The following is a 72,089-nucleotide window of genomic DNA, read 5'->3' as shown; positions in this document are numbered from 1 at the left end:
AATATCCTCTTTAAGTAAGATATGGGAAGAACGACAAGAACACAATAGAAATGCCGAGTGGCTGAAATACATGAAAGAAGAAATACAACAAATCGAAGAAGGAACAGTGAAAGAATTCAGCAAGGAAACCATAAAGAAAACCCTAGGAAAAATGGCAAACTAGAGAGTACTAGGACACGACGGGATACATGTATACTGGTTCTAAAAATTCACAGCACTACACGAAAGACTAGCTCAAAAGATGAGAAGATGTATACAGGAAACAAAAGTGCCAGCTTGGATGACAAAAGGCAGAACCACACTGATACAGAAGGACACAAAGAAAGGAACCGCCCCTAGCAACTATAGGCCTATTACGAGCTTATCCACTATGTGGAAAATACTAACAGCACAACTGAGGGAACAAATCTATCACTCTCTGAATAATCGCGGACGCCTCCCCGTGGAACAGAAGGGATGCCAGAAAGGAAAAAAAGAAACACGTGATCTGCTATACATAGATCAAAAGATCCTAAAGGAAGCAAAAATAAGAAGAAAGAATTTAGCCATGGCATGGATCGACTACAAAAAGGAGTATGACAGAATCCCCAAAGCATAGATCATAGAATTCCTAAAAATGTATAACATACCATGCAGCATTATCAACGTTATTAAAATGCAAGGAGAACATGGCGACTGGAACTGACAGCTGATGGACAACACATAAGAGAAATAAACATACAAAGAGGCATCTTCCAAGGAGACTCACTATCGCCATTACAGTTCATCATAGCCATGATGCCCCTAAACAATATACTGAGAAAGTGCCAAGCCGGATACAAGTCCTCTAACACTGATGAAAAAAATAACCACTTGATGTACATGGACAATTTGAAACCTTTTGCAATGACCGAAAATTAACCCAAGACATTAATAAACACCACCAGAATCTTCAGCCAAGACATCCAAATAGTGATAAGAACGGGAAAACTCTTGACGACAGAAGGCATGGAACTACCCAACCAAACGGAGATGAGGGCACTAGGGGAACAAGACGCCTATAAATACCTGGGAGTTCTGGAAGCAGACGTCATCAAAACAACAGAATTGAAAACAAGAATTGGAAAGGAACACCCGAAGGACGATGTTGACCGACTCTATGTGAAAAAGGCAGACGGTAGGAGGGACTGTGTGAATGGCACCAAAACGAAGAATACATAATGCAAAACACTAAAAGAATGATCATGGAAGCGAGAGACACGGAAAAATCAATAAAACAGAACACAGAGAGACAAAGGATAAAAGAAAAGAAAAGTGTGAAGAGAAACAACTACACGGAAGATAGATAAGGATGAAATAAGATGAAAATAAAGAAAACATTTGGGCATGGATGCGAAAAGGCACATAAGCCGAGAAACTGAATCCCTAATAACCGTAGCATAGGATAACTGGATAAGAACCAACCATATCAAAGCAAAGATCGACAAAGCACAAGAAAACAGCAAATGCAGACTCTGTGGACAAAGAGACGGGACGATAAACCATATAATAAGTGAATGCAGCAAACATGCCCAAAAGGAATACAAGAACAGACACGACCAAGTGGTAAGGGTAGTACACTGGGAATTATGCAAACAACTGCATCTCGAACGCACAGACAAATGGTACAAACATAAGCCGGGGACAATACTTGAAAACGAGAATTACAAAATGGGACATGGACATACAAAATTATAAACCCATCCCAGCAAGAAGACTAGATGTCGTAATAATTTACAAGAAAGAAAAGCTGTCAAATCTTAGACTTTGCTTTTACAGTGGACCACAGAGTGAATATCAAAGAAAAAGAGAAACGGAGCAAATACATAGAGCTAGTCAGAGAGCTGAAAGGGATATGGAAGATGAAGAAAATCAAAATAATACCAATAATAGGAGTACTAAGAACAATCCCGAAAAAGTTTGAAAAAAGAATGGGAGAAATTGGAATCAGAGGAATGACTGGGAAAGTACATCAAAAGAATAATGAAAACAGCTGAAATATTAAGGCATACCCATGAATGTGAAGACTAACACACATGAGCAACAAACGTGGAACAGACAAATTGCTGCCGAGGCAAAACATGAAACGCCAAATGGAACCAATAACACTGAAGCCGCATATCTATGTTCTCCGCCCCTTCCCCATTACCACACAACTGAACCTCCCTCTCTCCCAAAAAAGAAAGCCAAATAGAGTCAAGGAGGAAGGAAAGCCAGAGGAGAGACTACTGACCAGATCTCCGCTGGATAAATGCGAAGAGAACTGGGACCTTGGGGAGGCTTATTGCCACTCAAATTCCACTGAAGACTAATAGCCGCTGCCAACGAGAAATCAATGGCAAGCAGCTGTTGCGATAATGCAACTTTATTTGCAAATACTATCGAAAGAGGTGGAGAGTACTGAAAATTTGGAGAGACTTGTTGTCACTCAGCTTCCAGGAAACACCACAGGCTGGTTTCAAGGATAGATCTTTGATAACCTGTATGAAAGCTCCTTGTGAGCCAATAATAATAACAATAATAATAATAATAATAATAATAATAATAATAATAATAATAATAATAATAAACTTAATCCCGTATATCTTCAGAGAGGGGTAATATAGTATATAGGGTTTGTCAGGGGAAATGGGTAACGCACTCATATATGCACCTGTGCATTTGTGTGCACGCGTATGCGTGCTCGGAAAACGGAGTTTAATATGTTATAGGTTGAAATATGTGAGAATTAAAAAAAAAAAGCATTGCAAAAACAAACTCCTAGTGAGGAATGCTAAGCCGTACTTTTACCGTGCATACTCACTCTGCTCTGTGCCCTGTAGGAAAATGCCTTTGGTTGGTTTAGATTTTATAGAAAATAGCGGTCCCAAATCTTTATTGAGACCGGAGATGTGGGTGTTAAGTCTCAGAATGAGTTTTTTTCATGTTGTCTTCTTTTTTGCTGTGTCCGAAAGTTGGAGGCTGTAAGGATGCATTTCATGTTGTCTATGCTGTGGTCCGGGAGGATGTAGTGCATTGCTATTGTGTGCTGTGTGGATTTGTCCCTAATTGTTTGTTTGTAGTTATTGAGTCGTAAGCGGAACTTCCGGCCTGTTTTCCCCACGTAGTTACCCTTTGTACAATATAATAGGTAGACTTCCATGGGGCTGTCGCAGGTGAGCGGAGGGAGTTTAAGTTATATATTTATTTCTGGAGGTGTGAATGTAACGTTAGTATTGTGTTTGCACACTTTGCACATGGGGTTTGTTGCATGTTTTGTTCCCTTGAGGGGCGAAAGTGTTATATATTTTTGTGGATGTTAGTAGTGACCGTAGATTCGGGGACTTTCTTCTTGCACTGAGTGGAATAGTGTTGTATATTGTGTTAAGGTGGGGTCATGTTGCAATTGTATGAATACCTGTTTGAGGGGTTTGTAAAGTTGTGAAGTATATATATATATATATATATATATATATATATATATATATATATATATATATATATATATATATATTACATATATATATATTGAAATTTTCGTTTAGTTCCAGGTACAGGTAGAGTGATGGAAGTTGTTGACAGTTGTTGTAGCTAAGCGAGTATTAGTTGCGAACGTCTTTTCAAGATGAACCCATAGATTAAAACTCAGTCGATCATATACCATAAAATAACAGTGGAGCAAAAGCAGATTCGAAACGTGTCTTATGTGATATCGAGGAAGAAGAGAAGCGAAAATGCTATCGCCCACTGCATTTCGAAGCTTGTTTTGTGAACTTTCCCGATGTGGCAGCAGTACTCAACCTTAAAATTATTTGACTCTTCTACACGCAAATGATTTGGTTACCTTTCAGAGCGAGAAAAATAGCATCCCCCTTCTTGTGATTTTGACAATTAATCTGATGTAAGTATTCTTTTTATGGTCAGAGGTGAAGACCAGCTCCAAATGTTTGTCAAAGCATATTTCTGCAAGATAAGACTTGCCACTTGAACAAGGATCTAATTGGGAGCACTCGTAGTGAAAATATAGAAGTTTGATTCAGGGGGACTTAAAAGTAACTAGCGAGTTTTACCTCATTGTCCCACGGCTCCAGATCGGAGGATAGAGATCAGAAAGTGTCGGGCTTTTTCGGCCTTTGAACTGTTGCCATAGATGATAGTATTGATAGTATTATTCGATGAATAATCATAGAATATAGTTTGGGAGATCTTTGAAGAATGTCAGGAAGATGGTTGCGTCTAGGATGGATTCCTGATCCATGTCAGCATTAATTCTGTAAGCTTCGGATTTCTGTTAATCAACATCTGTTGCTGTGGATCTTGTGAAGTAGATGTTAATTCCTAAGCTTATCACATTCTTTAGATATTTCAAAGCAATTTTTTTTACATAGGCATCACCACATTATCAAGGCCCAGAGGCCACTCAAGGATAAGGGTTAAAGAGTGTACAGTAGAAATTGGACAATATAGTAATCATTAGTAATGAAAATTTGGTAAATTTGATAACTTATATGGGACGGCTCATCAAGAACTTATTTACGTTAGACTTGAACACAACCATATTGTAGTCAGCCGGAAAGCAGGAAAACGGAATACCATTCCACAGGTGTGCAGTTCTAAGAAAGAAGCTTTGTTCATGGAATCTACGTTTAGGTTTAGGCACAGATAAAGAATGGGGGTAATTATTGATAGTGTTTACAGCTAGACGAGTGTTTCTTGTGAAAGTTTGGCGAAGGGGGACCATAGATTGAAGCTCAGTCGAACACTTTCCATGAAAATAACGATACATCAGAGACAAAGTCGCAATATCTCTTCTGTGAGATACAGGTTGCAAGGAGGAGAAAAGGACATCTACGAGGCTACGAAGTCTATTTTGAACTCTATCAAGGCAGGCCAAGTCCTTTCTAGTAGCTCCTGCCCAGATGTGGCAACAGTATTCCATCCTTATACGTACCTGGCTCTTATATAGATAGAGAATAGCATCAGCAGATAGATATTTACCGGATCGATAGAAAGATCCCACCATTTTTCCAGCGGCCTTGGCAACAGATTTGATGTACGTGTTCCATTTAAGATCAGGAGTAATGGTCAAGCCCAGAAGCTTGTCAAAACCTGAGGCCTCCTGAAGACGAGAGCCATTCATTTCAATTGATGCCAGATGTGGATCAGAATGTTGATGATGTAAAGAGAGAAGCTTGGTTTTAGATGCATTAAAAGTAACCAGCCACTCCTTTCCCCATTGTACTACGTGCTCAAGATCAGAGGAGAGAGAATTGGAGAGAACTTGGTCGTTTACTATCTTAGATGTGCTACCATAAATGGTAGTGTCGTCAGCATAAATGTCTACAAATGATGTAAGGATGTGATTTGGAAGATCATTAATGTAGATCAGGAAAAGAGTTGGGCCCAGGATGGACCCCTGAGGGACACCGGCATTAATACTGTAAGCTTCTGATTTTTGCCCTTCAACTACTACTCTTATGAACCTATCAGAAAGAAATTATTTAATAATTGAGAAGACTTTTCCAGCTATACCATAGCTAGCTATCTTATGAAGTAAACCTTTATGCCATACCCTATCAAAGGCTTTAGATATGTCAAGAGCAATTGCTCTAGAAAGATTGCCAACGTCGAGAGATTTGCTAATCCTATGCGATATAACTGTAAGCACATCTGCTGTAGATCTAGCAGAACGGAAACCATATTGAGTGTCACTAAGAAGGTTATTTTTGTTGAGATGGTTGATTACTTCTGTATTTAACACAGATTCTAGCAACTTACTCATGACGCACAGGAGACGTATTGGCCTGTACTGAGAGGGGGATGAGCGATCACCTGAATTCTTAAATACAGGGCATACTGATGAAATTTTCCAGGGTGATGGGAAACTATTCTCCTTAAGACAACGTTTAAACAGTTTTGTAAGTATGGGCGCTAGTTCAGGTTGAAGTTTTTTTAGTACTATAATTGGAATACCGTCAGGTCTAGTTGCTTTACTGGAATCAAGGTTTTTGATTAGCTTGGCAACATCATGTACAGATATACGTATATCACATAGCGTGTTTTCTGATACAGGAGGAAATATTGGGGGTTGGCGGCCTTGGTCGCAAAAGGTAGAATTAGCTGCAAAGTTCTTGGCAAAGAGTTTGGCTTTGTCTGATGCTGACGAGATTACCTCAGGTCCATTGATAATAGTTGGGATGGAGCACACGCTTCTGTTCAGGATTCTGTTTGCTATTTGCCAAAACTGGTGGGAACCAAGCCGCTGCTCAGCTACTTTGGACTTAACAGATTGAGCATACAACTCTCTTGCGTTCTTTATTACTTTCTTACAATGGTTACTGGCAGTCCAGAAAGCAGCTTTAGTCTCAGTGCATCTATTACGTTGGTAGCTATGGAAAAAGTGATTTCTGTGCGCGATAGCAGCACCACATTCTGGGGAGAACCATAGCTGGATGTTAGGTTTTTGTTGGAATTTTTTAGATGGTATGAATTGGTCTATGCTTACAATTAACCATTCGGTCAGATCTGATACTATAGAGGACACTTCCTTTTTAAACATGGAGTGCAGAGGTAGATCAGATATAAATGTACGGAAGCTATCCCAGTCAGCCTTAGTGTATCGATATACTGTACGATGGAGAGGTTACTGTCAGTAATTTTGCTGATCCTTTGTGGCATAACCATCAGCACATCAACTGTTGATCTTTCAGAAGAGAAATCATATTTCTTGTTGCTAAATAGATTGTTTTGTTGACAATCTCACTATTTATCACAGTCAAGTTACTCATGGCACACAAGAGGCTGACTGGCATGTACTGAGATGCAGAATACCGATCTCATATATTTATAAATACTGTGTAGACTGTAAGGATTTTCCAAGGTGTTAGGAAGCTAGTTTCAGTTTTACCTTTTAATCACTCTGATTGAAATGTTGTAAAAGTCAGTTGCCTGGGATAAAGGTATTTTATACGTATATGGATGTCGCTCAGAGTGCTGTGTAGTGCGTGGACCATATTAAAGGATGACGAAGGGTTCATATTGGAGCCATATCATACACGAATGACGATGATGATGAGAGAAGGAAGAGAAACATTTATGCACATACAGTTCTGTTCTGAGATGCTTGGGACTTCATAATATATACTGAGTGTGATAGGATGATAGATGCACAGTTCTTATATTTCTTATAACACATATAGAGACTATGGGGATGCATACAAGTTCTTAACACAGAGGAGGGAATATGCATAATCCTCGAAGTGTTGCACAATATTCATTATAGATGATTAACACATTACCTTTTGGTTACAAAAACACACAGATGATTCTTTATTCATTCGACCGGTCGAATGCTGATGACGTCAGGAATTCAGGAATTCACATTTAGGATCTACATAGTTTAATCTTCTACCCTTGGCTTCCAAAGGGGCAGCTAACCACTGACTGCCAACTGACTGACTCTCAATTTTCTCTCTCTCTCTCTCTCTCTCTCTCTCTCTCTCTCTCTCTCTTTCTCTCTGACTGACTGACTAGCAGACTGCCTCTGAAATTCGAACCCATAGAACTATATGGAGAATCGTTCTTTGTCTATGACGTCAGATGTGTTGTTTTTTTTTTGGATCGAAACGTGACCAATTCACGTGGCTATGCTCACGTTTTTCCAAAACACACTTCTGCAAACAAAGACTCCTCTCCTAACCTATTTTTAACCTAACCTATTTTTAAAAATGTATTTTTTATTTGTACTGTTCATTATTTTTAGCTGACATTTTTAATATTCAGTTTTATAAAAGGATGAACAGTCAATTTTTTACGCTATAAAGAATAGCTAACTATTTATAGTAGAATTTAACAATAGATCTTTTTAACATTCCGATTTCTAACATTCTATTTCTTAACCTTGCTTACAAGGTTCGAATCTCGGCTTATCCTAATCTCATTTTCACTTATCTAATGTTCTTCTTATTTACATGGAAAGGGGGCAACCCATTTCCTATAACAAGAGTATTACAGCCCTTGGTTGAAATTCACACGGGGTAGAGTTTCATGAGATTTTTTTTAGATAATTACTTGTCTGATGATGACGTAATCATCTCAGATGCGTTTTTAATAGAAACAGATTAAAGCTTTAGAACCCGCTCTGTTATGCGCCAAAACTCATGAAGCCATTGGCCTCTGATTACTTTAGACTTGACAGTTAAGGCAAAAGACTCTCCCGATTGTTCTATAAAAAATTTTGTAGTAGTTCCTAGCATTCATGAAAGCGACTTTTTTTCTGAACACTTCTTTTGTTTAAACAATTAAAATGATGATTTCTATGTGCAATTGCAGCAGCACATTCAGGAATTACCGCGGCTGGCTATTTGTTATAAGTTAAAAGCTTTTTAGAGAGTATATAGCTATCTCTACCGGCTGTTATTCAATCTGTCAATCTGTTTTTGAACGTGGAGCATCAAGGTATTTTTGCTATGAACATAAACACAATATTCCATAAGCTTCCCCTGATTTTTAACTTTATCATTTTTCACTAAGGATTATGTATGTGTTCTGTATTTTAAAAATGTAAAAAAAAATACAATCCATAAAACTGTACTTCTAATCTATTTATAAAAAAGATAAGTATGTACATATTTTGATATATTTTATGCGTCGGTTTCCCTCCTGAAGTAATGACTTCATTATTACATTAACGTTATTACAAATAATTTTTATAGATTTTGGAAAGAAAGTGATAGATGTAATGAGTCATAATATGGGTTATATTATGTTTGATTTCGTTTTATCTAAATAGACATGGTGAAAGCGAAGACTCTTTTGAAATATTCAACTAATTAAATTTTTGTAGAAACTATTGCAATATTTATAAAAAAGATAATTTTTCTGTGATGGATTTTACAAAAATTATAGCAGGCAAAATATAGATACAACATCAAGCATTCAGATCTGCGCTGAATTTAGTGCATAGTTATTAGCTACCAATTAAACAAAAATTTGTAGTTTAATGTGTTAAAACTATAAATTTTAAACGTATTAAAAATTCATAATTATATATGAATTCTGATCTCCTATCTCCTATATATAATAATTTGATTGCATAAATTCCTGTCTCTGGACCAAATTACGGTAGGTTTGTAATAACAGATGTCACATACAAATTTATTAGGTCTAAACTTTTACCCACCATCGTATGTAACTTTTCCACCCCGTTACATACACGTTCATTCGTTATAATAAAAATCCTATCTGACTTCCTACGAGCGACGTCTTCACGATTGCTAAGGTCTATAGAGGAAGTACTTCGTATTTTCCTCTCTACTTTAAAAGTCCTCCAACTCTCCCAGTAAGGACCGGGTAAATATATAAACATTATAACTATATTGACTTGACATTCTGATTAACTGGATTAAGCACTCAGATACCTATAACTACCATTGCACTTCAGTATTCGAAAATAATGATTTTACCCCAATAACATTTCGCCTATTCTCATGAAATTCTATTATTCTGGAATGTACACAAACATACCAAAATCGAACACCGTAACTCTTAATCAATGTTTACTCTTAATCAATACTTTACTATCGTCGCTTTTCCGTTATTTTACAGATGATTTTTACATTTGCTTACAAGTTATACATGTCATTACGAATTATAAGGATTAACATTATTTATATGTTGTTACATTAAAAATAACACGTCGCAGCTTTCTTTATATCATATCAGGTTTCCGCGTTCAAGTTAGCCAATGCTAAAATGAAGTTATATCTTTTTTAATCATTTATGTTTTACTACGGTCAGTTTTCTTTTAACTGACACTGATGTTTACAAAAATTAACCATAACATTTACTTAAAAGTTACACATGCAATTACGCATTATTTGGATTAATATTATTTACACATTGGTACATTAAAAAAATTGTAGATTTCTTTATATCATATCAGGTTTCTAGTGTCCTAAATTAACCGATGCTAAAATAAATTGACCTTTTTTTAAATCATTTATACTTTACTATCCTTTATTTTACAGACTGATGTTTACAAAAAATAACTATAACATTTAGTTAAAAGTTACACATGCCATTATGCATTATTTGGATAAACATTATTTACACTTTAACGTTGTACTAAATTAACCACGTACCTTCTACCATTATCGAGAAAAATATTGCAACAATATATTTCTCTCGTGGTGGTCACAAAGTACGTGTTCAATTCAGTCGAAAGTTATAATTCAAACTGATTCCGACGATAAAAGTCGTAAAAAAATGTTGTTGTTTTTTTACAATTTTACTTTTTCTTATCTGTAAGTTTGGTTTGTTATCTATGAGATTAACGTGAAAAAGAAAAAAATGCAAATTGTCGAATTTACAGGCGGGGGTGGGAACATTTTCATAAACTACCCTGCAACCTCTCTCCCACAGAAGAGACGTTGCGAGCCTATCCTTGTTTTATCGTTATTTTCATGGCAGGTGCTCGTCTGAGCTCCAATCTCTGGTCCCCCTCGCCAATCTTTCACGAAAAACACCCGTCTAGCTGAATTCACTGTGAAAAATTTCCCCCACTCTATATCTGTGCCTAAATCAAAACGCGGATTCCATGAACAAAGCTTCTTTCTTAGAACTGCACGCCTGTAGAACTCTGTTCCGTCTGCCTGCTTCCCTCCGGACTACAACTTGGGTGTCTTCAAGTCCAATGTTAACAAATTCCTAATGAACCGCCCCCTTAAGTAAACACTTCATCAAATCTCCACACTAACATAATGTACTTGCAATAACCCTTATCCATGAGTGGCTTCCGGGCCTTGATAAGTGGTTATCACTGTGTAAAAAAAAAAAAAAAAAAAAAACGCCCGCCGAATCTATTAATAAAAGAGAGTTGCAGTAGCCCCCTACATCAAAGTGGCACCGAGCCCAGATTGGGGTGATTAGGAAAAAAATATATATATATTATTATTTTTCATACTCGAAATCATAAAACCTTTTTTCTTTTTATATGAAGGTCTGAATTACGTCCAGATAAATTATCATTTTCATTACTTTTCATTCAGTAATTTTTACTACATTTACGCAGGGTTTTTCTTCCCTTTTTCTGTCAAATAATTTACGCCGTTAAAGTACAAATTAACCCTTTATTACATTTCCTACAGATATACTTATTTGTTATATATTGGTTTTGTTTTTATTTTTACTATATACTATTGTTTAGTTCTCTTCTCAGGATTTCTTTCCACACTACTCAGACATTAACTTTTTTAGGTACTTTTTTATCTTACCACCAATTACACTATTTTCTTTAAACTGACGACTTCTATAGGTTTTAGCCTATGCTGAATAAGACAACCTATTTTTACTTTAGCGGATACAAGCAGTTATCGAAATATAATGACATGCATTATGCACTGTAATTCACTGTTCTACGCACGCGCGATAAAAAGTGTACTTCTCTCCGCACGACAATGCCACCCACCCCAATGTTTTTTTTTTTTGGGGGGGGGGTTTATAGTCATTGCGGGTGAGTATGCTGACAACATATATCAAAGTTGAACTTGGGGCAAATACTTGGACAGTTCCTCCTCATAAAATAGAGGTGTATATTTTAAGCCGTTCTTACCATGGCGAGATGGGTTGTCTCTATTCCATACGGTGTTCTTAACATGAGAAGGTAAGGGATGTCTATTCCGAAATCCGTTCTTAAGATTAGGACGTTGGGGATTGGCCACCAACAACAACCGTAGTTTAATTTTTTTACGAGGAGGGAGCATGCTTACACCGGGCGCCGCCGGTTAATGGGCCCTGCTAGTCAAAACATAAAAGGATTTATAGTAATGACGCTCATTATCATTATACCTTGATTCAAACTTGTCAAAACAAAAAAGAAAAGAAAACCAGATGTTTTTTTTTAAGTAGATTTCCAAAAATTGAAAAGGTAAAAATTTAATTATAAACCTTTTTTGTATTTTAAATAAAGTAATTTAAATAAAATAACTAATAATTAGCTTGTTCATAATTGAGACATTAATAAGTCCTTTAAAATGTTCCAAATGTCCGAGACGTGATCGAAATAGTTATTCAGTCATGATTTATTTTCACTATGCTCTATAGTATTCAATAGATTCGTCTGTATATTTGATTCGGAAGACGTATTCTAAAGAAAACTTATGGATGAATTTGCATCAATTTCTGTAGATATTACTCTTATATCCACATGAAACCCGACTGTAACCTTAACTCTTACCTCTTTTACATGCATATAAATAATGAGGTTTTCGTCAGGCATATATTTAGAAACAGGTGATTCGTTATAACAGATATATTTTCGCTTTCTGGTGAAGGTCTGTAAAAAGCAAATCAAATTCACTTTATACTAGTAATTATTTTTGCTATCCCCATCTTGTTGTTGTTGTTGTTGTTGTTGTTGTTGTTGTTGTTGTTCTTCTTCTTCTTCTTCTTCTTCTTCTTCTTCTTCTTCTTCTTCTTCTTCTTCTTGTTTGTAACAATTATTTTTCTTCGATAAAAATGCGCGACATCCATAGGTGTTTACATTCCTCACGTTTCATTCTTCGGAATTTCTTTCTTTCGTCACTCTTTTCTTCATCCTTTTATTCTTCTTTTACTTCTTTTTATTATTCTTAAGTTTAATCGCTGTCTTTTTCGTTATAATATCACTTTCGCCAGCTGTACTAGTATTATTATTATAATCATTATTAATAACAATACTAATCGGTGGGCAATATTCGTGATGACTTACAGCGCATTAACATTATTGTTTTTATTATTATTATTAGTAGTAGTAGTAGTAGTAGTAGTAGTAGTAGTAGTAGTAGTGGGAGTACTTTTACTAGTAGTACTACTAGTAGTACTATTAATTTGTTACAAAATAAAACATTACTATATTAATACAACACGTTTATCTTATTATGCCAACGTAACAAATATTCCTTAGTATTATTGTTACTATTGTCATTATTAGTAGCAATACTATTTAATAGTTCAAGAAAGGGGTAGAGACTTACTTAAGTGCTTTATGTTTTTTATGGCTGAATCATCAATAATTGACATAAATTTAAGTAAGAACTTCTCCTTTATTAACATCAACTTGAAATCTTCCAAATTTTAGTAATAATGCATACTGAATAAATGAAGGATCAAAAGTAACCATTCATTCAATGCCTTGTTATTATAAATGTATTCCCAAAACATCTAAATATTATTATACTAATAAAATGATTTCATTACACGATTACTTCCATCTCCGATTCTATTCTTTAATTTAGAGAAAACATAACTGATTGCTGTTTTTAAACAAGAGAAAACATGGTTGTTTTCTGTTGTTTTACTTAACATCTGTAGTTTAAGAAAAGATGGTCGTCCGTTGAAAAATGCATATGCTTCTCTCACGAAAACAAGTAGATGCAAATCGTATATGTTTCGTGTATTTCATGATGGATGCCCCCTCCCCGCAATGCAATAAAATAACAACTTATGTTCAAATAACCGTCAATTATTATCCTGGTTCATGCGACTTAAAATACTTTTATTTCCATTGAGACTTATATGTAAATACTTTACTAACAGAAATGCTGGCATATACTTTAGTTTATGATTGAGTAATGTTTGAAAATAACTGTTTCAGTTGTTTCAATTTGCGGTAATTTACAAGTATCTGAAAACATCAATATGTCTATTAGCTATTTATGTAATTATCTTACCTACATGTGAATTCGTCAACTCTCTTAACATATCTTTAAGTATTCCCTCCTATTTGCCACTTGCGTCAACTAATTTACATAACTAAATTTCCAAACATCTCAGTAACACGCACGCAAAATAAATGACAAAATAATAAATCTCTTTATCCCCATATAAATAAGTAAGAAATAATACTACATAATAATAATAATTACTTTAAAAATAATATATAAAAAAGATAATATTTCGTTTCGTTATGAAAATAAGATATGCCAGAGTTTAACAATTTTCGAATGGAATTAAAGTAGAATAACTTATGCATATGTTTATGACCCAACGAATCACGGGTACATTAAATCTAGAATGAATCGTTGACAACATGTCTGTGTTTCAGAATGTAAGGTCCTATGAAAAGAACTGATCGATTATTACGGAGTCCTTTTAAAAAAGCTTTATGGGAAAAAGTGACAAATTACAGCCCTTATTAGTTGTACATTTATTCAAATTATTTTTCAACTACTTCGTGTGTGTGTACTCTTAATGTTAATCAGACGGATTAAAAATAAATACAAGTCAGGTAATTAGTGTAAAAGTAATTTATGCTGAATATTATGTTATCGTCGTCATTATGAATAAAGTCCCTTTTTCCGGTTCTCATCAGATGCCGTTTATAAAACTTGTGCAACAACTTTTCTCAATGAATAAAATTCACAAACGAAACCCTATTTATTTACTTTTTTCGGAATATCAAGCGTAAGCAATATAATAAGAGAAAGCGTCGATGAGAAAATTCATGACTCGACTTGATTCCCACCATGGTGGCGTACTTCTTAAATGCGAAATTTTTACGACTGATTGACGATAAAACAAAAATAAATGCGTGGTTAAAACATCTTTTGTTTTATCTATACAAGTGTAATAATCTCAACACCTGCCATTTGATTTGTGTAAGATGTATTTATTACCATAAGTTTCTTATAAATAGCGACCATAGTCTGAAAGCAGTACACGTTCGTTTGGCGAAAAAGACGTCAAGACACCTCACGTCAAGAATATCGTAAGTAAGATTTTACAATTTCTAATCACGACTTAATGGTATAATATTTGACAAAATTCTTTTTTCTTTCATTTTATATAGAAAATGGGGTTTTCTAATATTCACTTTTTATATTCGAACAATATTATTGATACATATAAGGCCATACTGTTATGATGTAACATTTTTCGATACGTTTAGTAAACCGACAATTCAAATTATATTTAAATTGTTTATTATTACCAATAGAATTGAATGCAAAATACGGCGTTATGTTGCCAGATCAGATTGTCTGAAGATACTAACATCCTGACATGAAATGTAACTAAGGCAATTGATGTTTTTTTTTCTTTTCCTTTCCATAACTCGATTATGTTCTGCAAAGTAAATCAATAAAAACAACAATTATCCTCTATAAAGCATCAAAAAACTGTATAAATATGTGGATATAGAAACTCTTGAAGAATAAATTGCTTTTTCCAAATAACCGCATTTTGCATTAACTAACCTTAAAAGGGGTTGATATGCTGTAAAATTAATCAATCAAATAAAATAACACCTAAAGCTAGTCCAAGTAGACGATTAGCTGTTTCAAGCTTGGACTAAAACTACTCTACCTAAAAACAATCTCTCTCTCTCTCTCTCTCTCTCTCTCTCTCTCTCTCTCTCTCTCTCTCTCTCTCTCTCTGTGTATATATATATATGTGTGTGTGTGTGTGTGTGTGTGTGTGTGTGTGTGTGTGTGTGCGTGCGCGTGTGCATATGATGAGAATAATGGAAATAGTATTCCGAAAAAATAGAGAAATAAAAAGAAACAAATTAAATTATATGTTCATCAACGTTTCGTCTTTATTTCTAGACTTCCTCTGGATGAAATAGAACAGCCTCACACTTTGCACATTAAAAATTTTCAAATAGTTGTACTGTTTTTTTTTTTTTTTTGCTTACTTAATCGCATTCATCCAGACGAAGTCTCGAAATAAAGACAAAACGCTGATGAACACATAACTCGGTTTGTTCCTTTTATCTCTCTCTCTCTCTCTCTCTCTCTCTCTCTCTCTATATATATATATATATATATATATATATATATATATATATATATATGTGTGTGTGTGTGTATGTATATATATATATGTATATATAAGTATATATGTATATATATATATATATATATATATATATATATATATATATATATATATAATATTCTTCGCTAAAAAGAATTGAATCCTCTACTGAATCTATTTGCGCTATTAAATACAATAACATTCCCCTACATTATATGGAATAACAAGTCGATCAAGACAGCTAAGTCGCTGGCATTTTTTACTGCATTGTCTTCAAAATATACTAAATTGATGCTATTGCTTTCCCTATCTCCCATTCTTAATGTCTATACCTACCTATTTAAATACACACATAAACATACACACACATGTGAAGGCTGTCGCTCACACGTACATTAAATGTTATTATATAGATTGTAGGTTAAAAGAGTTAAGGCTCATTCATTCTTTATAAAATATAATTCGACTAATTGATTAGTTTTTCTTTATTTTGAATTATCTGTTAATTACGTAATCATCCTTTCTTGACTCATAGAAATTTTATTTTCATACATATTTTTTATATTTTCATTATTCTCAGTAAGTATGAAGATCAATTCTTTATTTCATTATTCATAAATTGCACTTAATACATTATAATTAAAGCGGACCAGATACACGTACGTTTACAATCTTTATAAAGATTAGTTCTTAAATAAAGTTCCGGTTTTTTACTAAAATGTATAAGAGCTACGAAGACGGGAGTGGTACTAATAAAAAGAGCGACTTTCTGTGCTTCAGAATTTATGTTTGTATATAGTTATCAATATTTACAGCCAGATCTTGTTAGCGATGAACGATGACTGTGCTTGGCTGGCTGGTGTGTGCTTTGTTATATGGGGGTTGTTTCTAAATTAAAGCTTCCTATTTTTTAACTAAAAAAGTTGAAGAGTTAGGAAGAATTTTTTTTTTACTCACTTACAAAGCATATCGCCACTTGGACATAAGGGGCTACCTTTTGGGGCCATGTATAGGAAAGATTAACAAGATATTTGTTTATGTTACGTTTAAACTTCTGCATATCAGGACAGCCAGGGGAGCAGGCAGCAGGAAGGGAATTCTAAAGTATAGCTGTTCGAGGGAAGAAACTATTAGAATAGAAAGCTTTCTGGCATTTAGGGACAACAACAGTGAAGGAGTGAGATCTTATTGCTAAGCAGGTTTGTCCGGGGGGGGGGTACAAGTGAAACAGGTTCATCAGAACACATTCCATTAAAATATTTGTAAAACAGGCACAGTGATGAAACATTGCGGCGACGAGACAGGAGCTGGAGTAAGTTGATAAAGTGGGACCGATTAGATTGGCAACTCTTTTTTGGACTTTATCTAAGAGGGAGGGAGTAGTGGTAGATGCACCATCCCAGATGTGTCAACAATACTCCATGCATAGGCGAATAGTGGCCTTGTAAAGGTGCAGGATAATCTCAGGCGTAAGTAGTCTTCTAGCTCGATAGAGAGAACCCACCTTCTTTGCAGCAGCCGTTGCAATGTCCTCTATGTATTTGTTCCAGTTCATATTGCCTAATGTTAGGCCGAGGAGTTTAAAGGTAGAATTCTCAATTAGGGTGTTATTTGTCATGAATATAGGAGTTGGAGAGGCGTTTGTACTTGTTAAAGGAGACCAGTTTAGTTTTACTAGCATTAAATGTTATCATCCATTTGCGGCCTCATTCGACTATAGTCTGGAGGTAATTTTCTAATGATTCTGCCATTGTCTTGGACTTATGTACATCTGTTTTTTCCCGCAGGCATATTATAGAGCGCTGTATCATCAGCAAATATACCTATCTCGGACACAATATTATCAGGGAGGTCGTTTATAAATATCAGGAATGATAATGGTCCAAGGATCGACCCCTAAAACACTCCCGCATTAATGTTATGCTGCTTGGATGTACGTCCGTCAATGACAACCTGTATACGTCTATTGTCTAAGAAGGATCTAATTATATTTAGTATACGTCCAGTTATACCGTGCGATTTAATTTAGCAGCCCTTTATGCCAGACTTTGTCAAAGGCCTTGGATATATCAAGGGCTACAACCTTGGTTCGCCCGCCTTATTCAGTACATGGTAAATGCGTTCAGAAATGACTGTTAAAATATCTGTAGAAGAATGACATTGCCGGAATCCATACTGTTTGTTAGAGAGAAGATTTGCTTTTGCGAAGTAGTAAACTAGTGCTTGATTAATTAAGGTTTCAAAGATTTTAGCGAAGAGTGCGAGGAGACTAATAATTGAAAGGGTCTGTTCTTTAGCCAGAATTCGTGTACACTGGTACCACAGAAGCTATCTTCCAGCTATTAGGGAAGCAAGATTCAGCAAGGCATTTATTGTAGAGCTTGGAAAGTATGGGAGCTAGCTCGGCTGAACATTTCTTAATTAGTAATGCAGGGATGAGATCAGGCCTTTGAGGTGTTTAAGTTTTTTATGATATTGCGGATATGAGAAGAGGTGGTTTTTATATCATCTAATGTGGCCTCAGTCCGTATAAGGTAATTTGGGAGAGAGTTATTTGTTGGCTTTAAGCTGGAGTTGGAGGCGAATCACCGGGCTTCTCCATTGCCGTGCGTGCACCCTTTTGGTTGTTGCTCAGTGGAGGAATTATTGATTGCCCTTTATTCACTACACTATCATAGATTTTCCAGAAATCACGAGTTCCTATCTTTTGCGATTCTATGCGTTTGCTAATTATTTCAGCATGCTTTCTTTTGGCTGTTGCTATTTCACTCTTACAATGATTTCTAGCATCTACGAATTTTTGCCTGTTTGTATTTGACTTATGACGTACAAACCGGCGGAATGCATGCTGTCTTTGTGCAATGACATCTGCACAATCTGCAGTGAACCATGGGGGTTAGTGAGGCTTACTATAATACTTCCCTGTGGGAACATGTGCTTCAATGCCCGCTTTGCACCATTCAGTTGTCTCATTCGCACAAGATGTTATATAAAAATGTATTTAAAAATAGTAATAAATTAATTAAATATCTGCAACTTAAATATTTAATGGATGACATTGTGAACTATTAAGTGTAATTTTCTTTCTTACATATATAGGCATGTGATTTAATCGACATGATTAAATATTACAATACTTGTCGAAAAGAGATACCAGTAAGTGTTGACCCAGTGATATTAGTAATACACGATGTTTAGATATTCGTGAAATATTGCAAATTTAATTTGTTGTGATGTAATAACTTTTCACGGAATAAGTCCGGCAAGAAAATCAATATTTTATCATTTGATCTAATATTCAAAATAATAAAAAAATCTATGTATCCATACTTTGAAATGTTTATACTCTTTTGAATTGATTTACGAGGATCGTTGAAAATATTAAACCTCCTTTTTTAACAAAAAAATATAAAAAAGCTACGAAGACTGGATTTGTGTTATTAAAACAAACAGCCATTTTGTGGTTCAGAATTTATTTTTTACATTGTCACCGCTAATTCCAAAGTACTTTACCAGGGATGAACGATAGCTGTGCTGAGTATTCGGTGTGCCTTTTACATACGAGTATCAGTCTAAATGTAAAGCTTACTATATTTACTTAAAAAAATATAAGAGCTACAGGGCCGGGAGTGGTACAACTATTGTGCTCCAGAATATATTTTACTACATAGACACTACCATGCTAAATGTATTTTGCCAGAAATTAATTGGCACATATCTGCTTTTAGCCAACATTTTTCTAGAAGTGTAAGCCATGTTCAGTTTAATAACTGTTTCCGATGATCAGTTGTTCTACACAAATCCTGGAGGGGACTTGTTCGCAGTAGACAGTTCTCGAGTTGGAATCCACAGAGTAAAAGATTCTTCACGTGTTGATACGAAGAAAACATATGCGAAATTGCTGCAGAAAGGTTTAATGTTTATGGAGCAATTCTGGTTTCTGATTAGGTGGTAGCAGAACGTGAATTAATTCGATTCTAAATAGTTTCTCCCGACTATGCGGGAGCATACCCTATTATGAAATATTGCACCCCCCCCCATTTTTTATAATGAGGAAGTCCCTTTGGTTCATTCTGCTCAACAATAAATATATATGTTTATATTCAATTATACATAACAAAATTAGAAATCATTTGGATCTTAAAATTTTAGCACGTAAAAAGACGCCATTTTTAATTGTGCTCAAATGTCAAACATATACATCTATGTGTACATAAAAGAGAAATAACAATGTTTATTTTTACCTTAAAAAGGAATGAGCATGTGAAAAAAAGGAAGCCGTTCCTTAAACTTGATTATGCAGCTTTGTTCAAAAAGGTATACACATAATAAATATATATGAAAAAGACGGGTATGCCTTTTTTTTTTTTTTTTTGGTCGGGAAAGAGTGAAAATAAACCTCGTCGATCTGGAGTTGGTTTTGTCATCAAGTCTAGCCTTGCAACTTCATAATCGTCTTTACCTAAGTGTGTGTATCCGACCGCGTGACGACGCTTTCCTAGAAATAGAGAGTAACACCAATGTGACATTGGTTAGCTGTTATGCCCCAACACTGGATAGTCCAGATCAAGGGAAGGACGACTTCTATGATCTCCTTCTTTACCGATGATGTTGAGACTTCTTTGAAAGCATTGCGAGATATAACCCATTCTGCAGCAGTGAAAGTTCTCGGAATACCACGAAGAAAGCATCAGGACTGGTTTGACGTGGGAAATACTGAAATAAAAACTCTTATCAACCAAATGCACTCTGCACACAAAACTTGGATAGACGACAAAAACTCGGCTTATAAAAAGTGTAAAGGTGAGGTTCAACGAGCCTCCAGAACCATGAAAGAACACTGGTGGTACACTAAAGCTATTGAATTTTAAGAAGCCGACAACTGTAAAAACTTAAAGGTTTCCTACAATGGCTTGGAGGAAGTATTTAGACCCCAGAAGAGTAGTGCGTCTCCCTTAAGCACTGCTAATAGAAAAATACTTCTCACTGACAAAACAGATATTCTCAACCGTTGGAAGGAGCACTTTGAAAATGTCTTAAACACGTCTCTTGTCATTGACAATGGCATTATATCTTCCATGCCACAGAGTGCAGAAGTACCGGAATTGTCATTTGAAGCTACTTATGAAGAAATATGGGTATCCCTTAAGCAAATCGCCGCTTGTAAATCACCAGCATCGAATGGCCTAATTCTTCCGGAGGTGTATAAATATGATGGAAACACTTTAGTGGAAAAGCTTTATGTTCTATTTTTGAAGATATAGAAGCCAGGTACGGTTCCACAGGACTACAAAGACACCTGCATTAAACACCTCTACAAGAATAAGGGAGTCAAGAATGTTTGTGACAACCATCGTGGGATATCTCTGCTTTCGATTGCTTGAAAGGTTTTGGTTAGACCCATTCTAAACAGAATCATCACGCATCTCGTCGATGAGATGTATCCTGAGTTCCAGTGCGGTTTTCGGTCGGGTTGCGGCACCATTGACATGATATTTTAACTCCGTCAAGTGGCAGAAAAAATCCGAGAGAGAAATCAGGAATTGCATATGGTGTTTGTTGACCTCACGAAGGTCTTTGATACTGTGTAGCGTGGCGCTCTTTGGCAGGTCTTAAGAAACCTTGGTATCCTCGAGCATACTAAACGTGATTATTTCTTTTCATGAGGGTATAAAGGCTAATGTTGTCTCTGATGGCATGATGTCCGAAGCCTTCCGTGTTATAAATGGCACCAAACAGGCGTGTGTAATGGCACCAGTTCTCTTTGCGCTTTTCTTCTCACTTTTGCTGAAACATGCATTTAGTGAAATTGACACTGGTGTAAAGTTTTAATTTCGGTCATCTGGTGGATTGTTTAATCATCATCGGTTCAAAGCCAAAACTCTTCACCGAACCGAAGTTTATTGCGATTTGCTTTTTGCCGACGATGCTGCTCTGGTTGGTTGCCACCCTCCGAGGAAGCAGAGGCTCTTCTCGATCGTTTTTAAGTTGCAAGTAGGGTCTTTTGACTGGCAATAAGCATAAAAATGACTGGGGTAGTATATCCACCTTCCCCGACTCCAAAGCAAGTTGAATGCGTAAGGAAAAATCCAGAGTATAGATTTCCCGAACATAAGCTGAAAGTGGATGGTCTTAATATAAATTATGTTATGTCATTTCCCTACCTTGGCAGCAAAGGTAACCATAGTTGATCTTTTTGATGATGAAATTGTTCACAGGATTGCTAAGGCTACCTGTGCCTTTGGAAGCTTTGTCACAGCTTGTGGGATTAAAGGGGTATTCGACGGGACACAAAAATTCTTGTTTATCGTGCTGTTTTTCTCTCTATCCTTCTTTACAGCTCTGAGACATGGACTCCGTATAGACATCACATTCATCAGTTAGACATATTCCATAAAAGCTGTCTACGCTATATTTCTAGTCTTACTCTCCGCAGCAAGGTTCAAATGCTGGATTATTCAGAAAATGTCAAATATTTGGCATTGAACCATTCCTCATCCAGTTACAATTGCAGTGGACTGACTGGTCACGTCTTGAGGATGCCTGATAACAGAATACCAAAAATTGTGATGTGTAGTAAGCTGGCAGATAATAAAAGTAATTGGCTAAGGTACAAGGACAAGTTGAAGAGTAATCTGTCTGCAGTAAACATATCATATGAGAATCTTGACAAAGAAGCGAATATCGTAAAGAATGGAGATGGCGGTGTTTTGAAGGAATCCGAAAAAATCAATATGATAGCCTAAGTAAGTTGAGAGAAAACAGAAAAGGACAAAACGATTTGCAGCGACACCGCTATTAAGAGCTGCTAACTCATATTCATGGTTTATATGCGACCTTGTTTGCCGGTCTCCTATTGGACTAAAAAGTCATCAGAGGCAAAAACATAAATGAATATAAAAATGTGGGTATTCTGAATCTCATATGTCGTATCGATGGGAGAGTTCATGCTATATATATATATATATATATATATATATATATATATATATATATATATATATATATATATATAGTTTGTTGAATAAGGCATTAAATATATAGTTGGTTGGATATGAAGTACAATATATATCATGTAATATAACAATTTAATATGCTTCAAAATTCCTTTAAAATATGTAAGGTACAGAAAAATCCTCGTATGTTGTTGCATTTAACTTTCATTTTCGTGTTAAATTAAATATAGATTAAATGTATCTATTCACCAGAAATATTTTTAAAATATGCCTCTGTTCCAATACCAAAAGCCTACTATGATAATATTTTAACGTCATACTTCAAAGTATTTTACGTTTATCAGCTAAAGTTGAAGTGTGAATGCAGAGACTTATCAGAGACACTGTGTTTGACTTTGTTTCCTATTTTCGGGTGCATACTCTAAAACTGAGCATCTTAGGGGTACTGTTTTGTCATGTATATTCACACAATTAGATTGGGCAACTATAGCCTTACAAGTTTGAGGGTATCAGTTTTACTATTTGTGTGGATGTTGTATTCTGACTAATATTACAGGAGCCAAAAATCTTTGGAAGCGTTTAGAGTGGCTGCTCTATCATCATTTGTATAATATCGCGATGATTTAATGTCATGTCGCGCATGAAGACGAACTCTTCGCTCATCCCAGGTTGGCATTATCAATGCTACATTCCTATTGACGGGTGACCCGCTGATGTTCTACTTGTGTTGAATGTTGGGGGCTATACACATTTACTTTGTCCAAGATCACTCACTTTAAAACTGAAACTATTAAATGAGATGACAGCTCAATCAAGAACAGCGATCAAACCAGACGCACATACAAACTGCAATTCGCTCCCTTCTTTTGACGCTCGCATTCATAAATATCACTCGGCTTAGAACTAAGTTAGAAGCATTTTTCATCAGGAACTCTCCGAACACCATATCACTAAGTTACCATAACCTACAATCTTTCATCCCCTCTAAACACTTAAACATTTTTTTTATTACATTTTCACCCCAAACATCTGCAGTAGAACGGGGTCCATACTGGTGGTCTGATAGAAGTTTAGCAGCTGTAAGATGATGGACTAGAGCTTGATTATGATATGGTCGGCTATCTCACAAATTGCCGTAAAGACTCGGACAGATACAGGCATGGACTTGGAGTTTATATTCGGAGCAACCCCTGGCTATGAAACCCAACCTAGAGTCAGACGACCATGCCTTTTTGTGATTTTCAATAACTTTGCAACATAGTATTAGTTTACAATATTTTCTCTACTGTTCTCCATCGACCCAGGACTAATCAATCACCTCTCTGACAGTATAAATGCAGCCGCCTCCTTAGACACTACCGCCCAAATGTATGTATTTTGTGACTTTAATGTCCACCACAATAATTGGTTTAGCTTCCCTAGTCGCACATACACATCTGTTAACATCACAAATGATTTTTAAAAATGCATTTCCTGACACAGTTATTAACATTCCCGACCCGATTCTGTCAGGATCAGAAAGCCTCACTTCTAGACTTATTTTTGATCACAGTTCCCAAGGAGTCTGTAATTAATACTCATTGCCCACAGGGAATACTGATCATTTAGTAATAATGATAGACATCACCATAACCGTTTGACGCTCTTGAAGATGCTCTGAGGAAAAAAATCCTTTTACCCCCTCGACGTAGATAACAAACTCGACAAGCAGAATAATTATAACACTACAAAGTAGAGATCCGTGCATGCCAGAAAGCCTTCTACTTAAATAGTTTCTTCCCTCGATGTGTTAGACATTGGAATTACCTCCTGGGTTCCTGCTTCTCTGACTGTACTGATATGCAGAAGTTAAAGTGTAATGTAAACGGACATCTTGCTGCTTCACTCCTTGCAAATAATTTCCCAAATAATAGCCCCTCTGCACGGTGCTTTGTTTGATATGAAATAGCAATAAAAATGTTTTTGTGTCGTAATTTTTATTAGTTTATAATTGATATTTTTATTATTTGGTTTATTCAGACTTCTGTTCATATTTTTGCACGTTGTTATTTTGATTTACATGATGTAAACTTTGACATTTTTCGAAGTAGGGAATCACAATGACAAACTCAGTAGTCTTTACGGAATTACAAACGTAAACCTTATTTTATCCATGAGAGTAGATTATTAACATAGCGCCTACCATGTCTGTGTGGAAGTGTTAAATAATAAAAAAAATGTAGCTGATTGGAACTTTCATCCATAGAAAAACTGTCAATTAAAGCTAATTATTAATTTGTGCATTCATCCTTAGCGTTACATGCACCCGTTAGAAAACATACGCCTCAAGAATTTCAGTGGTGCGATCGACCGAAAGGTTTTGAAAATACAAAACTGTGAAGGACAGTCGGAATAATCCAAATTATACGAATGATTTCTTGTATCCATTGCCAATGTCAAATACGTGAACTGCTATCGGCAATTCTCGTGTGGCTTTTATTGGAATAATTGTCAACTTAAATTCTAATTTTGTATGTAATTTTTATTTCTTAATAGATTGCATTCATTCAAGGTGTCATGGACATTTCAAGATTGATCTTTCTTCTTTTAACATTTGGTAGGTAAACTTTTCTTATATCCAGTGTAAGTGTGTTGCTTTATCAAAACGTCTCATGGCAAACTTGTTTTCCTTTATTGTTAATTGGTCCAATTTTTGCAATAAACTATTGGGATAATTTTCCTTTCTTTAAAACCATTTCCCAATTCGTTCTTTTTAGCGTTCGCTCACACCGACAGTGATAAGGCCAAGACAAAAACAACAGCTTCATCATCCGGAACTCAGCATAAAAGTAAGTCCTATTTTGAAGGTTGAGACGATAAATTAGATATTGAGATTAAAGGGCGAATTGCGATGTTGCGTGTAAACAGAATAAAATGTAATTACTGCGATGTGGACTTCTGGAAATAAAAGTCACAACTTAAAACTTATCTCTATATGAGATATGAATTATTTCTGCTTATATATTTCTGTTTTAGATTCACACGTGAACTATTTTACTGGTAATTATGAATTAGGTAATAGAGCTGCTAGGCGTAATATGCCACAATATAAGCTATATTTAGTTAAATTGATTTTTATGCAAAAAAAAGAAAAGTTGTGAACATGATTCGTGAAAACTCAGATACTCCCGAATTTTGTGAAATTTAAAACAGAATAAGCTGACACCAATAAAACTGTCAAACCATAGAAAACGTCAAAGACGGTATATATTAAGAAAAATCTATTTAAACATCCCATAGCTTTGTATTTAAAAAAAAACATAGATTTGCAATAATGTTATTCAACGTAATGGGCCCATACATTTTTTGCAAAAGACTTCTTTTCGAGGTATAAATTTCATCTGGTTCCAACGGTTTTTTCTAATCGTATTAAAATAATTAATATGATCATTAAATATGATTGTGAGAGTAGAGCTATTATTTGATTTGATTTGGAATTTGTTAAAGCAAAACATTTAAAGTTTGATGTTGTCAAAATAACCATATGTTCTTTACCAAATTAATAAAGCGCGTTTACAATATTACGAAATTACAATAGACGTGGACATTAAATTACCTAAGTGTTGTTGTGAAATCTAGTGTTCACATTTATATACAAGGTATATTTATGCACTAATACTTTAGCTAATATATGAATGCTAATATCTCAGATATGGATATAATATGTATTTAATTGTATTCAATTACTCGTAAAGCATGGACTGTTTACCAGATAACTTACTAATTTTTACTTGTCTTTAAACCTTGATATGAAACTAATATTGACAGTTTATTTTTAACATTAACAATTTAATAATCTAATAACATACGAGGGGCGTGCAATAAGTAAGGCCGCTGACCCACTTCCCATAGCAGTAGAGCAACGAAACTTCACTACATAGGAACCACCCAGAGTTATGCATTTCTCCCATCGTTTGATGCAGCTCTGGAGACCGTTTTTGTAGACCGCCCCAGGTTGGTTCTCCAACCACGACGTGACTTCAGAAATCAAGGCTGCATCATCTGGGAGGCGCTTTCCTTTCAAAAACAACTTCATGGCTAGGAAGAGGTGAAAGTCAGAGGGTGCAAGGTCAGGAGAGTAGGGAGGATGGGGACAGATTTCATAACCACACGCCCATGCTTCTGATCTGGCGACATGCGAGTTGTGGACCGGAGTGTTGTCCTGCAGGAGGAGGGTACCTTTGCTGATCTTGCCCCGCCTCTTGATTTTGATAGCTTCCGTTAATTTCCTCAAAAGTGAAGCATAATAGGCTCCTGTAATTGTGGTATCCTTTGCCAGGAAATTTGTCATCACTACTACGTCCCGGTCCCAGAAGACTGTGAGCATGACCTTGCCAGTGGAGGGCTGCACCCTTGCCTTCTTTGGAGGTGGTGAGTCCAAGGGCTTCCACTGCATTGACTTGGCTTTGGTCTCTGGATCATAGTGATGAACTCAGATTTCATTCTGTGTAATCAGTCTTTTGAAAAACTTTGACTCATCTTCTTGGCACATCTCCAAATTCATCCTCGAGCACTCGACGCGTTCTCGTTTCTGGAATGGTGTGAGCAACGTGGGAATCCATCTGGCAGACACCTTATGCATAGGCAAATGGTCATGGATGATAGTTTCCACAGATCCTGTACTAATCTTGACATCTTGGACTATTTGGCGAGTAGTAATGCGCTGATCTTCCAAAATGGCAGCCTCAACTTGATAGACAGAGGCCTCATCAATGGAAGAAAGGGGGCGACCAGGTCTGGGAGCTGTTTCAACAGACTTCCGGCCATGTTTAAATTCACAATGCCAGCGTTTTACAAGGTCATATGATGGGGCATTATCGCCACAAGTTTTTTTCATTTCATCAAAAGTCTCCTGTGGTGTGCGTTCTTTCAAATACAAAAACCGGATCACTGCTCGACATTCACCAGGCTTCATTTCACACTTGACTCAGTTGAAACACCTGTAAAACAGAAACCACAATCAGTTCAGAGCTGTAATTTGCCACATAACCCGTAGAGATATAAATCATTGCACATGCAAAGTTTCAGTTAGATCAGACAACTGGAAGTGGGTCAGGGGCATTACTTATTGCATGCCCCTCGTACATACAAGAAAAACATCATGCGAAACGTTTTTAATAAGTAACTAAAGCTATTTAAATATTATACAGTACATCCTAAAATATTTGTTATTAATTTAAAGCATTTAAAATTCATTAATATCGATATTATTAGTCATTATCTGCGTGTTGATTCAATTTGAATTCGAAAAACAAAGCTTTAGTACATTTTTATTCACGGAGAAAGTTTACGTTGTTTAATGTTGATTGGAGTAGAGAATATTATAAGGTAATGTAAAGTTTGATTTTAAAGGATTTTGCCAAATTATTAATTAATATTATTGTTTACTAATTTTTTATCTCTCTCTCCCTCCATATATATATATATATATATATATATATATATATATATATATATATATATATATATACAACATAATTACCTTACTTTTAACGAGAAATTACTTGTTCACAAGACTTGATAAACAAGTTTGATTTTCCTACAAAACAAAACACTGTTTTACCTAGTGTATGGACCTATTATTGATATTAAACAAAGATTAGTATTATTAAATTAACCACATTAATGACGCTAGAGTCATAAATTATGTATAAAGATAAATTAACATTAATATATTTTGGAATAGAATCAAAATGTGTAATAATGACTTTAGAATATGCAAAATATTGTATGATATAAATTTGACTCCATAATTTAACGCTGTTCATTGAAATAAGACTATTAGTCGGAATAGTATACAAATGGAAATCTTCAAAATTTATGTTTTATTTAAAAGTAATAATTAACTTATTTTAATTATTGCAATTTCATCATTTAAGTTTACAGCACTTCAGCCGTTTTACTTGGCAATCTTCATTATGTGCCGTTTGTTTTAGTCAGTAAAGTCGCCAGAAATTTAGCTAAGCGTTTAATTTAATCCACTTCTCTCGTTACGCCATTTACTACGTAAGGCGTAGATATAAGCTCTGGTTTTTGTTCACATCGTCTCAATGAGATCTTAGGAATTAGTCAGTTTTCTTATGTCTCGATTTTAACTTTTGTGGAAAGTTTTTGAAGATTTGCATAACTATACATTTTTGGAAAGCTCTCAGAAAACAGAAATCAGAAAATCAATGTTTGCATTTGCTCAGATGTGTATATGGTGGCTATATTTGTATTTACAAAATGGCGGCCGTAAAATGTACGTTATGCAATAAAAAACACACTGATTTTAACCCCTACATTTTAAGTGTCAAATTGTTAATTTATCTCTGATACTTTAAGAAATTTTAGTTTTTGTATTGCTACTCTAAGTCTCCATACGTGAATCCAAAATAACCGAATTGTGGTTGATATTTATTGCAGAAATTATTACAAAATCACACACATTCCATGTATGGGTTAAAATCCAATAAACAGGTAAAGTACAAGCCAAGCAGTGAATCAGCATCATTCAAGTCACCTCGTGCGCGAGAGAACCACCAGGTTCTGGGATTGACACTGGCTGTCCACCATGACCCACGAAACAAAAAACTGATGAATCTTCTCAATGCTCATGGCTACACTGTTTCGCATAGCAATACCCTTCTCATGAAAACTGTTCAGGCAAAGAAGTCTATGTACCACGATTCCTGAAGAAGGGAACCTTTGTGTTTTTCGCAGTAAATAACACAGATTTTGCAGAGGATACTCCTGATGGGAAGGGAACCACCTACGCAACCATCACGGCAGTGTACCAGAAAGTTGATCTTTCTAAAGAACCTGTTGCAGAACCTCGTATCATATATGATGCAAAGAGTCTATCAGTATCACCCTACCATGTAGACATGCTTCACTGTGACAAGCCTAAACCACAGCCTACCAAGAGGTCAGAACAGTTTGCTTCATCCAGGAGATCTCAGGATTATATCAACTAATACAGCTTGGATGGGTTGTTGCATCTGCTTTATCCAGAATGAAACTCTACTGAATGTGCTCATACAAGCAAATCAGCTGAGGAAGTTGGCAGTTGGAGCAGATCACCCCACAGGCATTACATTTGATATGGCTCTATATGAGAAGGTGGTGCAGCTCCTAGATGCAAGACCTTACTAGAAATAAAGTGTTGTTTCCAGACTGGGTGAGCTGCATGTCATCATGGCTGCCCCATGGAGAACTCAGGCATAGATGATGCCTGGGTGGAAGCAGGTGTGTGGAAGGGACAGAAATTCCAGAATGCGATGTTCAAGGCCATGATGAGGTACCTAGATTGGATTGAAGCAATTATGTTCTTTGTAACAGCAACTCGAAATACTGACCTGGAACTCCGTCTGCAATCTGGAGAAGTAGTGAGCAAGCTGTTCTTTGCCATGGACCGCATCAATTATAAGTGATTTTTGCCAAAGATACATCGCAGATATGCATGACTTGAGGACCAATCACCCTCAGACATGGGAGGAACTACAAGCAGGCAATATATCAGTCACGAAAAGTGTCATTCCCTTTGTGTCTGCTTGGACAGACCGTGTATGTGAACACTTGAACAAGCTAATGAAGCCTAGCTCTGGCATTATAGGCATCTCAAACAATGCAAATGTCAGAGAGAGATTTTTCTTGGTAATACCAAAACTTTCACGCCTGTCAAAAGAATTCAAGAGTCAGTTTCAAATGTAAGCTGATAGAATCACAGAGTATTATGAGCTTGAACCAAGTGCAATCAAGAGTGTACATGGTGCAGTCGACAAGATCAAGGAAGCCACACTCAGCCATGGAAGCCCCTTTACGACTAAAGGAGACAAACTGTTTAATGAGATTCCTAATACCTACATCCCAGATGAGTATGTACCACACATTTTTAAGTTGAAGTTGTATAAATGTTACGTGTCAAAGTGGATCAACGGAGATGTAAACCTCTGACCCCCTGTGAAAAAAAAGAACAAGATTTTCCTTTCTGGGAACAAGAAGATTATCGTAAAATCCGGAGACAATACTGTTAATCTGAAGGAGACCAAGGACCTGCTGTCAAGGCTGATGGTACTTGTCTGGTCAAGCCAGGATATCATCCAGAAAGAGGCCATAGGAAACTATGAATTTACTCTAACACCAAGCGTATCATTCTCCTGATGGAACAATTATGCCATGACACGACAAGTCTAAGTTAATCCATCTACAAGTTGGAAGTTTTACTCACCAAGATGCAATAGATACAGAATTTACAGAGGCTACATTTACTAATCAACCATGTCAGAAGATAGCAGTGGTGGATGGCATGGTGCTTGTGCAGAAGCTAACAAGAAACCAACAAAAGTAGTGACAGTCAAGTATCTGAGTAGCTGCTTCAATGATATAGTGGTGCAACTAACACGAAATTATGATGAAATCATCCTCGTTTTCGACACATACAGGGCAGATTCTCTGAAGAATGCAACCAGAAATAAACTTACATCAAATACATCCCAATGAGAAGGTTCCTCTCCAATGACAAGACGAAAGCTGATCTAACTGATTATCTTGCTGCCAAAACTCTAGAGTAAAACAGGGGATCATCCAAGCTGATTATCACATCTGCTTTGGATACACTAGGTGCAACAAAGACCTGGTATATGAAGTAAATAAGCACGAGGAAGAAGACACACTGCTGATCCACCAGGCTCTGTTGGCTTCACAGCAAAACCCATCTGATGCACACTTGGCATTTTTCCCAAAATACGGGCGTGTTAGTGCTAGCCACAACAAGCTATGATATATTGCTGAAATACACGTCGATTTCTATGGAATCTGGTTTTGTGTAAATTGTGTGGCGAGCTCTAGATAAAGAAATGTGTTTACTTAAGCTGACAACACAGGGAAGTTCTCCCGTATAGGCGAGGCAACCAGGTTGCAGATCTACCTTAAAGCAGATGAAGATGTTGTTACTGTTCTGCTGATGCTTATTGATGAAGTAGAAGTGACAGAAGAGATGTTGTCAACACTGGAGTCCTTCGTATGTGCACCTAAACGAAACCAACGACCACAGACATCCTCCCAGCACCTAAGGCCATCTTTGAGATGGTCCAATACAAATGTATATCTGACTGTTTTCTGGCAGATGTTGTTGCAGGGCTGTGGACTTAGCCAGTGCTGCAGCCAGTGCCAGAACGATGAAGATTCCCAAGCTGTGATGCACGATGATGATGATGATGATGATGATGATGATGATGATGATGATGATGCACAGAATATTATCAAACATTTCAATCTTTAAGATGTTTACACAAATATCCAAAATTTACAGCTAAAAGACATAAAATAATCCTGTTTCAGCATCTAACTTACTGCCTGGGCGGTTAAATGTTTACCCATATGGTGAATTATGTATTTCAATGGGAGGTTACAAAAGACAGAATGATAACTTGAACCATTTACACTCAAAATGTAGGTTTAGTAGTTAAAATCAGTGTTATTTCCTTTTACACGATAAAAAGTCCCTTTACATTGTATAAGTTGTAGTAAATGAATTGGTAAATTGAATTTCTCTCACACAATGGACCTTCAATTTCAACGGGAATAATACACAATTTTGAAATAATGGCGGATAGTTTAGCACATCTGAAAAATTTTATATGTGTAATAATATTGTAGATGATAGATATTGACTAATGAAAATTATATTAAAAACAATCATATTTCTTCTGAAACGATTTTGGCTGAAAATTGGAATTTTTAGCGAAACTATCGTTGTTATAATATATACTGTGATGATATTAGCATTAACCACGCTTAATACCTTACACAATTAAGTATAGCATTTGTAATTTCAATAATCGTGTTTAATAATTTACGTATGAACTATTCTTTTTTTATATTTAGATTGGTATAATCCATGGTTTTATCCTATTTATAATCCTGGATGGCGATCTTTCTACTACGGATATGGAGTTCATCCAAATTATGGTGTACGATCCTTAAGTCAGAACAGTCCCCATTATCCATATAACTATGGATATCCGCATCTGCAGGTTCCAGTGGCATACACCTTACCACATGTAACTAGTAATAAAGTAACACCTTATGCACAATATCCATACCTGAATAATTACATTTTCCCTCCTTATAGAGGATATTTTTGAAGATACATTTGAAGACGAAATGAAAATATCAGCATGGTAAGTAACATGATGTTATATTCGTTGTATATATAATTGTAGTTTTTCTATTACAATGATAATTATAATGATTGAAAGTCCTTTTACATTTTAATTGTATAATTAGCTATACGTAATGTCAGTTTTGCTATAGATGATACTTAATAAACTACGTTAATGTTCGAAAATATATAAATATATATATATATATATATATATATATATATATATATATATATATATATATATATACAGGGTGTCTCAAAAAATGACAGTGAAATGGAATAGCTTCGAATACAGAAGATAAATGTGATTAAAGAATCATGTTCGAACTTTGTGGACCAAGAAACTGCTGAAGCAAGTTAAGGTATCTCTCACCAGTGACAGTTCCGTTAATAAAAAATGGCCCTATGATGCCCAGTTCGGATATCCCACACCATACTGTTACTCCTGGCAAGTTTACATGGTGTTCAAGTATTACATGAGGATTTATAGGACCCCAGTACGTGCAATTATGGCGATTAATGGTGCCATTTAATTTAAAGGTTGCCTCATCGCTCCACACAATTTTGTGGGGAAACCCTGCATTTTCTGCACATTTTGCCAGGTACCATGCACAGAATTCGACTCTGCTGTCAGGATTGTCTTCGTTGAGAGCATGAATTAGTGTTGGAATGTAGCATTTCCAGTGCAGACGCTTCATGATGCGATGGACACTATCTTTTGAGATGTGGGTTTCCCGAGCAATTTGTCGAAGTGATTTCTGTGGTGATTGAAAGAGTGTTTCCTGCACCTGCTCTTTTCCAGGGCTCGTGGATGTCCGAAGTCGTCCAGAACGTTTTTTTGTTGACGTTCTGGACGGTTCCATCTGCTTCAAATTTCTCTTTGATGCGAGCAATGGTCCGGCGCGTTGGTGGCGGTCTTGCAAATTCCCTTCTGAATCGTCTTTGCATTTCAATGGCGTTTTCTGTCTTCCAATAACATTTCAGGACACACTTCCTCTCTTCCAAGCTAAGTTGATTTCCTGCCATGCTGTGGTTCACACCTCACACCTGCAACATAAAAAAGACAGCATGTTAGCAACAGTTAAAGTGTTAGTACATTTTTTGAGACACCCTGTATGTATATATATATATATTGGTACTATTTATCGGAATCGGGAATAAAAGTTTGGAACTTTTAAGGTATTGAAATCTGATAAGTTTGGGCTTTATTTCCGATTCCACAAACAGCTCTTTTAATTTTTACTTAACAGGATGAAGCAAATATCTATATATTAATACTATAGCGTGTGTGTTCTTTTGTTTGTCACGTTTACATCCGGGTCGTTTAATTGTTATGTATTTCCATTTCTTGTCATAAATTATTTTACCAAGAATTCTTCACAAGTTTCTGTTTCGGTTTCGTTTATAGCAGATGGCACTCCAGTAATCTATTTTTTGTATAAATAATTTTACCAAGAATTCTTCATAAATTTTGGTTTCGGTTTCGTTTATAGGTGAAGGAACCCATGCTATATATATACATATACACACACACACACACACACACACACACACACACACATATATATATATATATATATTATTATTATTATTATTATTATTATTATTATTATTATAGAGTTTACGTTCTATCGATTTTTATATATTATAAACTTGTGATTTCAAATATAAAAAATATATCCATAATTTAACTTAATTTAACTTGAATCGAAACTGAAATAAAAAAAATTGTGAAATATATATATATATATATATATATATATATATTTCACAAGTTTGTATTTCAGTTTCGATTCAAGTTAATGCACCTAAGCCATATGGATATATTTTTTTATATTTGAAATCACAAGTTTATAATATATAAAAATCGATAGAACGTAAATATATACAAAATCTGCAAGAATTAAAATATCATAATTAAGCGTACTTTATGACCGGCCTTTGCCGGGCATTCGTGCTAGCTTAGATAAATACTTTTGCAGTTTTAACAAAAAAGCTACAATAATATAAGAGCGTTTTGATTTACGCTGAACATATAGAATGCCAATATCAATATATTACATATGAATCAGTCCCCTGTGGAGTTTTCACAGTTCTCGCTAGTTTATATATTAATACAATAGCGTATGTGTTATTTTCTGTGTCACATTTACTTCTTTTTTTTTTCAGTTATTTTTCTTTTTCTTGTAGCAAATAATTTTACCAAGAATTCTTGATAAGTTTTGTCTTCAATTTCGATTATAGCTTAAGGAAATCAAGTTATACAGGCATATATATTTTTCTTCATAAGTTTTTGTTTCGGTTTCGATTCAAGCTGATTCACCCGCGTCATATGGATAATTAATTTTTAAATTACAACTTTGTAATATATAAGAATAGATAGACAACTGACTCTATAATAATATATACGAAATCTGCATAAATTAAAATATCGTATTTAAGTGTCAGGGCTGCGGCAGGTGTTCCTGCTAGCTTAGATAAATACTTTTGCAGTTTTAACAAAAGAGCTACAATAATACATTACATATGAAAGAGTCTGCTGTAGAATTTCCACAGGTCCATATAGTGTAGTTAATTATTTGAAAGTTGTTTATTTAAAGCATAAGATTAAGAGCAACGAAACTTCAGGTAAAGAATACCATCTCGAGATATAGCATAAATTCTCAGAGTCTAATTTATTTTATTGGTTAAAATAATAAATAATATAAAATTCTAGAGTTCACTTGCTTTTCACTTTCTCTAGATATTAAAAATGAAATCTGTTTCCGCACCTATTTGCTTAATGTCTATATTCACAGAGAGTTCGTATTTTAATAGTTAAAGATTATAAACTGTGGCAAAAGTAAAAAACATAGATGAAAATCTCAGAATGGGTTTATAATAATTTTGTATATAATGCATAAAATCATATAGAAACTTGTCAAACCATAATAATGGTAAAACTTGCAGAGAACGCTGTTTCACGGTTCTTTATAAATAGAGCGGAAAGTTAAATTTCGTTCTGTTTTAATCGTTTTTTAATTGCGCATGCGCCCAAAAATATCGAAAAAATAACATTCAACAATTGTACTTTTTATATAAAAAAAAACGCAAGATTTTTTTTATATAAAAATAAAATTTTATTAGCAAAAATGAAATGATTTAATTTCTAAACGAAAAAGGTCAATTTGGTATACCTTTTGGTATTTTTATATGTCATTGGAAATATCGACTTATTTTCGGGTATGCCTACAATGTATAAACAGTCTCAACATCCCCATGTAAAGAACGGCTTTCGGAATAGACACCCCCAACCTCCTCACATATTGGCCAATACTCCATGGTCAATAAAATACCTCCTACTTAAATCTTCTCATTCCCAAAATTTTACTATTGCATAAAAATGCTTATATTTGCAACTTGTGTATATATTGACGGTCGTGCTATCCATTTTTTAAACTTAATTTTTATTGTGTCAATTACTTTCAATTATTGGGGTGCATTCAAAACTAAGAAAAAAAAAACAGATATAAACGGAGTGAAATTTTAATTTCCGTTCCATTTTTAAAACAACCGTAAAACAGAGTGTTCTCCACAACTTTTTCCAAAATAAATTATACCTACATTTTAAATTATCGCCCCTAAAGTGAGATTCTTATATGTGAACACACTAAAGTAATAATAAGCAAACAATTATTTTAAACTTTAGTTAGGGGTTAGTTGCGCACATATCTCATCAAAATGCTTTCCTGTTGATGGTCAACCTTCATCTTTTTGGGCAGTTAACTAAATTTTGTAACACCCTTAAATCCTAACGGCGAAGTAAAAAAAACGCATATAATCGTTTTATCTTTTTCATAACCGACCGAATTTAGAGTTAGTAGAGTAAGTTTTTTTATTTAACATAGAGTTAGCATGTCATTTATGACTTTTATGAGATATTTTATAGTAAAATTTGATAAGAAACATCAAGAATGATATAAATTCACACCAAAGAAAATTGTTTACATTCCCAGGGGCAAGGAGATTATCAGTTGACCTTAAATTTATATTGGAAACTGATTCTTGTGGTCCAAATTATTTTACAACTAAGTTTATATGTACGAATAAGTAATGTCCCTGATCCACATCCATTTGTCTGATCTAGCTGAAATTTTGCATGTTCAATGATTTATATCTCTACGGGTTATGTGGCAAATTACAGCTCTGAACTAATTGTGGTTTCTCTTTTACAAGTGTTTGAATTGAGTCAGGTGTGAAATGGAGCTGTTGAATGTCGAGCAGTGATCCGGTGTTTGTATTTGAAAGGACGAACACCACAGGAGAGTTTTGATGAAATGAAAAAAACTTATGGTGATAATGCCCCATCATATGATCTTGTAAAACGCTGGCATTGTGAATTTAAACATCGCCGGAAGTCTGTGGAAACAGCCCCAGACGTGGTCGCCCCCCTTCTGCCATTGATGAGGCATGTCCGTAAAGTTGAGGCTGCCATTTTGGAAGATCAGCGCATTACTATTCGCCAAATAGCCCAAGATGTCAAGATTAGTACATGGTCTGTAAAAACTATCATTCATGACCATTATCATATGCATAAGGTGTCTGCCAGATGGATATCCAGGTTGCTCACACCATTCCAGAAGCTAGAACGCGTCGAGTGCTCGAGGATAGAATTTGGAGATGTGCCAAGAAGATGAGTCAAAATTTTTCAAAAGACTGATTACACAGGAATAAACCTGGGTTCATCACTATGATCCAGAGACCAAAGCCAAGTCAACGCAATGGAAGCACTTGGACTCACCACCTCCAAAGAAGGCAAGGGTGCAGCCCTCTGCTGGCAAGGTCATGCTCACAGTCTTCTGGGACCAGGACAGAGTAGTGATGACAGATTTCCTGGCAAAGGGTACCACAATTACAGGAGCCTATTATGCTTCACTTTTGAGAAAATTAAGGGAAGCTATCAAAATCAAGCGGCAGGGAAAGATCAGTAAATGTACCCTCCTCCTGCAGGACAACACTCCGGTCCACAACTCGCATGTCGCCAGATCAGAAGCACGGGCGTGTAGTTATGAAATCCTTCCCCATCCTCCCTACTCTCCTGACCTTGCACCCTCTGACTTTCACCTCTTCCCAGCCATGAAGTTGTTTTTGAAAGGAAAGCGCCTCCCAAGTGATGCAGCCTTGATTTCTGAAGTCACGTCTTGGTTGGAGGACCAACCTGAGGTGTTCTACCAAAACGGTCTCCAGAGCTGCATCAAACGATGGGAGAAATACATAACTCTGGGTGGTTCCTATGTAGAGAAAGACTAATAACTGCGCCAAGTTTCGTTGCTCTACTGCTATGGGAAGTGGGCCAGGGGCATTACTTATTGCACGCCCCTCATAATATCCTTTAAGTGGAGATGCTGGAACAAAAAACTTGTCTAAAACTAAAATTACTTATAAACATGCAATTATAATTATAAAAATTAAATATCAAATTATTTATTTAAGAAATTAACATGAGTAACACAGGCCATCACCAAAGATTTCTCTTTGAGAACAACTTGTGGTTATATGTATCTTCCTTTTTTTGTTTTTGCGGTAACAGAAATCAATCAAATTATACACATGATTTGTACAATTAGGATAAAAATATAGACAAATCGATAAAGTAGTTATAACCCCCTTCGCTTTCTCTATTTGTACATTATTTTCTACATAGTATAATGATTATTTAAAACCTCGTTCTTAACATGGAATTGAACTTTATAAATCATATCTTCCTACATTATTGCATAAAATCGCCATCTATGTTCAGTTGCATATGAAAAAATTCAATTAGCATTTAGTACACAAACGACTTCGTTTTCAAATCAAATATATCGTCGTCTTAAAATTCTAAACATGGGTTTTTCTGACATTATAAGCCAGCTATTTTGTGTTTTTGATACAGAGTTATGAAAATTGCATGAATATTATTTATGTGACATGTGAGATTTGTGAATAATTTTTATAGTCAAATTAAAAAAGAGAACATAAATTAATTCAAATATACTGATAAAAAATGCAAGGACTTTAAATATGCTAAAAATAAAGATTAAGCATTAATAAAAACATCAATACATATAAGCCACTTCATCGTTGTAATGTAATTGGGTTTTTTTTTTTTTCAGATAAATAATGTTAAAGTTAAGATATAATATATGCTTAAATACTGGTAAGCGATTGGGTAATTTGCGTCACCGGATATAAGTAGTAAAACATTAACTGAACAATGAAGACACAATTGTAAACAGAGGTCTGATTACCGCAACATGCACTGTATAGTAGGTCTCAGTTGAAAACATACACGTAAAACATGAAACACAGAGGAGTAGCTAATTACCAGACCCAAACTAGTATTATACGAAATATACTATTGTCAAGGTTCACTCAAGGCTACGGTGGATGTTCAAGGCGTCTTTTTCGAGCACCCCTCCCCCTCTCTCTCACTTCCCCCCCTCTCTCTCTCTCTCTCTCTTTCTCTTTCTCTTTCTCTCTCTCTCTCTCTCTCTTTCTCTCTTTCTTTGACAGAACGGTCATTACTGACCAGCCGTGGCACTCTTCAGGAATCGTCGCAATTGACTCCGGTTCTGCACCATTCTGAGCAACTTAGCCATGCTAATGTCCGCGATATCCTTCACATTGTGTGACATCCTGGTTTTTGACTTCCACGTCCTCTTCTGCCAGGGATTGTACCAAAGAGCAGATATTTTGTTAGGCCTTCTGTTCTGGTCACATGTCCTAATAATTGCAATTTCCTGTCATTGATGACATCCGGCACTGATCGGCATGGTTCAATCCTCGTCAGAGCCCATTCGTTTGTACATTTGTCCACCGAGCTTACACAAAGGAGTCTACGATAGCAGCATAATTCAAAAGCAGTAATTTTTCTGTTTTCGACTTTCTTTTAGACCCAATATTCTGCTCTATATGTTGCTATTGAGAATACCAAAGCTTGTAGGAGCCGTTTCATTGTGCGTTGTGATATATTTGTCAGCGCAATCATTGCTGTCTTTGCTATTGCAATACGTTGTTTTACTTCTTTGGTGTCATCTACTTTTTTAGTGAAAACTGCATCTACATTTTCGATATTTTGATTGTTGATAATTAGGTTTTCATCATTTGGTGCCTGTGTTATTTTCATTACCTTCGTTTTACTGACGTTGAGGAAGAGTCCTTCATATTTACTGGAAATGTTACCTTGTTGGTTAAGTCTTGTAGTTTCTGCATATATCCTAATTTGGCAAAATATAATCTATGAGATGCTCGTTGAAATTTATGACTACATAACACATATGATGATCATTTCTTTTCTTTCGAAAATGTATCAGATTTCTCGCTAGCACAATATCCACTCCTCGTTATACAAAATGCTAAAGCTGGGCTATTAATATTTTATGGAAATTAAAAACTTACAAATAAACTAAAAATATTCATGAAATTATTGTATTCCGATTTATTTTAAATGTATCTACTGGCATAATTTGAGCATAACGACTGATTACCAAATGTAACTATTTCTAGACCTTTATTAATTCAAACCCCATCATAACAAACCAAGTAAGAACAAATAAGTTTATGTCAATTTCTTTATAAAATTTTCTTACACATACACCTGGAATTTTATCCATTTTCTAAAACGATCTTATTGAAATAAACTTTGATCACTAGAATTAGGATCCAAGAATAAGGTTTTGTAGTATATTTTGTATATTGAGTTAACTTCACAACGAAATTGCAGAAAAGTCACGAGCACAGCAATAGTATCTAACACATTCCTGTAATAATTTTATCTTTTTGGTATTTTTTATCATGTCACAATTTAAATGTTCGATTCAACAGCCTAATATAAATATTTTACAGGGATGAATAGAACATGTTATATCCTGTAATTATATGCGACAATTGAAGTGTAAATCGACTTTTAAAGGTATACGTATAATTACAATACATATAGCGTCCTATCAAATATTACATTTCCATCAATGACGCTTAATTTCTTGTGAAAAACATTATTAGTCTCAACAATAATTTTCGAAGCATACATGTTTATACCGTTGGCAACAAGGAATAAGATTCGGGGGGGGCCTAATAATTTTTATATTTCGCTATTTTTGGCTTGATAAGACCTGATTTGGCTCCGATATATGTATTTTTTATCGATGTACTTATCAATATTAATTGTTACATTATTATTATAATGGTCTGTATTTTTGAGATGAGGTGTTTTCATTGATTGAGATTGTCGGACTGACTTCCTCATCTTGGTTGTTATCGTCACAAAGTTTCGGCCGTTTTGCCCTCCGGCCTTCATCAGGTGTTTTGTAAATTATTATTATTATTATTATTATTATTATTATTATTATTATTATTATTGACCCACAAGGAGCTTTCACACAGGTCATAAAGGATCTCTTCTTGAGAACGACCTGTGATGTTCCCTGAAAGCTGCGTGACAGCAAGTATCCTCAGATTTTCAGTACTTTCCACCTTTTTCGATAACATTTGCAAATGAATTTTCATTATTGCAACAGCCGTTTACTATTGATTCTCCCTAGCACTGGAATTTGAGTGGCAATAAGCTTCCCCAGAGTCCCAATTCTCTTGGCACCAACCGCTTTCCATCCTCTCCGACTCTTCTCAGCTATTTGGCATCATTCTTTGGAGGAGTGATTAGGTAATGAGAGGAGATAGGGGGAAGATAGTGAGCGTATAGGTATGCAGCTTCTATTGCTCTTGGTTCCATGTAACGTTTCATGTTTTGTCTCTGCAGCAGCTCGTCTGGCCCGCGCGTGTGGCTCGTGGATTAGTCTCCAAATTCAAGGATTTTTTTTTTATTTCAGCTGTTTTCATTATTGCAATTCGCTGTATCTTTCCAGCCATTCCTCTGATTCCAATTTCTTCGATTCTTTTTTCAAAGTTTTCCGGAATATTTTGTAGTGCTTCTACTATTATAAGCACTATCTTGATTTGTTTCATCATTCTTACTGCCCTTCCTACTTGGTCGTGCTTATTTTTATATTGTTTTGTTTGTTACATTCACTTACTATCGTTTCGTCTCTGTGTCCACAGAGTCTGCGTTTGCTGCTTTCTTTCGTTTTGTCGATCTTTGCTTTGATGTGGTTGGTTCTTATCGAGTTATCTTGTGCTGCAGTTATTAGCGATTCAGTCTTCCGGTTTACGTGTCCTTTTCGCATCCATGTCGAAGTGTTTTCGTTAATCTCATCTTTTGTCATCCTTACGAATCTTCCTGTAGTTGTTTCTCTTCCCATTTTTCTCTTCTTGTCTTATTCTTTGTCTCTCTGTTTTCTGTTCTGTTGATTTTTCCGTGCCTTTTGCTGCCATAATTACTCTTTTTTTGGTGTCATTCACACAGTCTTCTATACAAACCGGTCCCCTCCCGCCGTCTTTCCTTTTCACGTTGAGTCGGTCAACATCGCCTTTCGGGTGTAGTGTGTTATGTTATATTTTTGGTTTATTTTTTGTTCAATTATATATAAACTTTTCTCGTTTAACTTGTCTATATTATTTATTATATTGATATTATTGTTATTACTTTTTTAGATATATTGTTATTCTTGATTTTATCGTATATATCTTGCTCAATTATACATTCATATTTAATGTCATCATGCCATAAACATATTCGAATTTAGTAGTTATTGTTAGACCAAATCCGCGTCTGCAACAAAATATCCAACAACGACATGTAAACTATGGCCAAAAAAACAGACCACCCATAGCATAGAATTCATATGGATTTCGATGTACTACTTCATTGTTTTGAATAACCACTCAAAATGGCCTGATGCCCAACAATGTTAAAGACAAACCACCAACTGCACGATCGAATTTTTACACGAACTAATCACGCGTTTTGGCGTGGTAGATTATGTGGTGACAGATAACTGCACTCAATTCACATCAAGTGAATTTAGAGACGTTTGGAAGTCGTATCAAGTGGACCACATTACAAACTCTTAGTATCACTTTGATCGAATGACCACGCCGAGAGGTTTAAAAAGATACTATGTACACCGACGGAAAATGCAAGAGTTTTTGCAGGTTCATAAGATAACCCCTTAATTAGAACGCACTTATGATACGTTCGCCTTTAGAAACAATGGTCGCAAAAAAAAAGTTAACTCAGTCTTTGATAAACTCATTCAACGGCAAGCGAAGTTCAGGAAAACCGTCTAGCGCATAAGAAATACTTCTGTCCTGGCGATAAAGTCTTTAATGCCTACAAAACAACATTACACTCTGCGAAGTAGACACCATCAAAAAAATAATTGGTGGACTAGTCTATAATGTCCAGGAACCGAAAATACCCACAAACACCATATAAACCAGCTAAGGAAATGCCGTTTGAATGAATCGAAGGAAATATTGCAAAATACATGCGAAGAGACAATCGACATAATATTCAATCATTTTGATCTCGAGATGCCTTAAATTTCTCTGGAAGTGTGACGCTCGAGAAAATAAAGAAAATTTATCAAACCAATCGACGTAAACCCCAAGAAATATTAACCGTTTATTTTTCTCCAATGTTTTCTCTTTTTCAAAAAAAAAAAAAAAAAATGAAAACTCGTGGAAGGAGGATGTTGTGAGACTGAAACTTACCTGCATCGTGGACTCTTCCAGTACTATATTATTATGTGAACTAACACTCATAATCGGCAGTATCATAATACCGTAGAATCAGCAGGAGTACTAGTCGTGTGCAGCGTGTACGACTACCTATATTAGACTCTACTGAATAATAAGCTCCGCGTACCTTTTAACCTATCCTTGTTAGCTTTTGTTAATATATGTTCTTATAACTAATCCGTGTTTTCCTTTCGTGGTTCCAACACTCGCTTCATATCATTATGATTAATTATAAATTTAGCTCTATTTAATTTTATTGTACGTTGCTTGAAGTTTTCTTTCCGTGTAGAAGGTTCTCTTCAATAATAAGTAATTTGGAATCTCAATCTATATAATGTTCGTAAATTGCGGATTGAAATAAACTGCAAATTCCTTGCATTTTAATATATTTACAGTATGTGTCAATTATTTTTATTTTATTTATTTTTTATATTTAAATTTAGCTGTTGGAAATATATATTTTTGTCGTATCCTATAATCCGTTTCATTTATAATGTTGCGTTTTTTACGCTTAAGTTTTTTTTTTTTTTTTTTTTTTTTTTTTTTTTTTTTTTTGGTCATCGGGATGTTATACTACCAAAAAGAGTCTATGTTATTGTGAAAACTCACATTTTCATAATAACCTAAATTTGGCGTTGCACTATTGTTAAATTTAGCAGTTTACTTAAATATTACTATTTTATATAAAATTCTTAATGTTAGAAAACTCAGTTTTTTATATTTTGTTAGATGATGCCATTGTAAATATATATATATATATATATATATATATATATATATATATATATATATATATATATATATATATATCATTCAACCACGGTAGTGGTTGAATATATGCTTAAGTCCGAAATTGAATGAATCGAGATACATTCAAACCCCCACCACTAATTCCGTTCGCAACCAATTTTCAAACAGGTGATACAGTTGGATAGAACTCATCATTAGCTACATTTTGAAAAGAAAATTTCGAAAATTGGTTCAGTAGAAAAAAAGTTACAACAAAATATGTGGGTTCACAAACAGGAGAGTAAGTACATAAGTGACTAACGCTTTTTTTTATTTTGCATAACTTTTTTGTATATAAATAATTTTTACAGCGATTTTACCAATATGACATGTTAGCGTAACGGTTAGAGTACCGGGGGTTGGTGGAACGATTTTAGGTTCAATCCCGTGTATCGTTTTTTTATAATTAAAAAACCGAACTTTTTTTTAATAACTAATTTTTTTAACTCTCCTTATGATTTTATAGCAAAAAATGATGAATTTATCGATTAAAAATATTAGTGAATTCTATGATATACATATTCTTTGAATGAACTCAAATTTTTCATTTCACATTTGATGAAAAATGTAGTCCCATTTTGGCAATGCGTCTGACCAATGATGCTTTTGAACCCGCGACTAGCACTGCGATGTCATCAGAATCAGCCTGGGCATAAATATTCCTATTTTTAAACTCCTTTAAAAGAGGATTCAGCATAAAGTTCCATAGTAAAGGTGATAAAATCCTACTTTGGGGGTTTCATTTAACTACTTCCCTTTTAACAGTTGCCCTCATTAGTTCTACTTGAACTGTTCTGTGCCTCGCCTCACCATATACTCAATCCATTGGATGAGTACTGGTGGCACATTGAGTTCTCGTAGCGACTTGAACATACTACTGAAGGGTATGTTGTCAAAAGCTCCAACGATATCTAAAAAGACACCGAGTGCCATCTTCTATTTTGTTAGTTTACGCTCTATACAAATCACGAATTCATGAACCGCAGTCTCGGTAGAGACCCTGGCTCGGAACTACTGTGATTGAATGATAAATATTGCATAAATGTGTGTTTGAGAGCTAATTTTTTTTGACAATCATTAATAAATATTATAAATTTATATATTAATACAATAGCAATGCCTGGAAAAATCATGGATTATATGGAAAAATGCGCGCATGAAAAGTAATATTCTTAAGATTTTATTAAACCTGGAAAAGTAAAGGACAAGAAATTCAACCTGGAAAAGTAAAGAACAAGATATTCTAGTAAAGTAAAAAATAAGAATTTTTTAGACTTAAAATATTGCAGCTAAAAATAAAATTTGAATATTGATAAATATTTTATTTATTATTTGCATATGTTGTTGTTTATTGTTGAGTTAGAAAAAATTAAATGATCCTAATTATGATATAATAAAATTATTAATTTTTATGTAAATTATAAAATTATTAATTCTATCTACTAACTAACTAACTAATGAATTAATTTTATTCAAACAATTTTCACTACATAAATATATGCAAATAATAGGGGGGAAATAAGTTCAATCCAGCAACTGACACCCTTTCTAACTCAACAATAAACAACAACATATGCAAATAATAAATAAAATATTTATCAATATTCAAATTTTATTTTTAGCTGCAATATTTTAAGTCTAAAAAATTCTTATTTTTTACTTTACTAGAATATCTTGTTCTTTACTTTTCCAGGTTGAATTTCTTGTCCTTTACTTTTCCAGGTTTAATAAAATCTTAAGAATATTACTTTGCATGCGCGCATTTTTCCATATAATATATATATCTCCAAAACCTCTGGCCTTGATGAATGAGCGAGACAATATTTTTCATATGTTATACCCCCACTCTTTTGGAAATAGGGTACGATTATGAATATCTCCAGTATCAAATAATATTTATACACTGTGAAATTTACTTTATGTATGAAACCCAAAGAGAAGAGATATGCGAGAAATGTTTGAAATCAAGTATCCATTTGCATTTCAGATCATTTTTAAATCATAGCAGCAAGTTTAGTTTCCCTTCCATCAAAGCCAGGGGGTTGGGAGAAATATCGGATATTTTGTAATTTATATGCAAAACTAGGAACACAAATGATTATGGTTGAAATATTGGTAGAGGTGCAGTATCCTTCCGCCCTAAAAAAATCTTTTAAAATTACCACTATTATGGGTTGTTTAAAATTCCAGGAAACGAGTAGTTTTCACGATATAAAGAAATTATAGTTTTAAAAATGGGGGATGAATTTTTGTATTAATTTAACGTAAAATGAACACCTACTTTGTAACTATCTTTTGGGGGAGAGAGGGGCGTCTGTTATTTTTTTAGGGGTGTGTTTAAGTGGTAATTGTGGCTGGTAGACCAACACAAAACCTACCTTAAAAAAGTTGTTCTTTCTTGCTTTTCTGGTATGCCGAAAACGAACATCGCATTCAATTTTTTCGGAAACAAGTACTTTTCTGGGTATTACGCTATGTAATTCTTTATGCTATAAGTGATTGTGCAAGCAAGCGCATATTTTTACTTATTACCCGGAAAAATACTTATTTGTGGAAAATTTAAATACGATATTTGCTTTCAGCACACCTGAAAACCCAAGAAAAACAAGTTTTTTAAGGTAGATTTTGTGTTGGTCTACCAGGCCATAATAAGCACAGTCATAAAAATAACAGACGCCCGCAAAATATGGCCATAAAGTGGGTGTTCATTTTAGGTTGAATTAATATAGAAAAGTGACTCCCCCTCTTTTTTAAAAGTATAATTTCTTCATATCTTGAAAACTATTTGTTTCCTGCAATTGTAAATGTCATTTTCGTTTTAGCACCCTTGAAAACCTATTATAGTGGTAATTTAGAAGGATTTTTAGAGAGTGAAAAGATACTGCATCTTTATCGAAACATTTTATGGCTGTAAAAAAGTGCAAAACATAGGCTCTAGATAATGGATGATCCCCTCAATGTGCAACCTTAAGGGCGAATGTCACATAGCCCACTACACAATTCAAGTCATTAACTTTCCAACGAGTCTTCATTTGTTAAATCTGATCATTAGTCGCTGAAATTTCGAACTTATAAGATTGCCAAAAGAGGTGGTATATCTATCTATCTATCTCTCTCTCTCTCTCTCTCTCTCTCTCTCTCTCTCTCTCTTTCTCTGTATGTATGTATGTATATATATATATTATTAATGTTATTAATCTTATTACTATTATTATTATCGTTATTATTATTAATAAGATTAATAATAATATGGATATATCTATAGTCATAACCAAATTAAATATTGAAATGCTCATATCTTTGGTTCTATAGGACGAAACTACATGAAAATTGACAGGCTTTTGGAAGATTATAATACTATTCTATGATTAAAATTTTATGACAATTGGTGAAAAAAAAGCTTATACTTTCAAACTAATAAAATATTCACTGTTTATTTTATAATTTTTCTTTAGAAATTAAAAGATTTTTTTATAACTGGAATTATATGCATAATATGAGATTTTATATATATATATATATATATATATATATATATATATATATGCATATATATATGTATGTATGTATGTATGTATGTATGTATGTATGTATGAAGTAAGTTATAAAAATATATATGGCAATTAAGAACTAGACTATCAAATTAATTTTTATATTCGCCTATATAAACTGAAAAAGTATGAAAAACTCATTAAGATGTATGTATTTTGTTGGATATATTTGTTTTATACGTTTCTCGTCATTCTATCATTTTATTATTTACTTTATGAGAAATGAATAAATGAAATTGTTTGTTATTATTTTGAGATTGTAAAGACATTTGAAATACATGTACGCCATAAATTTTGTATGATTTAATTTTAGAGCATGATTAAAAAATATTGACGGTGTCAAACTGGAAAACGATACCATGCATAGATACCAATACTATAATGAAATTTCTAAAGTTACATAATTATTGTTTGATTTGCCAAATTCGGATAGATTCACTTTTTATTTACAAAAGTTAACGGTTATAACTTGAAAATTCGTTTTATAACATTGGTTGCTGTAAGTCTGCCCAAATCATTTATAAATTGGTTCTAATTTAACTATGTCACTACCTACATTACACTTATCGACACGCTTGCTTATCTCATGTGAATATAGAGTTTTAAGTTATTAAAAAGTAATCAGATTAAAGACCGTAGATTTAATAAGAGGAAAACATGAACAGTTTACCTAAAATTTTAGAGGGATATCTGATTTTAAGAAAAAGTGCTGATATCGTTTTTGTAAATGATAAAATTTCTAACACCATTTCATAAAATATTCCTTCTAAAGAAATAGATTTTCAATTGTCGATTTGATTTTCTTATTTACAAGATTAAAGTATAACGATTTTATCTGTTTCTTTGTATTTCAGCTTATAAACCTGTTCATCTATAAACGAGACCGAATTCATTTACGTTTTACGCCTCCCATATTCAACTCAGACAAAATGTTGATACATTATCATCTTAAATAAAGACTGTACAAAAACGTTACGCTCTTTGGGTTTGATTCTTTTGAAGAAATGCTCTTAGCACTGCTAAACCATTTACACAATTTTTACTAAATGATTTTAAAATTATTTGGAGCAGAGGGACAATTTTAAAATGTATTCTTTTTATATGTATTAACTTTTCCATTTTTATGCTGAAATAAACAAGACAAAGTAAAATTATATTTATTGTTGACCTATCAACAAACACAGACTGGAATTTAAAATAAATATCTCCTACTGTATTCAAAAAAGTCAATTGAAATCGAAGTTAAAGATCTTTCATAACATAATTTTATAATATGAGGCCCAGCTAACTATAAAAAAATTGAAAATAAAGAAATATATTGGTTTTGGGCTAGAAATAATATCTATTAAGGTTGACCTTCGAACTCCAATCATGTATATATATATATATATATATATATATATATATATATATATATATATATATATATATATATATTATTTTTATTTATGTAGATACAGTCATATTTTGCTACGATGTGTAGATCGTTTCGATCATAATTAATCTTATCAGGCAAGAGAATTTAAAAATTAAAAAGGTACAAGGCAATTTCAATTTTAGAGGAGAATAAATATACTTTGCCATAACTCGCATGAAGCAAAGCTAATGTTCTTATGGATTTAAATTTAATTACAAGAATCAAATTCCTGTTAAAGAAGGGGGAAAGGATTGTTTTGCGGGAGGATTAGAGAGAGTTATAAAAAGGGAATGGATAATACAAAGATATAGAGGGGTATGAATTCAATGAGAGTGAGAGGGAGACAGGAGAAAGGAGGTCGTACAAATGAAAACAGTTGACACGTAACAAAAGGGAAGGTCAGTAGGTGATATTTACTATTTCATAAGTCAAGTCACTTAAAAATGTCTCGACGATGGAGAAAGTTAAACTGAATTGGGTCATATTGTGTTTCTATAAAAACCTAAGGTTTTTCGTTTAATTTTTATTTATTTATTTACTATTTTATTTTTTTCCATAAATTATATCTTTTGTTTTGAATTTAACAGTAACTTTTATAATATAAGATCAGATCTGGTTTCCTTAATTTTTTTTATATATATGTACTCTCTAGTTATATGAAATCTATTATTTATTTATTAATTTATATCTTAATAAGTTATTAATTAGTTGTTACTTTTATTTTATATATATATATGTATGTATATATATACACATATAGACACACCTATATACGGATATATACATATATATACGGATATATACATACACATGCATACACGCACACACACAAGCATATGTAAACATATATATTGTGTTTTAATTTTTTTATTTATATAAGTATTAATGTATTTAGTTTTTATTATTTTTTATTTATTTTTTTATTATATTTTTATTTGTTTATTATTATTATTATTATTATTATTATTTGCTAATATCTTTTCTTTTATCAAATTTATTTATTTATGTTTTTAAAAATAAAAGGTTTATTCTAATCTGAATAATTATTAAAGGTTTTTCAAAGTCACCTGTAATCTCTATAGTTTGATAGTCTTTTCTAAAAGTTTATAGTACTTTTTAGGAACTTAATTTATCTTTATATAAAAACGATATTTGCTTTTAATGTTTTGCATATCTTTGATAGTTTTTTCTTTAAATTATATTATGGGGATACTGTAGTTGGACATTTTTCAATATATGTTAGGGAATAGGTACGGTAACTATTTAAATCGATATATCAAGTGCGAAGGTTGTACTGCTGAGAAAGAACCATCGGAGGTTGTGGTATTTATTTTGTTGAGGGTGTCTTAGTAATTTTGGTTGGCTTGGTGTAAGTATGGTAATTGGTATTTTCGGCTTATCTTGTTGTTAGTGGTAAATTAAATCAATTCGGAATTTTAATAAATTGTGTGCATTAGATATATTTCACATACGCATATATAGATACACATACACACATACATTCAGATGTACAACACAATATCCGTATCTATATGCATATATACATATATACACATATATAAACCATATATATATATATATACACACACACCCATACAACATATATACATACATATACATATATATATATATACAGATATATATACATATATACAAATATACACAAATACACACATATATGCATATTTCGTATGCAAATTATGTATTGTCTTAGTTTAGTTATGTTTTTTTTATTTTAAGTACTTACTAGTTATATCAAATTAATTATTGATTTGTATCTTAATAAGTTAGTACATTGAAGCTTATCAAATAACAGTTATTTTAGCTTTTAGTATGTTTAAATACACACACACATACACATATATATAAACATATATACACATATATATTGTGTTTTAAAATGTTTATTTATTATTACATTTATCTTTTATTATTTTTCTTTATTATTATTGATAATTATCATTATTTACTTATTTCATTTCTTTTCTTTCCTTTAGTTAAATTTATTTATTTATGTTTTAATATATAAAAGGGTGTATTTTTATCGAAATTATTTTCCAAAGGTTTTCAAAATAAATTTAAAATTCATTTTACATAACCGGTAACTGCACAGTTTGATAGTCTTCCCTAAAAGTCTATAATGTTTTTAGGAACTTAATTTTTTTTTATAAAAAAACATTTTTTTATTATTAATGCTTTTTGTATATTTAAAAGTATTATCTTTAAACTATACTACAAGGATCCTAAAGTCGGATATTTTCCAATATATGTTAGAGAATAAGAATAGTTAACTATTTAAAGCAATATATTAAGTGCAAAAGCAGTGCGACAGAAAACGAGTAAGGAGAAAAAACATAAAAGTTTGGGTATATCTTTTATAGAGGGTGTTTTAGTTGGCTTGGTGTAAGTAGGCAATGGGTATCAAGTTCTTAGTGGTAATCTAGTAGGATATTGAACTAAATTGGTGCATTAGGTGTATGTCTCATACACACATATGCATATATATATATATATATATATATATATATATATATGTGTACAAACTTTCAAATACAGATCCGATATTCATACTTATATATATGCATACATATATATGTATATATATACACATGTATATACATATATACATAAACTATCGTTTATGTATATATGCATATATATAAATGTGCATAAATATATATATATATATATATATATATATATATATATATATATATATAAGTATGAATATCGGGTCTGTATTTGTAAGTTTGTATATGTGTGTATGTATGTGTATATATATATGCATAGTCACCGCAACGAATTACTGTCTCTTTTCGAACTTAGTGTATTGGATTGTTTTTCAATTTTATTCATGTTAAATTCATTTAGTCATACCCATCATCATCATCGTCGTCATGATCATTGAGGATTTGTGCTCTTATGTACGTGTCTTCAATTTGATAGTTGCACAGGCAACGCAATGAATTACTGTCTCTTTTACGAATTGTATATATTGGATTGTTTTTCTTTCTTATTCAATTTGAATTAATTTAGTCGAACCAATAATTATCATCGTCATCATGATCATTGAGGATTTTTGCCATTGTGGACGCGTCTTCAATTTGAAAGTTGCACAGACACCACAACAAATTACTATCTCTTCTACGAATTATGTGTATTTGATTGTTTTTCTTTTTTATTCAATTTAAAATCACTCTGTCGTAACAATCATCATCTTCGTCGTCATGATCATCGAAGATTTGTGCTGTTGTAGACGAGTCTTCAATTTGAAAGTTACGCAGACACCGCAACGAATGACTGTCTCTTCCACGAATTGTGTGCATTGGATTGTTTTTTCTTTTTATTCAATTTAGCTTCATTTAGTCATACCCATCATCATCATTTTCGTCATGAATGCTACTTTATGTATATTCTACATGTACGTGTATATGTGCGTCTGTATATGCATATGAATGTACATGCGTATATGTGGTCGTCTATGTGTGTATGTGCATGTTGGCATGCGTGCATGTGTGTGTGTACATGAGTATGTATGTTTGCGTGCACGTGAATGCATGTGTGTATGTGTGCGTGCGTGTGTTTGTTTGCATGCGTATGTGGGTTGGAGAGGGCTCCCGTAAGCCGTGGTGGGGCCAACCCCTTTAGGAGAAGAATTTCTGATTTAAAAAAACCATAAAGCGTCAATTGAAATGAATGGCTCTCGTCTTCAGGAGGCCTCAAGTTTTGACAAGCTTCTGGGCTTGACCATTACTCCTGATCTTAAATGGAACACGTACATCAAATCTGCTGCCAAGGCCGCTGGAAAAATGGTGGGTTCTTTCTATCGATCCGATAGATATCTCACTGCTGATGCTATTCTCTATCTATATAAGAGCCAGGTACGTCCAAGGATGGAGTACTGTTGCCACATCTGGGCAGGAGCTGCTAGAAATGACTTGTCCTGCCTTGATAGAGTTCAAAATAGACTTCGTAGCCTCGTAGGAGATGTCCTTTTCTCCTCCTTGCAACCTCTATCTCACAGAAGAGATGTTGCGAGTTTGTCTCTGATGTATCGTTATTTTCATGGAAAGTGTTCGACTGAGCTTCAATCTATGGTCCCCCCTCGCCAAACTTTCACAAGAAACACTCGTCTAGCTGTAAACACTATCAATAATTTCCCCCACTCTTTATCTGTGCCTAAACCTAAACGTAGATTCCATGAACAAAGCTTCTTTCATAGAACTGCACGCCTGTGGAATTGTCTTCCGTTTTCCTGCTTTCCGGCTGACTACAATATGGTTGTCTTCAAATCTAAAGTAAATAAGTTCTTGATGAGCCGTTCCATATAAGTTATCAAATTTACCAAATTTTCATTACTAATGATTACTATATTGTCCAATTTCTACTGTACACTCTTTAACCCTTATCCTTGAGTGGCCTCTTGGCCTTGATAATGTGGTGATGCCTATGTAAAAAAAAAAAAACATTATCAATAACTTTCCCCACTCTTTATCTGTGCCTAAACCTAAACATAGATTCCATGATCAAAGCTTCTTTCTTAGAACTGCACGCCTGTGGAATTGTCTTCCGTTTTCCTGCTTTCCAGCTGTCTATAATATGTTTGTCTACAAGTCCAACGTGAACAAGTTTCTGATGAGCCGTTCCACTTAAGTTAACAAATTTACCGAACTTCCATTACTATTGATTACTATGTTGTCCTTTTGACTACTCTACACTCTTTAACCCTTATCCTTGAGTGGCTGATCGGCCTTGATAAGTGGTGACGCCTATGTAAAAAAAAAAAAAAAAAAAAAAAAAAAACAGTACATACTGCATTAAGCTGGTCTGCAGTTTGACATGTTGCTAGCTATTTTGCTCCTGCTTGTTGCTGGATCTCAACATTTTGAACCGAGAGAGAGACTTAGCTGCCACACAAAGCTAAAATTGTGTAATAGCATCTTTGTAGAGATACTCCCTCGGACATTTGTCTAAAAAAATGCTTTGTGGTAATGGAAAATTTGTGACGCGTGTAGGTCTGAAAGGCTGGAAGCATGTAATAACTGATTTGCCATCATTATATGTATACGGGTGTGACGGGACCGTCCCAGGGGGCGATAAAGCTCCCAACTGGGGGAAGGCTGAGACTCCCGAACCACTGGAAAATACCGGGCAGATATGATTTTTTTTATTTTGTGTGCCCGGGTGACGGTAACAGACTTGCTGAGAGAAAGATTGGATTTGTAAATTTTACTGTTTTATGAAAAGCGGCAACCAATGTCACTTTGTGAGATGTAACGAAAACATAATTTTGTTGTCGGTGCAAACGAATGATGACTCAAGTTAGAGGAGAGATGTTTAGTCTTTGAATACAGTTACCGCAACCGAAGTTATGGGCATTACCCCAGGGGTCATGAGAAAACGTCTGCAATTCCACAGAAATATTCGTGAGGAGCTTTACCTGGGATGACGCTGTTAAGTTTGATTGGTTCGGGGAACAACCCCGGGTTTTTGTTTTTTTTTCGTTGCCGAATCCAAGCGTCTTGGTGAGTGCTTTTAGCGACCATCAAGTGGTTGTGTTGATTCTTGAAGATAGAAAAAAACGTAGACCGGGAAAGAGAGAGCAAGTGTAAGTAAATCTAGAAGTTATGTTGTTTTTCTTTCCTCTTAGTACCGTCGTTGTTGTTGTTAATTTCGATTCTTTCTGGTTTTGTTTATTGTTGAGTAGAGAGAATAAGATAAGTGGAAAAAATGAGTAGCGAAGATGTAAAATTACTGGTGAAAGAGGGCGATTTAGTGTCCAGGAGGGAATCATGGATGGCTATGGCGAGCAGAAGGGGAAGCTTTAGTAGACTGGGTGTTGAATCTCAGACAGTCGGACGGGCCGGCCGATCAGCTGGACGATATCCAATCGGAGATTGAGGAGGAAGACCTGGAGCCACTGAGAGTGACGGAAGCGTTCCGGGCCCTGTTAGGAACCTGAAAATTCCAGGGTTCGAAGCAGACCCGAGGGAGTTGGATGACCGGTTACAAAAGGTGACCAGAGAACAAACGGTATATGGCCTACAGGACACAGAGGTGGTTTTATTGACATACGAAGCCGCTCGAGGACCAGCGTCAAGGTTTATTGGACGAAAGATTAAAGAAAATCCCGACTGACATGGAGACAGCTGCAGTCGACCCTGGTGGAAGAATATTCCAATCAACGAACAGCACTCGACGTTATGAGAGATCTGAATTCGGCAGAAATCCGGAGAGGAGATAACCGCGTTAGGAGAGCGAAGCTCCGGATTAGAAAGGAGAGCCTTCTCCGACGATGCTGTGAGAGAAAGTATGGCCGTCCAAGCCCTGTTGACGGCTATACTCGGAGATATCTTAAGGGACAGAGACGTCCGAGTCGATGTCATTAAGGATAGTCCAGTCGATTTATGGAAGGCAGTTAAATTAGCCCAGAATAGTTAACGGATATGAATAAGAATCAGCGGTTCCCGACTACAGGAAGATGTTACGGAAAGCCACAAACTTATCCGGGAATGCCGACCGAGGCGGGCCAAGAAAATTCTTCCTTGGAGAAGAAACAGCCCAGAAGGATATGAGAGGAGAAGGGAGCGACAAGAGAGCCCTATGTCCCCTCCAGGTCGGCGGGGAATGGCTCGTTTAGCCTGTAGATTGAAGGGACACGGAACAGAGAGCAGTCCGATCGGTGGGAAGTGTGGTAATTTTCGCCAGGCAGTTAGTCGATGCACAGAGCGGCGGATCGCAGGTTAGAAATAAGAAGGTATAATGACCCACCCGAGGGGAGATCGAGGGGTCGAGTGATCCGAGTTGATACCGCTTCCAGGGTGCCTAAAGACGGCCAGGGAAAGAGGCCAACGGAGCTGACGGAATGACGCTCGCAGCTCGGGGAGATAGCGACCCGAGGAGCGAAGGGACCCCTGAGTTGCTGGACTTGTGGCCAGAGGCTACTCAAGAAGAAAATGTTGGCTATGCCGGGAACCAGGCCATCTGCGAAGAGAGTGCTCCCGGAAAAGGGTGGACTCCCCAATTCAGAAGGGGGCAGAGTTCCCGTTGCCAAATTCTACCCAAGGAGGGAATCAAGGGAAAAGACGGGTAGAAGTCCGTTGTGATTTAAAGGAGAGTCGGGATCCTAAATGCCAGATGATGGTGGGGGCGTAAAGGTGGCAGCCCTGATTAAATCTGGGGCGTCGGTATCCCTGATTAAGTCCAGCACGTATCAAAAGATGGCCAGCACAAGCCCGTTGCGCCCGGTCGACCTAGAATGGCCCTGGCGGATCGAGTCCGACTACCATTGAAAGGACTAGTCAGACTCCCCCATGAAGTGGAGAGCGTAACTGAACAACTAAAGGCTTACATAACGCTAGATTTATGTGAAGAGTTGATATTGGGGTGTGACTGGCTGGAAGAAATGGGAGCTACGGTCGGCTTCGTTCCTCCAACACTAAGCGGCCGAAGACAACCGGAGGATCTCCCTGTGATTACCCTAGAGGATGCAGAAATTCCTCCTCAAACGGTAGTCCACTACAGGATAGATTTAGGGATGAGGAGATAGAAACCCTGATGGTTACCAGGTCACCTCCCTACCAGAAGAAGAGGAGGGGGACTTAGAAGTGGTGATCAGTGACGCCATGGTGAGTGGACCTGGGAGCTTCCAGGCGTTACTAGCCAACAAAACGGTGCAGGTCAAAAGTGGAACCCAGGTGGGTCGAGCCTGCCCTGTTTAGAAAGTCCAAAGAATAGAAAACCGGGCCGGGGGGCGCCGAAGAAAATGGGAGAATCGATAGAAGTAAAACCGGAGGAAGTGATAGCATCGCCTGAATACCAACGGGAGTTGATAAAATTGCTAAAACGCAATCGAAACATTATCGCCTCTAGCAATCGGGAATTAGGGTGTACCAATATGATAACAATGAGAATTGATACTGGAGATAATCCGCCTGTAAGAATTTACCGAATCCCAATCCATAAAAGAAAAATTGTTGACGAAGCGGTGTCCGACATGTTGGAGGCTTGAATCATTGAACGCTCCACATCCCCGTGGAGTTTCCCTGTGGTTATTGTGGAGAAGAAGGATACGGTCCACAGATTCTGTGTGGATATCCGGAAGCTAAATGCTATTACAAAACCCTTAGCGGTGCCATTACCCCTGATAGACGATATAGTGGCGTTGTTAAGTGGAGCGAGATCCTTTACAACCCTGGATTTGAGATTAGGTTACTGGCAAGTAGCCCTCGATGGGGAGGATCTAGAATGCGGCTTTTGCATGTGGGACTATTTAACTTCAGGGTCATGTCGTTTGGTCTCTGTAATGCACCGGTGGTCTTCTCCCAACTGATGTTGATAGTCTTGCGGGATTGGAGGAGTTTGCTGTAGTGTACCTGGATGATATACTAATTTTCTCACGGGCGCCTGAGGTACACTTCGGACATTTGACGGAAGTATTTGAGCATCAATTGAGACTAAAACGGCCAAAATGTCAGTTCCTCAAAGAAAGAAACTAAGTACGTGGGATTTGTGATTAATGAAGCGGGAATAAGACCTGAGATAGACAAGGTAGAGGTTATCAAGTCCTTGTCCGAACCGAAGACAGTGCAACGGGTGCGGGGGTTCATGGGGGATCGGCTATTACAGAAGGTTCATACCTGCCTTTAGTCGGTTAGCTACTCCCATAATAGTGTTAACGAAGAAGCAAATGGACCCCAGAATGTCAGAGGGCCTTTGAAGACCTGAAGAATCAGTTAACTGCTATATCGTGTGATACATTTATTAAAATGTATAATTTATTATTTTATTGATTTTTAGCCGAGAGGAGATATATGTTCAGTATATTTTATTTTTTTTACTGCATCATTTTTTAGCGCCAAAAGATGAATTCTCGTCTGCTCGTTCAAATTTTGTAAACAAAACAAGAAAAAGGGGAGGAGGAGGCCTGCGAGCAAGAGTAGAAGGGAGAGACAGAGATACTGTGAACGAAGGGTGGAAGAGGAAACAGAAAAGAAAGCTTATAGACGAGGAAGAGAGGAGAGAGAAAAGATAGAGAGAACTAAACCGTATATATAGAGAGATAAACTGTATAGAGAAAGAGAGAGATAGATCGTATATAGAGAGAAGGGACTGAAAAAAGTTGTCAGCAGTCAGGGGAGCTTCGCGCTTCAAAGCGACAAGACGTAAGTCAACGAAGGTCGGGGTGGCGAAGCCGGCGAAAGGCGACGACAGCGTGGTAGCGGCGTCGCGGAGGTAAATATCAACGACACCAGCCGATATTGGCGGCAACGATGAAGATCTGTTTTGGTCGGCGGTCAAAGTTAGAATATTGACTGAACAAAAGAATGAACCCAGCGAAGGAAGGATCCATGGAGCAGTGAAACTTTTACTATAAATCAAGGGATTCGATGAGCTTCGGAAACAAATACTTGGAGCAATTAACACGCACGCGCGTAATGAAACATAAATTATCCGAAGGACAAAATATGAAAATTAACCTGCGCGCGCGTAATCAAATATAAACAATTTACAGGAAAGAAATATATATAAAAAAGAGACAAAAGAAAGGTCACATTTTAAAGGACATTAAGTGAGTTTTTCAATCAAAACTTTCATTTCTCCAACATAGAACCTGTATCTAGAACTCTTACCATAGAACATGTATCTAATTGAGCAGAGGATTTCTTGTTTTATGTGAACATTGACTGTTGATATATTTTTCTCTCGGTAGAATTTGAATCATTAAATCATTTCATTTAGTTAGGCATATTTAATTTTCTTTTCTTTTCTTGAATTTTATTTTATTTTTATATAAATAAAAGTTTGTTAATTTTTCGACGATACTTGTCCTCGTTATTTCTTATGTGATTTCGTTGTCCAATACATTTCATTTTATTGTTGTCTTCGGGGCGGTTGTTCCATTCCCATAACAACGTATTATCAAGGAACCTGGGAAACCTTTTTTTTTTTCTATATTTCTTTACGTCACCCATCTCTACCGTCCCCAGTAGGATTGGGATACGTCGTAACAATCGTTACTGGCGTATCCGGATCTGAGTAAGCCTATGGTCTTATATACGGATGCGAGTGACACGTGCATAGGGCGGTGTTGACTCAGCCGTGTCCCAAGAAGGAAGGTCCCGTGCCTGGCATACCAGAAGAAATCCTAATATACTTCCTGTCGCATAAGCTCTCCAAAACCCAGCAGAGATGGACAGTGATTGAGAAGAAGGCTTTCGCGATTGTGCATGCCGTACAAAAACTAAACTACTATCTCAGCGGAGGCGAGTTTGTGGTGAAAAGTTACCACAAACCCCTGAAATACCTGTTCAGAGGCGGACTGGACGAATAAGATGATCCAGCAGTGAGCACTCCAGTTATCTGGTTATCAGTGTCGGATCGAGTACTTGGAAGGCAGGGAGAATAACTACGCGAGCCTTTTGTCCCAGATTCCAGAGCAGTTGGAATCCGAAGCTATCCAATTAGAGCCGGGTATGGATGACAGGACTTTCCAGGTAGGAGCGATCAATTTCCATAGCTTGAAAGAAATGCCGGAATAGAATGAGACAGATTCAACCGAAACCGAAGCTATCATACTGCCGAAACTATCAAGAGGGGACAGGGAGATAAAGAATTAGCCGGATTAAGGGCCAGAGTAGAGAAGGGTCGGACTCAAAAATACACACTCCACCAAGACCGGCTGTACTATATCGCTGGTTGGGACCGAGAAATGGGACTAAAAATGGTGGTGCCGGCCCAATTACGGAGAGCAAGCCGATGAGAGGGCAAGACACTTGGGAATCAAAAAGACCTATGAGTTGATATTTAGGAACTACTATTGGTAGGGACTAGCCAAGGAGATAGTAGAGTGGATAAATCGATATGTAAGATGTCAGATTCACAGTAGATACCAATCGCTTACTCCGTTAGCAGAAACAGACGTTCCGCAGTATCTCTTCCAGAAACTGAGACTCGACATCTCTGGACCCTATCCAATAACAGGGCGCGGCAACCAATACATAGTGAGCGTGGTGGATTGGCTCACTAACAGGCCGGAGAACTATGCGGTGCCGGACAAGACCGCCCAGTCGGAGGCCGGCGTAGTCCTGGGTGAGATCTACCCTAAATATGGAGTTCCAGAGCAATTAGTCACCGACAATGGCGGCGAGAACGTCATTAAGATCATGGAGGAAGTCCTGGAAGGTCTGGGGGTTCGGATAGTCGAGGAAACGGGTCCGCTTTCTTTTGTGATCTCGGACCAGATCGCTGAAAATGTAAAGAGGATGCACGCCAATAACCTCAAGGTGGCAAAATTGGAGTTTGATATAAAACCCGCCCTGCGAAGATTGGGGAAGAGCCCACGTAAGGCAACCTTGGTCTTACCACAAGAAATGGCCTCCGAGACCTCCATGAGACCCCCGACGAAGAGGGGGAATCCATCCAGCTGGACGTGGATGTTATGATAGCGCTTAGGAATCGGGGAAAAGTGGGGGCAGCCCGGGACTCTCGAGATCCTGGAAACCATGACTAGTCAGAGCGGATTCCTGATCAGAGACCAACACGAAGCTTCGATGCTGAGGATGACTCTGGGGATGAGGTCAGTGAAAACCAGAGTGATTCTGATTGTTCTTGGGGGGAGGAAGATGAGATTCCCTTATCCTTACTAAGAGAGTAGCTGAAGCCGTGAACGGAATGGAGTGGCCCCCTAGAGTCCCCAGTTCGCCCGACGACTGTGACCAGGGGGGGGGCAGCGAGCCCCCAATTGAGTGAACTGGCCGACGCGCTTCCTAGCGAATTGCCCCTAAAATACAGACTAAGAGGAGCAATGGCGAAAAATATGGCGAGATTAGGAGGGCTGACTGATACATCGAATTAAATAGTACCCTAATTGGGGTGAAATTCTATTACTAAAGTCGTGATTGTAAATTAAAATTCCACCTGAAATGTACTGACTTCAATTACAAGAGCGATGGAAATACTGAAACGCTTGATCCGAGGGTAAGTGACGAAATTTTAACGGTAAAGGCTTCCTGAATGTTTAAAATAATTTTCAAAGGAGGATTATTCGATTAAATTCCTTAATTAAAGGTTTATTTGGAATTACGCCGTATGAGGAGTATTTTTGAAAAAATTAAATTGATTAAAAAAAAACCTTTAGTCTCAAAGGATCCTTCCTTTATTGAACGAGAACAGATTTTGCGCCTTGATCTAGTTGAATTATCCCGAGAGTAAGTAAGAGTATTGGGTGGGGGGGGGGATTAAATCAATTCTTAAGACGAAAAAAAAACGAATTTTCTATGATCTTTAAGAAGATTGCGTTTAGTTGTGACCATCGTCATAGATGGCCTGTCAGCTGAAAAATGACGTCATTGCCATAGGTCCTATCAAGCAAGATAAGTGGATCACAGACTGTCGATAATGAGCAGACATCTTTTACAGAAAACGTTAGAAAACTTCAAAATTGGATTAAAAAAGATAAACATGATACTTTGTACTGAAACTCATCCAATATTAATAATAAAAATATTAATAATAAAAAACGAATAGAAAGGGAGAAAAGTTGTTAAAAAGTTTAAAAAGACAAGAAATACGATTTGATTTGTATGAAACTGAAGTTTATTCAATAGAAATAAATGAAAATGAACAATAAATATTTTTTAAATCAACAAAACAATATTTTAAAAATCAAAACCTAAAAACAAACGATAAATTAGTTTAACTGAAATACAGACAATAAATTAGTTTAACTGAAAACGAACAATAAATTAGTTTAACTGAAAAACGAACAATAAATTGGTTTAACTGAATAACGAACAATTAGTTTAACTGAATAACAAACAATAAGTTAAAAATTAAATTCAAACAAATGTTAGTATAAACAAAGTTACTAAGGCAGAAATATTACAAACATTGAATATTAAAACTTTTCAAAAATCTGTTGTAGAATTTCATTAAAAGTTTGTATTTTTCTTTTTCTGATATATTTTTTTTTTACTAATATTGTCATTCTCTTTGCGACCAAAATTATTTATAAGTGAATTCGATGAACTCCATATCAGCATTTATTTTCAATTTGCTGAATAGTGTGACCCTCATCACAAGAGTCAATATGAAATAATCGATTGTGATCAGCCAAAATATTTAAAGTTATGTACATGGCTAATTTTCTCCGATGAATCGAATGTAAAAAAGAATCGCATTTTGTAATTTTGTTTATAACTATATAATTATATAAGACAAAATTATTATTTATATCATTTGGGTATAGCAGAGAACCTCTGTTAATACCCTGAAAGTAGCTGTTTAATTCAGCTATTTCTTCAACAGCCTCTCTCCCGGATATTAAATTTTTGCAGCTATTGCATTTCAGTTTTTTGAAAACTGCGTGACAGCAATAACCTGTTAAGTATAATATAACAGGAAGTACTTCGTTGCATTGATTAACATCATCTTCTGTTACATTTATGTTAAATTTATAAACATGTAACTCTTGCCCCCTGTCATTTCATCCCAGTTAGTATCTTTAAAATTTTTCAATTCAATAGTTTGATTATTAATTGGTAAGCTCAATTTTAAAACTGACAACATTCTGAGGGTTTTTTTTCACATCCATACACCTGACGTATCGATATATTATACTGACCTTCACTAAGTTGTTGATACTGGCAAAACCTTTCCTCAAGGTTATCTGTCTGAAACTTTCCTGGTAATATATACACCATGTTCAGTACATTTATACAATATTTAGTCAATTCTAAAATTGTGTAAGTAGTATGGTGCAAAGCAGTATATGTTTCCTTTGTTAACTTACCAGTTCTTCCAGGAATGCTATTCCAAGTTTCTAACCAGTCACAGAACAAATTTAGGAAACTATAATTTTCACTATTTAATTTAAGTGAATTAGCATATTTATTACGAAGTCGACAACCTTTATATGGTGTTTTCACATTCAGTATTGTCCACCAAATATAAAATATTCGAATGTATTCTGCGATTTCTGCATAATTTGGCAAGCATTCCTGTTTTCCTAAGGTTGAATAGTATATTCGTTGAAAATTTGCAAAACTAAATTAACATTTTGCCTTTCAAAAGTAGTCGGAGAAAGAACTTTTGAAGTCAAGTGCTTGAGATTCTAGGGAATAAAGTTTATGTAAACTAGAAAATGGAGCACTTTGGATGTTATCTAATTCATGATTTCTATTATAACAAAACTTTGGAACATCATGCATTTACGTTCATCAAGCCAATTGTTTCTAATGCATTTTAATATATGCACTGAGTCGAATAAGAAGAAAAGAGGGCTCGACGTTCTAACTGGATGGGGATATACAATTGAAAGCTTTGATGGACTACAAAAGAAAGACATAGCTTTTTTTTATTTATTGTATTATTATCTGTTATAACAGATAATACCTTAAACCCTATATCTTCTAAGCCAATTATTACACGTTTAATTATGTCAAATAAGTTCTCAGCTAGAAGACATTTATTTGACATAATATGCACAACATCCTTATATTGTGAGAATACACTGCTAAGCATAAAAGCAAATGCACTTGTGGCAGGTTCATTGCTGTTGTTAACTAAGCCAACAATATTACCACCTTTATAATCAAGATAAGGTTTGAGATGTATTTCATCAACAAGTAAAAATATTGTGATGTCATTCTGCATTAGTAACTTGAACTTACTTTTAATATGCATGAGAAAATTGTTATTGTGTTGTTCAATGACAGGATTCATAGAAGTTGATAAGGTTAATCTTCGAATAGTTGAATAGTATGGTAAAATTACATTTTTAGTGTCTCTTAACAGTCTGTACCCTCTAGGGGAGCAGTAATATAATAAGGAAGAAAGTACCATCATTTCACTCGAATAACTAATCTTATTCATTGTCATTATGTTAATTTGTTTATATATGAACTTAATTGCATTAAAATATTAAATGGTTCATCTTGCACTAATAGCAAAAATGATAAGATTAATTTTAACGAAGAACTTATATTAGAAGTTTTCATTTCCTGTTCTTCGATGTCCATTTTTTTTTTCATGTTTTCCATCAAAATCTGCAGAGTATTTTCCCCTGTTATATGTTTAGGAATTCTATACTCCCCTATAGCACTCATTTACACATCACTACAGAATACTCTAACGGCGAAGTCCGGTTCAATCACCATAGACATTTTTATTTTGGGGCATGGTCATCTCTTTATATTGCATATAATTATGGTGTTGTCTTGGCTAATATAAGTCCAATAATTTTTATCTATAAACGTTAATTTTTTTTTTCTAAATCATCAATATTATGGAAAGTTTTACGTTTCTGTAACTCTAACTCGTCAGCAACACTTTCACATAATGCATGTTTAAAAGCAGAATTTTCTAAACGCATTTTCTTTGCGTTAGGAGACTCTCTAAAAGTGGTTGATGACGATAAATAGGAGGGACAGTTTGATAATATTATAGGAATAGCACCATCCTTAAGATAGGGATTTTTTAATTTAACACTAATTGTTTTTCCAGTCATTTCATCAAATGCTGATGCCTCTCGCTGTATGTCTTCAGGTCGAAAATGAAGTTCACATACCTAAAGAAATAATTTAAAAGAAAGTCGTACCATGTTTGACTTAATACAAAAAAAAAAGAAAATTACATGACAAAAACACGATAAAATAAAAAAAATTAGGTAAATGTGCAGAATTAGTCCACCCTCGAAAAATCCTTTTAAATTACCACTTTCATAGGTTTTTGGGGGTGCTGAAAACGAAAATAACGTTTAAAATTATAGCAAACTAGTAGTTTCCAAGATATAAAAAGATGTTAGTTAAAAAAGGGGTGGATAATTTGACCTAAAATGACCACCCACTTTATTGCCAATTTTTTTTTTTACGTGGGCAACGAGCAATTTTTTTTAATTACATTTTCGCCTCAAACAAGGCGAAGTGCCTCTTTGATGTAGGAATGAACACAACTAAACGTAAAATGAGCACCTACAGTTGACCCCCTCTCCCCGACAAAAATTCTGTTTACACTTTTTGAAAGGGGGTGCTCATTTTACGCTAAACTGTGTTCATTGTACGTTGACTCTCAACCCCAACATAAAGGTGGCCATACTAATTTTTCTTCGCTTTTATTTGTTAAAAAGAAAACGCCCTAAAAACGATGGCCATAACGTGCGTGCTCATTTTACGTTAATTTTTTATAGAAAAGTGATCCCTCATTTTTTTTAACTAACACTTCTTTATATCTTGGAAACTACTCGTTTGCTGTAATTTTAAACGTTATTTTTGTTTACAGCGCCACTAGCAGTATCAGAATTTTGGGGTAATTTTTGACAACCCTAACACAAAACTGCGAATAACATATACAAAACTCGTAATTTCTCCGTTTAAAGTGGGTTGTTTATTTTCTTTATGGAATATACTTCCAAACTAAACTATTAAAATTGTTTAAAACATAATAGAAATATTATTTTTTATTGCCGGCATTTTGTAAACACTTTTTTTAAATAAAAAATAATATTTCTATTATTTTTTTAAACAATTTTAATAGTTTATTTTGGAAGTATATTCTCCAAAATTCTGACACCTACAGGGCCACGACATTTACCACAAATAATTATTAATAAGTTTTTGGGATAACAAAAACGGTCATAAACTTTTTTAAAAAGTTCAATCTATTTCACGCTGATATAAATATTGCACAATAAAATAGTTGAACTAAAAAGAAAAAATGATTTTTCTTATTTAGAATTATTTAAACAAGGAGTTCCGTTTTTACGATATCGCTTTTATTAAATTGTTAGGTGAAAGTACATAATATTTTCACCAACTCCCCATTTTAAATAAGTTTCTAAATAATAATTTATTACTTAAGCGCATAACTCAAATTACATGTAAAATTCATTTTTTATATACATACTTTCATTTTTATTTTAAAATACGTTCTAAAAAAATAAATAAATAAAAATAAAAAAGGCGCGTTTTTAAAAATGTTTTTTTAAATATCTCAAACATTTTAACACTTACTCTGCTATATTAAGATGGAGTAAAATTCTTTCTTTTTATTGCATTAATTTCCTTTTTTGGGGGGGGAAATTATTTCCTTTTTTTTGGGGGGGGGGGAAATTAAAACACGGTAACTTTTGGTTCATTTTCGTAGTTACCTCGGCATTTTGGAACTATACATCTCGACGGCATGTTTAAATTTATTTAACCCTCCAAAACTTTAAACCAACTTCCGGTTTAGTCATGAGACACGTGACCAAATTTTAACAGACCGATGTTCATGACGTCACCAGACTAAATTATAGTCGTCGCTAGGCCATCATATTACGGTAGCCACGGTTTAGTAATAAATTAATTGCTCTGGAAGGAAGCGAACTAACCCAAAATGTTTTTAAAAATTGCATATAAGCGTGTACTGAAGAATTCGTTAAATCAGTAATACTTGAATATTTTGAAAGGAGATTTGTTTTTTCTTCAGATAGAATTTTCGCCGCACATAGATCGTTGGCGGGTAACGTTCGCGCCGAGAGCGATTTAGAATTAAATAAAAATAAATTTGGAGCATTTTGGAACGACGATTTGAGAGGCTAATAACCAAGACCTTGATTTTTCTCTTTTCACCTGCGAGTTAATCTTCAGTTAATCTTCAATGCATTGGGTGTTTCACACAAGGCTGCGGAGGTAGCGTTCCCGGTTCTCCGTCACTCTGTTGACGCTCGTACGGGCACAGTTTTGAGGGAATAGTAGATCATTTGAAAATCTGGAGGTTAGGGAGTCGGGAGCTAGCGCCTATGGATTAGCGATGGTGGGACCAAGAATAAGCACGTTAGTGATACTGAGTGTGTTCTTGACGACAGTAGTGTGATGTGTGAGAAGGATGAGAGATAATAAGAAACATCTCAAGGCTGTTTGCGTTGTTGACAGAAATAAATCTGATAAACACCCACCTGTGACCAAGATGACCCCACCTGAAAAAACCTAAGTTCCTGACGGGGGAAGGCAGCACGCGTGTCGGAATCTCTCCGGGAACCAAGATGCAGAGTCACTGAGAGCGACCTTGTTTCTTCTTATTTTCTGTCTTTTGATTTTCTTTGCAGAGAAATAGCCCGCGAATTGCCCATGAAGAACCCCGATCGTGACCAATTAAGGTGAGAAGATAGACTAGTATTGAAAAAAGGGGAGATTTTAAGAAAACAATGATTAATCTGTTGGATTTTGAATTGTATTATAATAATGAAAAAAAAGAACGTTTGGAGAAAAACAATGATTAATCTATTGAATGTTTAAATTGGAATATAATATTGAAAAAAGCACGTTTTGAGAAAAACAATAATTAATCGGTTGAATTGGAATATAATATTGAAAAAAAGAAAGTTTTGAGAAAAACAACGATTAATCTGTTGAATATTTAACATTAGCGTTTTGAGATGTTGATGTTTTAATTGTATTATAATATTGAAAAAAGAACGTTTTGAGAAAAACAATGATTAAGTTATTGAATTTGAATTGTGTTATAATATTGAAAAAAGAGAACATTTTGAGAAAAACAATGATTAATCTGTTGAATTTTTAATTGTGTTAAAATATCGAAAAAAGAACGTTTTTAGAAAACAATGATTAATCCGTGGATTTTTTAATTGTATTATTGTGACGTAATCCCCCATTGGGGAGCTTTGGAACTACGCTGAGATAGCTAATCGTTCCCGGGTGACGCCAGATAACCCGAGGATTTAAAATAGAGAATATAAATATATATAATTTATTTCATGTCAAAACATGTCAAAACAGATATATTTGCTTTTTGGTTGGAAAAACTGAGATATTTTGTTATTTGGAAAAACTCAACAACAGGAAATGTGAGGATGTTAGGAGAACATATTGTACTGACTGAGTGATGGGAGATGGCGTCAAGGTTATGGGATTTTAATCTTTAATTATACTCCAGATCGCGGTTGAAACGCAGGTTTAGCGTGATTTGACTGGCTCGGGAGACTTCCACTCCACCCACGTCGGGTCGATGCGCTTGAAAATTAGTCAGATAAACAGGGGTCCTAGCCAGTTTCATCAGTGAGGGATTACATTATTATATTTAAAAAGAGAACGTTTTGATAAAAACAATGATTAATTTGTTGAATTTTGAACATTAGCATTTTGAGAAAAACAACGATTAATCTGTGGAATTTTTAAATTGTATTATAATATTGAAAAAAGAACGTTTTGAGAAAAACAATTATTAATATGTTGAATTTTGAATATTAGCATTTGGAAAAAACAATGATTTAGCTTTTGAATTTTGAACATTATATTATTATGAAGGACAACTAAAGACAATGATTTATTTTGTTGATTTTTTTAGCAAAAAAAGAAGAAAAAAAACTTTTGAAGGTCGAAATTTGACAACTTTTTAACTTTTGTATTTTTAAGGAAACCCTGTGCGAAACCCGAATGTGCGAACCCATCACCTGGGGGTGATTGTTGTTGAACTCGGCTTTGAATTTCCTTTCTTTTCTTTTTTTTTGTTAATACTGACAGATGAACCAACACATGGAGAACGGCCGATTGAACCAGCTGGTATTGGGTGCGGTGAGAGATTGGATGAGACGGGGACGGTGTGTGTGGATCAATTAGTATAATCCGTTTCCTCTGGAAACAATAAGTTTAAGGGGGTGGAATTTGACGTGACCGTCCCACGGAGCGATTGGGCTCCCCACTGGGAGAAGGCTGAGACTCCCGAAGCACTGGAAAATGCCGGGCAGATATGATTTTTTTTATTTGGTGACTATCATTGGTGTACCGGGTGACGACAAAAGACCCTGCTGAGAGAAAGATTGGCTTTGTAAATTTCATTGTTTTATGAAAAGCAGAAAAATATTTAGTTGTCGGTGCAAACGAATGATGACTCAAGTTTAGAGGAGAGATGTTTAGTCTTTGAGCACAGTTACCCCGACCGAGATTATGGGCATGACCCCAGGGAACATGAGAAACCACCTGCAATTCCACAGGTGCACTCGTGAGGTTACCACCTGACGAAAGCCAGGGGAATAGTTGGCTGAAACGTCGTGAAACAACTAAGAAAAGGACGAGGTTAATACTCCGCAATAAATAAAAAAAATTAATAAATAATACTCATCTCAATGAATTCCAATTAAAATTATATATACCATTCAGTACGAACCCGACTATGGAAGATCAGATAATAAATAAACATGAATTTATAAAACCAAAAGATTCAATCTGGATCGCCCTTCGAGGCCATGTGCAGTTGATAGAGACGTTGAATCTCTACGGTTCCAGGTAAGAATTGTCTGAAGATAGCGGTTTTAATTCTACCCAAAAGCCGTCCAGAGGCTTACTTAGCAAAAAACATGATGAGACGACAACAACTACGGAAGGCAGTAATTGCAGTGAATGCAGTCAGGAGATTCAGAGTTTCTATCCGTCGCGGTTACCACCTCAAGAAGGCCAGAGGAATAGCTGGCCGAAACGTCGTGATACAACTAAGCAAAAGATAAGGATAATAGTCCGCAATAAATAAAAAAAAATTTTTTTAATCCTTTTCCAGTTCTTCTATTGCACCGTTCGGAAGAATCGGGAGCATCACTAACAAGACAAAATCTTGATTCATCTAACCAGAAAACATTCTTGAACCAGTCTGTATTTTTCTTGCCATAACCTGAGAAAAATCTCTTTCTATCATTGATATTCTTCTTAGATAAAAATGGCTTCTTTGCACACTTTTTAGGGGAAACCCCATTTCTTTCATTCGTCTAGATATTGTGTGTCTAGACAGAATTTTCAGCGCCTGTTTTGAATTTTTTGCGATAGTCAACATAAGTTTTCTTTCGATCCTTCAAAACAGTTAATTTAAGTCTGTGGTCGTCCTTCAAAATTGATTCTCTAGGGCGAACAGATCCAGATTTCCCTTTAACCAAGCGTTCGACTTCAAACATTTGACCAATCTGCTTCACTACAGAAAGATATATTTTCACATTTTCTTTTCTTAAAATATAAAAACTCTGCTTGTAAGTCATTTTGGACTGCCTTAATCCAGCAATTCGGTTTTAATATCCTTGCGAAGATGTGGTCTTACCATTTTTAGAATAAATTTTTCCACTTCTTATTATATGCTATAATAATCATGATCTGCAAAATAGAAATTTACAGCGAAAATAAACAAAAATTCATGGAAAAATATTTAAAAATCGATTTCTTCCTTCTTCCACGCTTGGCCCATATTTTTTTTGTTCATGAATATATATATATATATATATATATATATATATATATAGATAGATAGATAGATAGATAGATAGATAGATAGATAGATAGTAGCCTCTTACGTCCAAGTGGCGATATGCTTTGTAAGGGGTGAACATGAGTAAAAAAATATATACTTATTATTTATAGATTTCAGGATCAAACAGTGTTTAATACGCGAGCAGAACTAGGTAATAGTTTATGACAATTAGACGACACAGACGTGTCTGTGTTTCATCCACGCAAATCATCGTATACATATATACATATATATATATATATATATATATATATATATCGCAAAGTCATCGTATATATATATATATATATATATATATATATATATATATATATATATATATATATATATATATATATATTAAGCTGGAAAGGAGCGGCGCACATGTCGAGAATATGTACGTCGAGGGGATACAAGTTAAACGAGTTCATCAGAACAAATCGCATTAAAATATTTGTAAACAGACACAGTGATGCAACATTGCGGCGATAGGACAGGGGCTGGAGCTTAGTTGATAACTATCTAGGAGGGAGGAACTAATTGTAGATGCACCAGCCCGGATGTGGCAACAATGCTCAGTGCATGGGCGAATGGTGGCCTTGTAGATATACAGGATCCTGTCAGGTGTGTGTAGTCTTCTAGCTCGATAGAGGGAATCAACCTTCTTTGCCGCAGCCTTTGCAATGTCCTCTATGTTCCAGTTCATATTGCCCACAAATGTTAGGCCGAGGAGTCTGAAAGCAGAATTTTCACTAGGGTGCTATCTATCATGGATATAGGCGGTTGGAGAGGCGTCTTGCCAGGAGAGCAGCTTCGTTTTTCTAGCATTAAATGTTACCATCCATTTGCGGCTCCATCACACTATAGTCTGGATGTCATTTTCCAACGATGCTGCCATTGTCTTAGATTTATGTACATAGTTTTTCCCTCCTGCATATTATAGAGCGTTGTATCATAAGCAAATATACCCATCTCGGACACAATGTCATCAGGAAGGTCGTTTATGAGTATCAGGAATAATAGTGGTCCAAGGATCAACACCTGAGGCACTTTTGCATTAATTTTATGCTGCTTGGATGTATGTCCGTCAATGAAAACCTGTACGCTTCTATTGTCTAAGACGGATCAAATTATATTTAGTACACGTCCAGTTATACCGTACGATTAAATTTTCATTAGCAGCCCTTTGTGTCAGACTTTGTCAAAGGCCTTGGATATATCAAGGCCTACAATCCTGGCTTCGTCTGTCGTATGCAGTACATGGTAAATGCGTTAAGAGATGATTATATGCAGTAGAACATCGTCTGAATCCATACTGTTTGTCAGAGAGAAGATTTGTTTTGTGAGGTGGGGAACTAGTGCTTGATTAATTAAGGTCTTAAAGAGTTTAGCGAAGAGGGGGAGGAGACTAATAGGGCGATAATTGAGAGGGTCTGTTCTTTCGCCAGAATTTGTACACTGGTACCACAGAGGCCATC

The 72,089-nt window shown here is 35.2% G+C and overlaps 1 protein-coding gene across 1 annotated transcript; it reads left to right on the top strand.

Annotated features, from left to right (window-relative positions):
* Window positions 1-14,540: 14,540 nt before the first annotated feature.
* On the top strand, window positions 14,541-48,903 carry LOC145283362 (uncharacterized). Its single transcript, XM_080132275.1, has 5 exons — window positions 14,541-14,743; window positions 25,284-25,344; window positions 25,505-25,576; window positions 32,655-32,950; window positions 48,785-48,903. The coding sequence occupies exons 2-4, from the start codon at window positions 25,305-25,307 to the stop codon at window positions 32,912-32,914; spliced, it is 372 nt and encodes a 123-aa protein (XP_079988401.1). The 5' UTR covers window positions 14,541-14,743; window positions 25,284-25,304; the 3' UTR covers window positions 32,915-32,950; window positions 48,785-48,903.
* The last annotated feature ends 23,186 nt before the right edge of the window (window positions 48,904-72,089 follow it).

Source organism: Euprymna scolopes, chromosome 1, assembly GCF_053919585.1.
Source record: "Euprymna scolopes isolate OS-2025 chromosome 1, ASM5391958v1, whole genome shotgun sequence".
Classification (NCBI taxonomy): domain Eukaryota; kingdom Metazoa; phylum Mollusca; class Cephalopoda; order Sepiida; family Sepiolidae; genus Euprymna; species Euprymna scolopes.
This window is presented reverse-complemented; position numbering and strand designations above follow the sequence as displayed.

Bases quoted from the DNA above. Each gene is read 5' to 3' on its own strand.
- LOC145283362 (XM_080132275.1), top strand. From the start codon at position 25,305: ATGGACATTTCAAGATTGATCTTTCTTCTTTTAACATTTG. The intron at 25,345-25,504 runs GTAGGTAAACTT...CGTTCTTTTTAG, and splicing joins CTTTCTTCTTTTAACATTTG to CGTTCGCTCACACCGACAGT. The intron at 25,577-32,654 runs GTAAGTCCTATT...TTTTATATTTAG, and splicing joins ATCCGGAACTCAGCATAAAA to ATTGGTATAATCCATGGTTT.